Source organism: Arachis hypogaea, chromosome 4 (genome assembly GCF_003086295.3).
Source record: "Arachis hypogaea cultivar Tifrunner chromosome 4, arahy.Tifrunner.gnm2.J5K5, whole genome shotgun sequence".
NCBI classification, from domain to species: domain Eukaryota; kingdom Viridiplantae; phylum Streptophyta; class Magnoliopsida; order Fabales; family Fabaceae; genus Arachis; species Arachis hypogaea.
Genome location: NC_092039.1, coordinates 114,364,118 through 114,436,206, shown reverse-complemented (window position 1 = coordinate 114,436,206; position 72,089 = coordinate 114,364,118). Strand labels below are relative to the sequence as shown.

Genomic DNA, 72,089 nt, shown 5'->3' with positions numbered 1-72,089 from the left:
AAATATTGGTTGGTTCTAGATTGAACCGTGAGCCGGAATGGCTGTGTATGAAATGAATATTGGCTGGTTCTGGACTGAACCGTGAGCCGGATGGCTGAGATGGATGTTGATCCATGGATGAGATTGAATGCATGTATATGCTGAATCATTGATAAATGTGAATGTTGCACTTCCACTATCAGAGATAAGAGTTTCCCTGGGAGAAAACAGTGGCTAGCCATCACGTGCTCCAGGTTGAGACTCGAATCTCTTTTGACCCTATGTCGTCAGGGTGGTCGGGCACTGTGAAAGTCCCGAATGAGCTCATCCCCATAAATATTCACCAGTGAGGGTGATGGATGTGGATCATGATTATAATCAAGTTTATATTGAGTATAACTCGAGTTAGGGAGACACGACAGAGGGACAGTCCAATGGCTAGCTACCAGGACTTGTCGGGTTGGCTCTATAACCAACAGATGATATCATCAGCCACTAGGAACAGGCATGCATCATATGCATTTATGTGACATTGTTTGGGTGTGCATCTTGTACTTGGTTTATCTTTGTGATTAACTACTAATTGTTCTACTTGCTGTAATTGTTTGTTCGTGCTTGAACTTCCTATCTGTGTTTGCAACTGGGACTCTGTTGGATTGTGGTGATTGGTTGTTGGTTGGATTGTTTGGGCCTAGGGCCGTGGTTGAAATGAGATGGATCGATGGTTGGTTTCAGTTTTGTGTTTCTGATTTGGAAAAATATGAAAGTCTATTTTGGTTTGGTATAGATAAATCGTTTTGAAAGGCTTTTGAGTTTTTGAGAATTGAACGCTTCATCTTTTAGAAAAGATTTCCGACTTTACTTTTATTGTAAACTGTTATTTTTGAAAAGAGGCATAAGACGGGTAGTAATCACTGGTACGGTTTATCTTCACGTATCCTATTACAGTAATTCCCAAAAACCCTCTACTAAGAACCCTTTCGAGGATGATGTTCTCACCCCCCCTACATTTTCCCCTTTCAGGATATGGGCGCTGAAGTCATGAAGAGTTTATTTAATTGTTGTTGTGATGTTCCTATATTGCTTTAGATTGTTACTTATTGTACCCTCGCCTTTATCTTGATATATTCTGTAAGAAGGATAGGAATTGTATTGAATAATGCTTGTAATATTATTTATATGTATATGTATATATATGGATATACTCTTTATGAGTTTTTCTAAGTTGTATGATATCTATGGATGTACGTTATCGAATGAAGTATCTTGGGAGCAATATTGCGGTAAAAAGTTTTAAACAAACTCATATTTTAGTATTAAATAGTATAAGTGTCATCGTAATGTCCGATCTATCAGAGTTGCGCAACCAGAAGCGTGAGCTTTGATAGTTAGGGTGTTACAATAACCTATAAAATTACTCTAAAAAATTAGGAATTTCACGTAACATCTTACTATAATTAATAAAATTATTTTCAATATCATTTAACTATAATTAATAAAATTAATGTAACAAAAGCACTAATTTTCAATATATATATATATATATATATATATATAAAGAGAGAGAAAGAGAGAGAAAATAATTTTATTAATGATAGTAAGATGTTATATGAAATTCGTAATTATATATATATAACTATAATTAATCACGTTATTTTATAAAATATTAATTTAGGATTTAGCGTTTAGGGTTTATGAGTCCCTTATTTTTTATACTTGATATACATTTATCCTTTCATTTGAACCTTAAAAAATAATTATTGCTTTTACTACATATATTTTTTCTATTTTCGATTTATTCCCTAAATCAGCAGGAACACTTATCAAATTAATAAAATTAATCTAAACTATACTAATTTTTTGTAGCATCTTAATATAATTAATAAGTGAAATAATTAATAATTTTTCATGACATATTACTACAATTAACAAAATTAATCTAACATAATTATTAATTTCTCAAATCATATTACTATAATTAATAAAATTACTAAAAAATAACTAACTTTTTAAATTATATTACTATAAACTACAAAATTATCCTAAAAATTTACTAATTTCACATAACATCTTACTATAATTCATAAAATTATTCTCCATATCATTTAACTATAATTAATAAAATTAATATAACGAAATATATATATATATATATTACTATAATTAATCAAGTTACTTAAAAGTTCTTTGTATGACCTGTCAGTTGAACAAATAATCTAATAACTCAATAACTTGACTAGTTTAATTACCGGTTCGATTCTAACAACTATCAAATTAATGAAATTAATCTAAACAATACTATTTTTTTATAACATCTTACTATAATTAATACTCTAAATAATTAATAATCTTTCATGACATATTATACAATTAACAAAATTAATCTAACATAATTATTAATTTTTCATATCATATTATTATAATTAATAAAATTATTTTAAAAATTTACTAATTTCTCATATCGTATTATTATAATTAATAAAATTACTAAAAAATAAATAATTTTCTAAATCATATTACTATACCTTATAAAGTTACTTTAAAAAATTACTAACTTCACATAATATTTTACTATAATTAATAAAAATATTTTTCATATTATTTAACTATAATTAATAAAATTAATGTAATAAAATCACTAATTTCATATATATATATATATATATATTACTATAATTAACTAAATTATTCTAAGTATTACTAATTTTCTAAAATATCTTACTATAATTAATGAAGAATGATTGAACCGAATTATTTAGCTCATAATAATTGGTTTAGAATATAGAATTAGTTTAGAATGTAAAATTCATATATTATTCATTTTTCTTTTCATATAATGTTCCATTCTTCTCAAAATTCAAAAGAATAGTGACCAGTAGATAAATCTAACCAATCATGTTTTCCGCTTTTTTGTTTATTAAAAAATCTAAAATTATAATAATCCAAAAAATGAAACACAACCCATTCATCATAATTCCAATCGATTCATTAATTTCAATTTCACAAACTAATTAGAAAGATCTGGTTATGAAACTCGCTCTCTCCTTGCTGGGAGGTTATTGTGGATCCAAAGCTTCATTGCGACAGAGTTCTCGCTGGAGGAGGGAGGGTACCGAAGAAGACGGTGCCAAAGCCGCCATGGCCAAGTAGAGAGGAGAAGGAGTTGGTGGCACAACGAAAGAGTGAGTAGGAGAGGCGGTGGGAAGGTTTGGAGTCGTTGCCGGCAGTGGAGATAGTGAAAGGGGCGGTGCGCTTGCGACAGTGGAGGAAGAGGAAGAAAAGAACGACGAAGAGAAGGGAGGCATCTGCTCAATTGTACATGCGACAACATCTCCCTCCTAATCTCCTCCCTACCACACCTAATCCTCCTCGTCGGGGCATCTATTCCATGGTTGCTATCGAGGCCTTGTTGCAGACCTAAAGTACCGTCGTCTGCCGACGCAGTCGCCGGCATTGGGGATGCCGTCATCGGTGGTGAAGGACTGTGCTGGTGAGGAGGGGTCATGCGCGTTGGTGGCGAGTATTTTGGCCAAGAAGCCATCCTGCCCCAGCAGCATTACATGTCGTGCCAGTCTCGTTGTTGTCCCTCTCCCACTTTGGCCTGATGCCCCCACTCCAGTGTTCATCAATCTCCGCTTGCATCTCTGCTATTTGTGCAAAATAATACAAAAAAATACCTTACCCAAAAAAAATTCCATCAGTTTTAAATTAATTTAAACATCTAATTTTCTAATTTTTTGATGTAATACCACAAAATATTTTAAATCTAATAACAATAACCATCATAAAATTAATATTTGTAAAGTTACTTCACTAACACAAAAGCTGCATAAAGTATTAACTAGCCAATCACATAAAACTAGATTCAAAAAGATCTTTAGGGTTAGATTAACAAGCATACATAATCCAATAGCTCCTCATTAAAAATTCTTACCAGTAAGCTAAATAACTTTTTGGAGTTTCAATGCCACAAACATCAATCGCTCACCGAATCCGTGCCTTGCTTTTTAAGTGGAAGTGGAACAATCAAGTTTCTAAAGTGTGTGATCTCATTCCTGAAATAGCTAGTCAGCTATTTAGTTTTTGAGATAATTAGGTTATTTAGATAAGTTTCTGAATTAATTTTCATTTAAGTTTTGACTATCTCAAGTTTAGAAAGGACTTAATTTATTTTCATTACCTAAAAAAAATTTCCATTAACACACTTGAGCAAACATTAGATAGCACATTAACGAAATTATTAAATTATATTTTGGTTTGTTAATCATCAAAATACATTAGGATATTGTGGTGCTAATAATTTTTCCACTTTTGATGATGATAAAACAAATATAACTAAAAATTTTCATTAATTCTCAGATATACAAAGGATTATAAGATGCACAAGATAAATCATAATATACAAGGATTTGAATCTTCTAAATTTTGAATTTCACTTTAGAGGATAAAGTATGATCTATCACCATTTATTTCATAGGTGAGACCAAGAAAAAACATGAGAAAGAAAACATTCAATGATGAGAGATCTCACTTTATCTTCTAAAGTGAAAATCTAAAATTTAGAGGATCCAAATTCGATATACAAAGCACAAGGACACAGACAAACAGATTACATTCTAGATGTGTCTATACCATGGTTTTGAAAAACCAGATCTGACCGTCTAGTCGGACCAATCTAACCGTGAATCAGTAGGATTAACGGTTTGGTTCATCCATAGTTTTTGATTGCGGATGGCGGCTCATGGCGGTGAGCCAAAAATCCGCCATAAAGTTATAGCGGATGGCGTTGCGGAAAATGGCAGAAATGGCGGATTACCTAAAAAATACACATATATGTACAAAAAAACATGCAGAAAAATTGCAAATATAATAAACTATAAAATCTATCTATATAAGCAACTTTCTAGTCATAAAACATCTAATTAATATAGCAAATATAGTAGCAAATTTAGCAAATAAACATAACATCAAGTTCAAATCATAAGTTCATAACTCAAAAGTCATAAGCAAGCCATAAAATAGAAGACACAAAACATAAAAACTATAGACCATCTAGATTCTAGCTCTCATCAAATTCATCCAAATTAGCACGATTATTATCATGTCTCTCTGCCCCCTCATCATCCTCTGATTCGGTATCATTAAATTGAATCTCCTCTTCTTGTTCTTCTTCATTTTCAGAATCCTCTTCATCTTCAAATTCTGGTTCTTCCTCTTCCACAATTACTGCCTTTCCTTTTCCTTTTTTTGAAGCTTTAGACCCACTTGGTCCACCCTTTGCACCACCTCTTGCAGTTGCAGGTTCTTTTCTTTTCCTATTTTGTTGTCTTCTAGTATTTGATGTAGGCTCATGTCCTCCCATTGCTTTAAAAACAATGTTCCAACTCAAAGTGTTGTCATCTTGATGAACCAAATTAGCATCATCATCCACACTATCATCTCGAAAGGTGGCTGTCCCAATTTCTCCCACTAACCACTCATTACACTCATCAATATCATTGAGTGCAATAGGGTCAACTTCATCTTTAAGGTTGTACCTCTCGATGAGTTGTTGGTTATACTTTATGAAGACCAAACTCTCCATCCTTTCATGATCAAGCCTATTTCTCTTCTTAGTATGAATGTGCTCAAATATACTCCAATTGCGCTCACATCCAGAAGCACTACAAGTCAAGCTCAAGATCTTGATAGCAAGGTCTCGCATGTTTGGAGCTTCATGCCCATATGTCCGCCACCAAAATGCTATAAAATTAAAATAAATTTGTCTAAGCCTTTAACCGAACTAAATTTATAAAGCTTTGTAAAATTTATAACAATCTTACCGGGTGAAATCTTTTTCCTTTGAGATTTTGCAAAATCTGATCCAAAAAGTCCATAGCCGGCCTTGTATAGTGCTTGCTCCTCCAATATCTTTTGTTGCACAGCTTGACTTGGCACCAATCTAGTGATGCACTCAAACCACCCCTTTGTAACTTCTAAATCTAGCTCAATCCGAGGGTTGTCATAAAACAACTCGGGATTTAGAAAATCGCCGGCTGCATGCAACAGACGATGAAGTTGGCAATTCCATCTGTTGTCAATGATTTTAAAAACATCATTGTACTTGGTCTCATCATTAAGAAATGTTTTCATGATGCATTCCTTTGCCTTCTCCATTGCTTCATAAATATATCCCATGGGTGGCTTCTTCTCTCCATCAACAAGTCTAAGCACCCGAACAAGAGGGCCCATGATCTTAAGGGTGTACTTGACATGATTCCAAAAAGAGGGCATGATAACAATCTTTGTTGCCTCCCTCCCCTTTGCCTCCTTTGACAACTTATTCTTTGCCCATTCATCTGAGGTGAACATTCTTCTCAAATTTCCTTTCTCCTCATAAAGCCTTTCCAAAGAGAGAAATGAAGTGGCAAATCGGGTGACTGCATGCCTTACCAACTCCTTGCCATTTGTGAAGTGTCTCAACATAGCTAATGTGCTAGAGTGACTATAAGTGAAGCTAACCAATGAAATGGCCCTTTTATGGTTTTTTGAATTAATTGTAACTTCCCAATGTCCTCAAGCATCAAATCCAAACAGTGGGCAGCACAAGGAGTCCAAAACAAATTTGGCCTTTTCTCCATCAGCAACTTACCGGCAAGAACATAATTACTCCCATTATCAGTTACAACTTGAACAACGTTGTGCTCACCAATTTCCTCGACAACATCATCAAGAAGCTCAAATAATTTCTCACCAGTCTTCACATAATCAGAAGCATCAATAGACTTCAAAAACATTGTCCCTGCTGGAGAGTTTACAAGAAAATTAATAATGCTCCTTTGCCTTTTATCCGTCCAAGCATCTGACATAATAGAGCAACCATACTTTTCCCATTGCTCTTTATGACCTTTCAACAATCCTTTGATGTAATCCAACTCCTCATTAAGCAGTGGAACCCTTAGAGCATGATAACTGGGAGCAGGTAAATTGGGACCAAAGCTTCCAACAGCCCACAATATTTCTTGAAAACTCTTCAACTTTACCGGGTTCAATGGAATCCCAGCTTGGTAGAACCACCGTGCTATGTATCGATGAACTCTACGAACTGCTTCCTTATTACATGCTTCCTTGATGTTTTGCTGCCTCAATTTCTCTCTTTTGTTTCTTGCAATGGCAGTTTCAGGTTTTCTAACAAACAAATCCATTGGACCTCTCATGCTAGTTGCACCCCCTCTAGCACTCCTTGCACCCCCTCTAGCTGCTGCCATTGGAGTTGGATTATAAGGTTCATCAATCCCTTGAGCATCTTTCTCCGACAATCCGAACCCCAAACTCTCTAAGTCAAGTTCCCTAGCATTGACACTCTGTTCTTCGGTGCTTCCCGGGGTGGCACTTTGTCTTCCTCGATTTTTTTTTATGGTAATACTCCCATAATTCAGCAATAACATCTTTTGGAACCATTTTACATCCAGCAACGTTTCCAGGCTTGATCATTAAGTGCTCTTTTGCCCGTGTGATGCCTCCTTTCATAACTTTTCCACAAAAATTACATACAGTGTCGTTGGTATTTCCTTCCTCTACTGTACTAATATATTTCCAGCCTGGGTCAACTCTATTAGAGCGGACAGCTGCAGCGGGAGCGGGACCAACAGGGGCAGCACCAACAGTGGGACCAGCAGAGGCAGGGGTAGGAGCATTAGAAGTGGACATTGTATACTGAATGCAAAAAAATGGAGGAGGAGAAGTTTATCACTGTCACTGATTATTGGGAATGTGCAGCAGGGAAGTGCAGAAAGAATGTGCAGCAGGGAAGTGCAGAAAGAATGTGCAGCAGGGAATAATGGGCAGCAGGGAAGAGAGGAAAGAAAAAGATAGGAGCAGACTAGCAGAGAAGAAGGGGCACGAACCAGCAGTGTCAAAAGGTGATGAGCAGCAGCGTTGAGAGAACAGAGATGGGCGGCGCGTTGGGTGGCGCGTTGGGTGGCGCGACGGACGGCTCCTCGGACGGCGCGACGGACGGCGGCGATGGATGAGGGATGATGAAGAAGTTTGAGTCACAGAGATGAGAGCACATAGACGAAGAGAGGGAATTTTTTTTGAACAAGAGGCAGAGGAGGGAGTTATGAGTGAGGGGCTGAAAATTAGGGTTAGTTGTTAGTGGGATCTGACTTAGGTTTAGTAAATTACCCAAACTACCCTCAATTTTTTCTGGAAAACCCAAAACAGCCCGCCATTTTCGCCATATGCATTGCGTCCAGCCATGGCGCCACCGCAATTGCGGCCGCCATGGCGCCCCCCGTTATAACCCCAATACGGCGTCTGGTGAATAGCGGCAGGGCCAAAATCCGCCACGCCATACCGTTATGGCGCCGCCATAACCGCCATTTCAAAACACTGGGTTCATCATTTTAAACCGCTCAATAAAAAAATCGGACGTGAGTCGATGAACTGGCCGAGAATCAACCGGTCGAACCGAAATCGGTCGGTTTTACTAAACAAGGCTATTCAGATTTTTTTCAAAAAAAAAATAGCCTTGTGCTCCTGCCCCTAACCCCTTCCTTCAGATTTCAGAAAGCACTCAGGGGAGTGTGCCTGTGCCCCCGCAACCCTAGCCTCCACCACCATCGCAAGGAGTGAACCAATGCCGCCATCCGTCGCACTCAGGGCGTCTCTCTTCCTTTTGTCGGCGTTCTCGAAGTCTCCAACCGCTGTTCGCTCTCAGACTCACCAATCGCAGGCACCCAACTTCTTCCTCGAGCGTTCGTCATCTTCGTCTGCTAGTCGTCGTGCTAGCCGTCGTCTTCTCTCTGTCGTCTTCATCTGCTCTCTGCTCGTCGTTGTCTTCGTCTGCTGACTCTCGCCGTCGTCTTTGTCTGCTAACTCTGCTCGCCCTCGTGCTCGTCGTGTCAGACCGAAGGTCAGTGCTCACTGCTCACTTGTTCTTCATTTTTTAAATTTTTTTAATGCTCTTGAAATCAAATCACAGTATGATTAATTGATTATTGATTAGCTTTGGCTGCTTTGCTGGTGCTGTTGTTTTGTGATTTTTTTGCACATTGATGTGCTGCTGGAGGGTGAATTGCTGTTGTTTTGTGTTTGTGTTTTACTGTTTGTTCTAAATTGTTCTCCATGGTAGGTCTTGTTTGAGATAACAACAAAGGTAAAGTTGGTAATGTAGTCATATCTTTGTTCTGAATTGTTTTTCATTAGATGCATAGGCTTGGTTGTAAAAAGAAAAATGTACAAGGACTTATTGGAAAGTTGTGTTATATACACACAACTAATTCAAATTGTTATTACATTCTAATGAATGTACCTCTGCTGTAAAAAAAAATACTGTCCAACTTTTAACATTCTCATTCTTAATTTGTTAATTATGCTTAGATTGTGACTGTTTTGATGATTTATTAATTTGTTATGGATAATAGTATCAATCAAGCAGTATTTGCTAATGATAATACATTTGTGTATAATAATTTGGCTGCTAATACTCCTATTCCAATGATGCTGCCATTTTTAGGATGTTTATTTATTATTTTATTATGAAACGATTTTTCAATTGGATTACAGTTGGACCAATAAATCAGTAAATTAATTATTAGAGCGATTTGATAACCGGTTCGGTTTTCAGAACCTTAGTCTATACTGTCCTGAATGTTTTTGGTATATCTTCTCCTGAGTTTTGATGAATGAATTTTTTATGGTATAGAATTCACAAATAAATTCTCGTTGCAAGTATAGTTTCTAAACCAACTAAAATTCTTTCATACAAAAATTTGTTTGTCACAAGTACAAACCCCTAAAATTAATAACCGAAGTATTCAAACATCGGGTTGTTTTCCCTAGGAATTACAATAAAGTGTTCTTGTTATTGGTTATGAAGTATGTTTGGGGTTTTTGAGGTAAGAGACAAGAATCGTAAATTGCAAAAGAAATTAACTAACAACTAGAAAAGTTTTTGGCAAGGTATGAGAACTAGAAGTCCCATCCTAGTTATCCTTATCAATTGTGATGAGAATTATCCATTGCTCCCACTTAGCTAACCCCTAACCATGAAGAAAAAGTCAAGTGGATGAATTAACTTGAGTCCACAAGTCCTAGCCAACTCATAATGAGAGACTAGCTTTAGTGGCCTTCAAATCAATTAGCAATCTTAATTATTAATCAACAAGAAAGTTTGATAACTCAAGTATCCCTAATTACTCAACCAAAGCCAAGAGGAACAAAATCTAATTCACAACTAGAAGAAGCATTTCATTCAAACACATAGAAGGCAATAAAGGTAAACAACATGAATTGCAAGAATTAAAGAGAGATCTAACTACAAAGACACTAGATCCATAATAGAAAATCAAATCAAACATGAAAAGACATGAAAATCCTAAATTGCATTGAAAGAGAAGTAGAGATCTACATAAGAATTCATAAGGCAAAAGGAAAATTAAAGCAAGAGAAGAAGTAGATCTAGATCTAAGAAATTAACGTGAACCTAATCCTAATTCTAGAGAGAAGAGAGAGCTTCTCTCTCTTGAAACTAACTTTCCTTCCAAAACTAAACTAAACTAAACTAATGTAATGAAAGTTGTGATTCTCCTCTGAATTCTGACTTAAATAGCATCAGAGATGAGTTGGATTTGGGTTTGGGAAGCCCAGAATTCGCCCCCAGCGTTTTGCCTTTAAGTGAGTCACGTGCGAGCATCAAAGCGTATGCGTCGCTTGGCATTTCGCTTCCACGCGTACGCGTCGCCATGCGACGTCACCTTCCACACGTCCGCGTCTGCTGCGCGTGCGTGTCGATGAGTTCATCCCAAATCCTTGTTTTTCCATGAGTTCTCCAATTTCATGCTTTTCCTCTTCATTCCTTTGATCCATTCCTAGCCTTTCCAATCTGAATTCATTAACAAACATATCAAGGCATCTAGTAGAATCAAAGGTGAATTAAATTTAGCAATTAAGGACCTAAAAAGCGTATTTTCACACTTAAGCACAATTTAAGAGACAATCATAAAACCATGCTATTTCATTGAATGAATGTGGGTATAAGCACAAGATAAACCACCAAATTGAAGTTTATCAAGTTGCAAAACCCATATGAGGTGAGATGGATGAGAGAAGAAATTTGGAATTAAGGTATTTCTGAGTTGGCTATGACCTTTCTCCCAATTTTTCCACTATTATTTCTCTCCTTTTTGTCATGACTTTGCAATTCGAATCATTAAGGAACAAAGAGAATATCTCAATATGTTAAACGTAATCTCAAGAAGTTATTTTCATTGATCTGCCTCAACTCCTTCCACATTTTAATTGATCATCATTTTCATCTATAATTTAGTCAAGTAAACAAAGGGGAGAAACGAATGATGTAGAATGGTTGAAAGAATTAACCTCTATACGACAAAATGGTCATTAGATGAGCTTTTTCAAATAAAAAAAATACATGATGGATAAAATTATATCCTTAAAATGACATAATAACTCTCTGAAAGTTTCATAATAGAGTATATTAAAATAAATATATGAATTTTTAAATATCAAAAGCAAAAATTAACTTAGATAGCCAAAATTAATGAGTATGCATCTTCCTTTTTTTAGTTTTATTTTATTTTTATAAATTCTTCACTATTATTATATTTTTTAATTTCTCAATTTTTTTGACTCTCCTTTGCACATGTTAATTTGTTTTTATTATTATTCTATTATTTCATTATTTCAAATTATAATATGAAATCAAATGCTCTCCTTTTTTTTTCAATTGATATATTAATAATATTTTCCTATTGGGTTGCTTTGATTTTTTATACTTTTAAATTTGTTAAATTTTTTATATTTTTTTATTAGTATAGCCAAACACATTTGGGCTTATTTTTTTCGATATGCCACCAAGGTGTGAGTTGTGCTTGGTTATGGCTAACACAGGTGTTAGACACGGGTGTGGGACAGGCTTTTCTGAACAATGGCAGGGAAAAATCGGACCGTCCGATTTCTTTGTTCTGAAAATAGTTGACCACCAATCGGACGGTCCAAGTTAGTTGGAGGGAGAATTTGAATTTGGCTGAAGCTAATCGGACCATTCGATATATGTGTGTGTGTGTGTGTGTGAAACTCAGATGCAACTTCTCAGATCTCCTTCTTCTTGTTATGTTTGTTCTTCTTCTTCCCTCAAATCCTGCATCTCTCTTATTTCGTATGAACTTAAAAAATCTGATAGTGAAGTTCATATTTATGAGAGTGTGAGAAATGGATGATAGAGTTTTGCTAAAAGTATATTATTTTGGTCAGATTTTATTACAAACATCTGAAGGAGTGAAATTTAGTTGCGAGAATCCGTTAGATATTGTTATTCCATTCACAATCTCATTTGAAGAGATAAAATGTGTGATTTGTGAGAAAATAGATTCTGATATGTAAAGAAAAATATCTTGTATTTTATACAGATATCGCATACCGGTATTTGGTGGAATCGTTCAATTTCAAACCAAATATGTAACCGACGAAGCGAGTATGCAAGAGATATTTTCAATGTATATTAAAACCCGCACTCAGATATCAGTCATTGAGTTGTACATTGAATTCGAACAATTTGAAGCCGACCGAAATATTGAATGGGAAGATTACAATAGTGACAGTGAGGAAGAGTTTGAAAGTAATTACGAAGTTGTTGCTCCAGACGGAGACGAAGATCAAGGTGACAGGGCGATAGCTCTGAATGTGGCAGACGTGGTAAATGCACTCGCAAACGAACATTCGTTTGAGGAGCCATCTTTCATGCGGGTTCTGGATTTAGAAGCCATGCATGCGCCATAGTTTCCAAAATATATGAGTGCAAGTACATAAATGCATATATTTATACGAAGGATTAGACTTTTGGTAATAATTTATATTGGTCGAGGTGCCAAATAGCTAAGTGACAACTATGCTCAATTAACAATTGTTTATGTCTTTATGTAGTTAAAATTAAGATAATATTTTTAGTGAGTTATTGATTTAGTCAAATATTAATTAGTATGCATTAATCCATATTTATTTATGTGTTTATGGTTTTGTTATATTAAAAGTGAGATAATAACATGATAGAAAGTTTATTTATATTAATGTGGATGTAGTGAGTATTGATTTACTTTTAATTTCCGTCATTAAATATTTCTGTATTAAATATTTTTTATATGGCTGTCGTCGGGGTAGAAATTCCTATGGTCGCAGATGGTGAATTTGCAGTCAGAATGAAATTCAGTTCCAGGGAAGCTGTTATTATGGCGATGAAAGATTATACCATTCGAAGAGGCGTAGACTACCAGGTGTATGAGTCGGAGCCTTTGACGTTTTATGCTAAGTGTACACAGTATAGATCAGGGTGTGATTGGCTTATCAGGGTTAACATGATTAGCAGAAAGTATTGTTGGGTTATAAGGAGGTACAACAATAGTCACACTTGTACTAGAGCCACCATTTCTCAGGATCATTCGAAGCTGGATTCGAACACAATTGCAGAAGCAATAAAGCCGTTGGTTGAGGCTGACCCCTCGATAAAGGGAAAATCAGTTATTACGGAAGTGCAGTTGAAGTTCAATTACATCATCAGCTATCGGAAAGCATGGTTGGCTAAGCAAAAAATCAGTAGAAAAAATATTTGGAGGTTGGGAAGCATCATACGAAGCTTTGCTCATATGGTTTGAGACCATGTGTCATAAGGAGACATCAACAGTCGTCCATTTTGAGACTATGCCTGCATATCAAGGCGATGACTTGGTAACTGATATCCGGGTATTGCATCGAGTCTTCTGAAGTTATTACCACTGTATTAGAGCGTTCAGACATTGTAATCCAGTTGTCCAGGTTGATGGGACTCACTTGTACGAAAAGTATAAGAGTTGTCTATTGGTTTTAGTTTCACAGGATGGTAATAATAATATCGTCCCAATTGCGTTTGCTATTGTGGAGGGAGAGACTTATGATGCATGGCACTTTTTTCTTAGTAACTTGCGACAACATGTTGTGACTCGGGATGGTGTGGGACTGATTTCTGACTGACACGAATCTATCAATGCAGCTGTGGCCCGGAGTAACGGAGCTTGGTCGCCTCCGAGAGCTTTTCACATATTTTGCATCAGGCAAATAGAGTCGAATTTTTTGAGAAAGTTCAAGGCACCGTACCTGCAAAAACTTGTCGTCAATATAGGTAAAATTTAGTAATTCGAAATTCGTTATTAACAGAGTTACCTTCAAGCAGTGTTTCTCATCTATTCTTTGCTTGTTTATTTTTTCTTATTGTGCAGGATATTCGAAAATGGTTTGCGAGTACGAACTGTGCTACCAGCGTTTACGAGAACGGGACGAGGCTTACACTAACTGGTTAAACCGAATCCCCCGTGAACAGTATGCATTGGCGTTCGATATTGGCTAAAAGAAGCTCCCTCTCCTAAGTCAAACTGTGGAGTACTCCAATACTGTTGATGTATTGAGTATGACGGGGTAAACTGTGTTTGAACTACATATGGGACCAAAGACTGTGGTTGTTCTTGTGGAGGTGGAGGTGGAGGTGGCGGTGACTATGGCTCCTGCTCTTGATTATCATCATCCATAACTGGGTTACCCTCATCATTCTCTTGAACCACAAGATTTGACAAGTTCAAGTGGTTGCCATATTTAGTATGGTAATAGTGCATGTAAATATCCAAGGGATGCTGTGGAGGCACCGGAAGCTCAGTAAGAATGTGATTATACCTATTTGTCCACTGCATCACCCAAAATGAAGGGACGTGGCTGTGGCCCAGTCAAAATTCTTAGGACCAGTCAGTGTTTCTCCATGTGCCTTGTCTAGATTCCGTTCTTGATGAGGAACTCCCTGAACAAAACCAAACTGTCACCTAAACCTATCGGTGTCATGCCACTCAATGCATTCAAATGATATCAATGGGACCGTAGCACTCCACACAACTGAGTGCATGTTGATGTCTTCTGAGATTATGTCTGGATCAATGCGGTCAACACCATAAGCAACCCACACAAACTGCACACAGTAAAAGAGACAAATAATTACAAGCCAAATAACAGTAACACTAAATTGGAAACAAATACTTCTCTAATGAAAGCACACCTGGCCTTCTTGAAGCTCATCTAATGACTTTCTAAAGTGAGCGAGATTAAGATATCTATAACGTCGGTCGCCACGCTCCCAGTTACGCCACCTAAGATGATTTATTTCATTAGCATAATTTAAATATAAATATGAACATACTCTGTAAGTTGATAATGTTACCTGTTTGCAAGCGAAAAACTGCGGGGTTCCTTAGGAACCGGTGCAAGATACGGTAGGCGGATCCAAGCCCAAACTAGCAGAAGTATTAGTGGATAATCGATTTCCTTACAGTCAAAACGAGATGCCCTGCATAACGACCTGTACAGGTGTGCTAGGCATGCCGATCCCCAACTATACTGTTCGATACTACCAAAATCATAGAGCAAAGACAGAAATTTTCAGTGCACAGATGCCCTAGACTTGTCTCCAAGTAAGATCGTACCCAATAACAACATAATGTGGCACTTCACGTACCTCTAAACACTGTTTTCGTCAATCAACTGTAAACGTTCTTTTAAATCTCGAAGCCACGTCAATTTTATGCAGCTTCCTCTATAGTCGGACTTTGTCGGTGCAACCCCAAACTGGTGAAAACACTCACCCTCTAAGGCTTCGAAACTGCTCAACGTGATTCCTGTCACTGGAAGATCGTTCGTCGGAAGGCCAAGAATAACGGCTACATCCTCCAGTGTCACTGTACATTCACCAATCGGAAGGTGAAAGGTGTGTGTGTTGGGGTGCCACCTTTTGACTATAGCATTTACCAGTGCTTTCTGGCATTAAACTATTCTAATCTGAAAGGCATGATAAAAACTGGTAAACCGTAAATGTTCCTCCACATTAGGATGGTACCAATCCGGAGACAGTGAGTGGTCACATGTCAACATCCATAAACTCTACAAAACCATAACAGACTATTAGTTAAATCATTAATAATTACTAATTTATTATTAAAATTTAATAATTTTTGAATTAGAGTAACTAATTATAATGGCCTGATGCTAAACTTCCTATTAATTATACAATTTAGTAACTACCATGTATGAATAAATACAGTTAACATAAATAATCTTATTAAATCCAATTCACTTGACAATTAACTACACAAGACATATTAATTAAAATCACATAGCTGTCACAGATAAAATCCAGTTAAAACAACTAATTTTACCAAATCTAATTTACTAAACTCCCAAATAATAATAATTTAACTTACAAATTTAATCAATACTCCTACAAATTATTTCGAATGCTTCATAATTTTTAAAATTACGATATTATTATACATATTAATTATTTTAGCCATACATTTTCCTAAGATAAGCATTGAATTATTTTAGTCATAGATAATTTGCCGGTCAATAATAATAATTCCTATATCACTAACTACAGTTTCTAACTTACCATTAATAATAATAACTAATAGATAAATTCAGTTCTTATTTAACTAATAATGTTAAACTATATTATTAAAACCTCAACTACAATAACATATATATTTATGTCAATTAAAAAACTAACAACAAACATATAATTAATACTGAAAAACAAATATATTATATTTTACAAAACCTAATTATTAATCAAAATTTCTAATATTATTACAAAAAATTATACACTAATTTAATTTATTTATTGTTACAAAAAATTATCATAATTCCTAAAATTATAATTTCTAAAGTTAATCATAAAAGTTAATTAATTAATTACAATTTTTAAAACTATTACAAAAAATTTCTAAAACATTCTCTAACTAACATCTAAACATATATCTCTAATTATTATTTAAACATATATTTATAAATTTCTAACAATAATAATATTTCTGTCATATATATACCTAACTTCAATTTCTAACAACAATACTAAAAAATAAATTTTTAACAAAAATAATTATAATTCTAAAATTTGAAAAAGTTTAAGATAATAAACTTACATAATCAGGATGATAGAGATAATTTACAATATAAAATTTAGAATGATCAACATTTTTAATTTTGTGTTTGTTTGACATTGTTTAATTTTTATCATTCACTATGAAGAACAACCTGAAGGAAGAAAAAGAAGAAGAGAGAATATAATGGCTGTTAGGGTTAGGGATACTTTAAAAGTGATTTCGAACTAAGGGATTGAGGCAACAAGGGGGTATGTTAGGTTCAGAGACACTATTCTAGGGAGTTTAGGCTGCGCGACACGTGGCTGTTAACACACAACTTGGACCGTCCGTGTGGTCCCAGCAAATCAGACCATCCAATCGCGCTTCTCCCTATCGCACCGTCCGAGTTTTTCACGCCTGATACCATACCCTGGTAAAGCACACATACATCCAATATCTGTAACCTACTCCATTAACGACTCCATATAAAAATTAAAAAGCGTACACATTTGTTCATAAAAGAGAATATACACAATTTTTTTAATATATTATTATTTTATTTATATTATATATTCTAACTATACCCTTTCTAATAAAGGAAGAATAATATAAATATTTATCTTATTGAATTCACAATATCTCTATTTAATAATTTTATTTATAATTTTACTATTATATTATAATATGATGCTTTAATTACACGTTTATATATTTTTAATAATTATTGAAAAATAATTATATTAAAAGTATAATCTATTTAGTTAATGACTTTCTAGATATCAATTTTTCTTTAAGAATTATATAAAAATTTTAATTTAACCTTTCCAAAATATTTAGTTTAGTCTCTTTTATATTACAAAATTAATTTTTTTTATCTTTTTCTAAAATTCAGTCTAATTCTGCTCCTATATATATATGTATATCAAATAATTATTAAAAAATATTTATACAATAAAATAAAAATTCCAATAAAAATATAAATGAAATAGAAATTCAGGGCTAGCTTAAAACTCAAGAGAAAGAATGAGAAAAACCTAAACTATACAGTGTCTGATTCGCCAGACCCACCTTCCCGCTCTTTTCTGAGTCAGCCAGATTCCACTACTAATTTGTGCTTTCCGCCAATCCCTTCTTCCTCTCTCCGAAGCCCTAATTGCTGAAGATCACCCCCAGCCCCCAACGCTATCTCCTCTCTCGAATCTCTTTCTCAGTTTCTCGTCACTCTCTCCGACGACCTCAAGCTCTCCCTTCCCTGCGCTCGCTTCTCCCGCGGCAGAAGCAGACGGAACCGCGTCTGGTCCCTCGGCTGGTGGTGGTCGTTGTCTTCTTGCTTCTCACGGTCTCTGTCTCGCACCTGGTCTCGATCTCTCCCTTCCCTGCGCTCCTCGTCGCCGGTAGCAGAGGCAACAGATCCCGGTTCGCTGGTCTTCGTTGTCGTCTTCTTGTTCGAGCCTTGCCGTCAGCTTCTCCCTCGCCATCAGTTTCTCCTTCGACATCAGCTTCCTTCGCTCAACCCGATTTGGTGAGTTCCCCTGTTCTTTTTGTTTCAATTTTGTTGCTGCATCACTGCACTTTGATTTTGTTGCTGAATGTAATTTGTTGCTGAAAGTTTGAATGTGTTGCTGAAATTTGTTGCTGATTATCATGAACCTTGAATGTGTTGTTGACTTGCCAAAATAATCACTTAGCTTAAGTTTGTTGATCATTACTGAGTTTATTGAACCTTGAATTTGGTGCTGTTTTGCTGAATAATGACTTAGTTAAATTTTGTTGTTGTTGTGAATCCGAAAATCATGTTGCATTTGTTACTTATTATCATCACTGAAGATTGAATCTATTGTTGTCTTGTTGAAATAAGCACTTACCTAAATTTTTTGTTGTTGTAAATCTGTAAATCATCTCTTGAGATAAATCTTTTGTTCCTAAAAATTATGATAGTTGAATTTGTTGTTGAAAATGAGGTTCATTCTCTCTGCAATTGTTCAGTTAAATTGTTGTCCCATACTTTCTGTTTGTATTATTATGAATTATTTTTGGTATTGATTTGAGAAAGATACACAAATGTAGATATAGATGCAAATCAAAATGAAGGAAATGTTGGTCAAGCTTCAAATTTGTTTTATGAAGATATAGATGCCAACTTTCAGATTGAATTTGATTTATTGAGTGTGTTATCTTTTGTTTTTTCTTGTTCTTTAAATTGAGAAAGTATTTTGTACTATTGACTAGTTTATTATTTTTTTTTGCGTCATTTGTTATGTCTAAGAATTGATATTTGATTGCTATTAATATATTTATGAAGACATACATTTTAAGTTTTAACTTTTGAGTTTAATTTTATTTTTATAATTTTATATTTTTATTTAATTATGACCGGGTGAATTAGCGACCCACCGTTTGAACCAGTGACCTGGTGACCCTGACCAGGTCAATTACCGGTTCAGTTCTGATAACTATGGCCACACGAGTTCACTTCTCCCTCTCCTAGTTTCGGTAGGTGAATCCTCTACTCCTTTTTGATAGTTGATTGTTGCTATGTTGTTCACTCTTGCTTGCTGTGTTAGTTGTTTCTTGCTGGATTTATTAAACTTTTTGCTTTGCTGCTGGTTGCTGTGTTTTTCAAATCTTGCTACTATGTTGCTAATTTGTTAAATTGTTTAGTTGATAATTGTTGATGTGTTAGTTGTTTCTAGTTGAATTTATTAAATTTGTGCTATGTAATTATTGCTGCCTAGTTGTTCTTTTTTTTGGGTTGTATTTTTATCTTTATCTTTTGTTTGTTATGTTGTTATTGTAACTCAGTTATTTCGGTTGAACTACAATTGAACCGGTTGAGGAAGTAGTATAAATTAGCATATTGTTGCTGTTATTCTTATGATTTAGACCTTCAGATAAACTAATTGATTTGTCTCTTTTGCATTTTGAATGCCCCAGGGTTTCTATATGGTCCTGAACAATTCTTGAAGCCCACTCAGAGAGCCAACTTTATCCTTGAGAAAATGTCTGCACCATCATCATTGATAGAGTCTCTAGTTCTTCAGCTCCATGAGATCTCAGCTGTCAAATTTGGCAACTTCAAGCTCAAATCCGGCATCTCCTCACCAATCTACATAGATCTCCGCCTCATCATTTCTTACCCTTCCCTTCTCCAGCAAATATCCCAAACCTTGATTTCTGCTGTTTCATCCACTACATTTGACCTCGTATGTGGGGTCCCTTATACGGCCTTACCTATTGCGACTTGTGTCTCTCTGGCACAGAACATTCCCATGGTAATGCGTCGCAAGGAAATCAAAGACTATGGCACTTCTAAAGCCATTGAAGGTGATTTCAAGGCTGGCCAAAGTTGCTTAATAATTGAGGATTTAGTTACCAGCGGCACATCTGTTTTGGAAACAGCCGCACCTCTTCGTAATGCGGGTTTGAAGATCAGTGATGCTGTTGTTTTGATAGATAGAGAGCAAGGTGGAAGGGAGAATCTGGAGGAGAATGGCATCAAGCTGCACTCAATTATCAAATTGACTGAGATGGTGAAAATTCTGAGGGATCACGGGAAGCTTGAGGAAGAGACAGTTAGGAATGTTATGAGATTCTTAGATGAAAATAAGAAGGTTGCTGCTTTGACAAAGCTGGAGAAGCCCGCAACCAAAGTTAAGGCTTTGTCATTTTTGGAGAGGGCTAAGTTGTCCAAGAACCCAACAGGAAAGAAGTTGTTTGAGATAATGGCAGTGAAGGAGAGTAACCTATGTTTGGCTGCAGATGTTGGCACAGCAGCTGAATTGCTTGAAATTGCCGAGAAGGTGAGTACTTGGTTGTTCTTTTGCGAAAATTTCCCATCATATTGTTCAAATCATTTTCAAGGACAAGAATATTTCATTTCATTCCCTTGGATCATCAGCTTGAAGATTTATTTTTAATCTGTGCCCATCTCACCTAGTAAGAAAAGGTCAATTCATCCCGAACGTTCTTTTCTGTGTTGTGAAAGTTTTTGAGAGGGTTCATAATTGGGGAGAATAAACAGACTAATTCTCTGGCATTTTATTATCAAGGGGACTGCATTTAAAAGTTTTGCTATAATAATAAATTTCTTGTGAACTACTTTGGCTGGTTTTTGTCAACAGGTTGGACCTGAGATATGCTTGCTGAAGACTCATGTTGATATTTTGCCAGATTTCACTCCTGATTTTGGTTCTAAGCTTCTCTCGGTATAGTGCTAAAAGAATCCTACTTCTGTTATGTGTTATTTTTTAATCTTGATATTGTTGTTTAGTATATAAAGAGTGCGCATGACTATGAGCATCATGCGTGATAGAAGATCTTGTACATTCTCTTGGTTTGGTTGTGTCTAATATATGCTTCTTTCTATTGAAGATTGCAGAGAAACATAACTTCTTGATCTTTGAGGATCGTAAATTTGCTGACATTGGTAACACAGTAACCATGCAATATGAAGGGTAGGAGGACTTGCTATATTTTGCTTTCCATGTTTTGGATGTATCTTATCTCTTTCAATTGATGAAATCATTCTATTATTCTGGTATCTGCAGAGGGATCTTTCGTATATTGGATTGGGCCCATATAATAAATGCTCATATAATCTCTGGTCCTGGAATTGTGGATGGATTAAAATTGAAGGTATATAATTGCAGTCATTTTCATTATACTATGTCGATTCTACGGAAAGATGTCAGTTAATAGCCTGACATTTTCTTGGATCATACGCAGGGCTTGCCTCGTGGCAGGGGTCTATTGCTGCTTGCTGAAATGAGTTCAGCTGGTAACCTTGCCAAGGGAGATTATACTGCTGCTGCACTGAAAATTGCCGAGGATCACTCTGACTTTGTAATTGGCTTCATCTCAGTCAATCCAGCATCGTGGCCAGGGTCACCGATAAATCCTTCTTTCATTCAGGCAACTCCTGGTGTTCAAATGGTAACTGGTGGCGATGCATTGGGGCAGCAATATAACACTCCATATTCAGTAAGTTTCTGCTTGTTGGCCATGCATCTTCTAGCAGATGCTGAAGTTAAACATGCGAACAATATCATCATACTATTGATTTTGTTGTTCTTTCTTCAGTTGAAAAGAACTTTTATGGATAAAAAGATGTTAGTTGAAGGGAAAGATGCAGTATATTAGTTTCTTGGTCTTGAGAACAATAGCATATCCTTTTCTTACCTTCATCTTGACGATTTGCGGATCGATTTTCCAGGTTGTTCATGATAGGGGCAGTGACATTATCATCGTTGGCCGTGGCATCATCAAGGCAGCGAATCCTGCCGAGGCAGCTCATGAATACCGTCTTCAAGGATGGAATGCATACTTGGCAAAGTGCACTTGAAGGATCTATGTCAACAATAAAAGGATGGACTAAATGTGGTTTTTTTGTGCTAACCATATTTCAACACTAAAGGAAGAGCCAAAACGCACTTTTAAGGTTGTCTTCGAACAGTAAAAAAAATTGTGTTCTTGTTTGTGCTAACTGAATTCCAACAATAAAAAGAACAAAAACTCCTTTATTCTAGTAAAATAAATTAATAATTAAATGATAATATATCGTAAAACGATTATGTCATATGTTATCATCAAACTTATGGAATAACTAATCCGATTCACAATTATATCATTCAGGATCAATGAGACATTATTATCTTCAGAGCTAAATTGATACACACTTGCTTTTTTTTAAGAGTTATTTTGGTTATTAAGCTCATATCTTTTGATCTTGTCCTACTAGCTTTAATTTCAAAGGCACAAGAGCATAAATTGATTCATGGCTTGAATTTGATCCTTACAGTATACCCATAAACTTCGAGATAGCTATTAAATTTAGACAAATCAAAGTCTCTTTTAGTCAAAATACATCTACAGAATTAAGGCAAACGAAGTGCTGGAAGACTATATATATACGGTGAATACTATCAAACCCCCTCTAAAATAACATATAAGTTACCTTTCATTATGTGTCACATTGTAATTGGTCCTTATCTTAACCATAGTTGAGTTATTTTATAATTTATTATTCTTCAAATATCAAAGCTCCACTCCCATTAATTGAAGCACATTCCACTCCTCCATTTTTTGTTCATCACTTCATCACCTAGATTCGGTCCTTCCAAGCACTGTTGCGTTCGTGACAAGAAGCACCAACATCATCGCCATCTACTGCCTTCCCACACAACCTCTATTTCTTTAGTGCATCATCCCTTAGTCACATTCCGCCCATAACTTGTCCTTCCAGTATAGCCAGCGCTTCTTTTTGTCATGTATCACTGCTTATCCACATAATTAATAGTTAATTTTAGTTATTAAATTTTTTTATTAAAAAAATATATCTTTATTTAATTACGTGACGGAACATATATTTATATGTAAAATATAATATAATAAAATAAATCTATTCAAAGTATTTAAAAGTATAATTAAAATTATGAACATATAAATATAATAATAAAATTTATACTCCAAACAAATAAACATATTTTTTTATCATACATATATTATTTAAAAAATAAATATATTATTAAAATTAATAATAGAAATTTAAAATAATAAAATTTAACTTTCTTACGTATTTTTTATAGTATTTTTATTTTTTTAATTTTTAATTTATTAATACTTTATTATTTAATTAAAAATTAAACAAATTATTTTTATGAAAAATTATTTTTTGTATTAAATTAGAGAAGAGACCAATATAGCAGTTTAAAAAATAAATTATATAAATATTTAAGAGATAAATATGAAATAGATGCCTAAAATAAATAAAACAGACAAAATGGGAGTACTATTGAGAAATGAAAAATTATTTTTGTCTATTTTATTTATTTTAGGCATGTATTTCATATTTATCTCTTAAATATCTATCTATATAATTTACTTTTGTATTTAAAAATTTTAATATTATCTATTTTTTATTTAAAAATCATTTTTACATTATTTTTTAGACTGTTATATTGATCTCTTCTTTCAGATAATACAAAAATAATTTATCATGAAGATAATTTATTTAATCATTAATTAAATAATAAAGTACGAATAAATTAAAAATTAAAAGAATAAAAATACTATAAAAAATACGGTAAAAAAGTTGAATTTTATCATTTTAAATTTCTGTTATTAATTTTAATAATATATTTATTTTTAAATAATATATGTATGATAAAAAAAATATGTTTATTTTTTTAGAGTACAAATTTTATTATTATATTTGTATGTTCATGATTTTAATTATACTTTTAAATACTTTGAATAGATTTATTTTATTATATTATATTTTACATATAAATATATATATGTTCCATCACGTAATTAAATAAAGATATGTTTTTTAAATAAAAAATTTAATAACTAAATTAACCATTAATTATGTGGGTAAGCAGTGATTCACGCCAAAAAGAGGCACTGGCTATACTATACTGGGAAGAGAGGTTGTGTGGGAGCCGGGAGGGCATGAAGATGACTTGTCATGAACGCGATGGTGCTTGGAGGGACCAAATCTAGGTGAAGTGATAAACAGGAGTGAAATGTGCTTTAATTAATGGGAGTAGAGTTTTGATATTTTAAGAATAATAAATTATAAAATAATCCAACTATGGTTAAGATAAAGACCAATTATAATGTGACACATAATGAAGGGTAACTTACATGTTATTTTAGAGGGGGTTGAGTAGTATTCACCTATATATATAGTTATCAATATAATTTCTAGAGACACGTGTGAATTCAAACAAATTATATTGTATGGAAGATTATTTTAATACACATGTATTTGGAAAATATATATTACTGTTACAGACAAATTCAAATTATTGAGGAAATAAGTTAAACATACATATACATGTAATAATATAAAGATATGGTGTGTTATTAAAAAATCTAACTTGAAAGATTCATGTGTTGAGCTGAAAGCAAAAGTTAACATCCGAAGCACATGAGCACAATCAAGTTCACTGTATACATGCCCTTGAAATTTTCACACATCAAATGCAATCATTTTAGAGATATAATTCTTCATATAATTTTTTATCAGTTTAAATTTTTTAAATAAATAATATCATGATATTAAAATTCTATGTTCAAAAAATATAAAATTTGACCCAAAAAATAAAAAAATAGTATAAGATAAATATATATATATATATATATATATATATAAATCAAGCAATTTTAAAAAAAAAACTCTAAAAAAGAGTGTTAAAAATAAAATCGTTCATATTATTCCTTTCCATGAATTTAAATTATTAAAAAAAGTAATATCATGACAAAAAAAATGTACACATGACCAAGATCAAATAGCACGTGAGAGTTGAGATATTTATTATTACTATATTAGACATTAGTGTTTGAGTCCGTCTGGGAAGCAGCAAAGTAACATGTAAGTTACTCTTTTTGATGTGTCATATTTTAATTGGATGTTTATTTTAATCTGAGTTACCTTCTCCAATCTTTCATGGTCGTGGTGCTTCCCAAACATCACCGTTTCATTGGGTGTCTTATTTTCTCTTTCCAAATCATTCTTCCAAAAAAGGTCTCCCAAGCATCACCGTCTCATTGGATGTTTCGTTCTTTCTTCCCAAATCATTCTTCTAGAAAAGGTACTCCAACTCTCTCTAATTGCGATTACTCCTTCTCATTGTACTCCTTCATCGTGGTCGTTATGCCTCCCAAGCATCACCGTCTCATTGGGTGTCTTGTTTTCTCTCTCCAAATCATTCTTCTAGAAAAGGTACTTCAACTCTCTCTAATTGCGTTTACTTCTCACCACTCCTTTGTTGTCGTCGTTGTGCCTCCTAAGTATCACCGTCTTATTGGGTGTTCTATTTTCTTCTTCTGTCAGGCCGTCACTGTCTTTAAAGATATTATTAACTCTCATGAGATTAAAGAAACTCAGGTTAAAATAAACACTCAATTAAAAGTAACTTACATGTTATTTTAGAGAGGGTAGGATAGCATTCACCACTTTTTTTTACTTTTGGATTATGAAAAGTCACCATACGTGTGTTTGACACCATTTTAAGAAAAGCTTTTAATTCCTAAAAAGTTAATTCACAATTTTTTGAAGAAGTAGAAATATATGACTTCTCTGCTTCTTGATAAGTCATTCTACCACTTCTTTAAAAAAAATTTAACTTCAAAGCAAAAAAAAATCTACTTTTCTTCTTGACTATGTGAAAAATACTGACCCTCCACCACTATTTTCACGCAAGGTCTACTAGAAGCACCGGCCTTCCACCATCATTCTCACCAATGTTTCATTACGGGTCCTCCATCACCATCTTCACGTAATGATATCTGCTGGAAGTATTGATCCTCCACCACAATTTTTAGACAATGATCCATCTGAACAACCTATTGCATATATTCCTTCTAGGTATTTTTTTTTATCATTTTATCACTCTATTTTTATTATTAAATTTGTATTTAACTGTGTTATGAAATTTCAGTTTTAATTTTATTTTTTTTACGTGTGATTTTATAGCTTGCTATTATTTTCATAGTTAATTATAACAAGTTCTTGACCTCAATAAAGGAGAAAGAAGTTCTAATATGAGTAAAAAAATTTAAAAACAACAACAAAATATACATTGACACACATTTTATATTTATTTTTTATTTTCACCTACATATCATACACAATATTAGTGATTAAGTTATGTAAAATTAACATTTAATATTGGAAAGTATTTATTATCATCGTTATTTTAATATTCATTCTCTTGTGTAAAAAAAATTATATTTTTTTTGAATTATTTATCCAAACGTTACAACTTTAAAATAAGTACTTTTATAACTAAAAATCCAAACACAAAATAACTTATTTATAAGCTGCTATTAATAAAAATTCTTATACTTTAAACTCTTTTTTAAAAAGAACTTATTTAAATTATTTACCCAATCTAAAAATCTTGTAGTAGTAGTAGTAATGTTCATCATCATCATAAATATTATTATTAATTAAGCCTGACTTAACAGCTTGACTTATTGGATATCTTGTGAACAAAAGGAGTTGTACTTAACCCAGCTACCAGACCATCATTATTTATTTCTTACTTTTTTTTTTCATTAACCAACTTCAATTTTCTTGCCCCTTTTTGTTTTTTTTTTTTAACGAAAAAGGTCAACATTAGAGTAGAGCAAAAAAAGCTAAAATAACAAAAAAGGAAAAATAATTTTAATGTCATCTCCGACATAGTTATCAACAACATGAATTATTTACTACACCACTTTATAGCACATGAGAACGATTGAGGCACACAATCAATAACTTCTATTGTCTTGCTCTAAAATATAACATCATTCCGTTGTAACCAAATGTTCCATAATATGACATCTCCTTTTTGTTTTAAATATTGGAAAAAGCTCTACATCCATGTAAAAATTACATGGATGTTATCCAAGTAACTTTCTCCACACACACGTTCTTCCACCCCACAGTCGTTTGTTATACACGCGTCTCATATAACGTATCACATTTTCGTTCTTCTTCTTCTATGTTTGCGTTCTTCTTCTTCTTCATATAACGTATCACATTTTCGTCGTTCTCCTATATTCGCGTTTTTCTTCTCTGCTCGTATTCTTTATTATTGATCTGCATTGAATTCAATGTGATAAGCTCCGTCGTTCTTCTTCTTCTTTTTCTTCTTCGTTTTCTTCTTCGATCTACACTTCTGAATAGAAACAATGAATGATTCAACTTCAAATCAGTTGAATGAGGTTATTACGTTGAGACAGTTAGAGAATAATTGCTGCATGCTATCACAATAATATTAAATATTGAACAAAGTAAAAAGAGGCCACCGAACTGAACAACATTCATTTGGTGAACTGAAATCACAAAGGCCACCGAACCGAACAATGTACATGTGGTGAATAAATGGTTATTAACTTTCAATCAACAAGAATAGTATTTCTCCTCCTTCTCCTCCTCCTTCTCCTCCTAATAAAATTCGTCGTTTTCCTCTGTTCGCATTTTTCTTCTCTGCTCGCATTCTTCATTATTGATCTGCATTGAATTCAACGTAATAAGCTCTCGTTCTTCTTCTTCTTCTTCGTTTTCTTCTTCGATCTACACTTCTGAATAGAAACAATGAATGATTCAACTTCAAATCAGTTGAATGAGGTTATTACGTTGAGACAGCTAGGGAATGATTGCTGCATGCTATCACAATAACCCTAAACCCTAAACATAGTAAAAAGAGGCCACCGAACCGAACAATGTACATGTGGTGAATAAATGGTGATCAACTTTCAATTAAAAAGAATAGTATTTCTCCATGTAAAACGAGGCCACCGAACCGAACAACATTCATTTGGTGAACCAAAATCACAAAGACCACCGAACCGAACAATGTACATGTGATGAATAAATGGTGATCAACTTTCAATCAACAAAAATAGTATTTCTCCTCCTCTTCCTCCTCCTCCTCCTTCTTCTTTCAAATTTGCGCTCGTAGGTTCTTCTTCTTCTTCAGTTCAGTGGATAGTGTAACTAGGGCTTTGAAATTGGTTGTTACTCTGTTTAGTATTTTTTTTGCATGGAGAAATGCTATTCTTATTGATTGAAAGTTGATCACCATTTATTCATTACATGTACATTGTTCGGTTCGGTGGCCTTTGTGATTTCGGTTCACCAAATGAATGTTGTTCGGTTTAGTGGCCTCTTTTTACTTTGTTCAATGTTTAAGATTATTGTGATGCGTTTCAGAAGAATAATCCAAATCGTACTCATTCAACTGATTTTGAAGTTGATTCATTCATTGTTTCAATTTAAAAGTCCAGATCGAAGAAGAAAACGAAGAAGAAGAACCACAAAGCTAATTACGTTGAAGTCAATTCAGATCCATAACGAAGAACGCGAGTAGAGAAGAAGAAGAAGAACAAAAAAAAAAAACGCGAGCAGAGGAGAACGATAAAGTCAAGAAGAAGAAGAACTGAAGAAGAAGTAATGTTTTTTCATAATGAGTGGGTGTGTGTTTTCACTCTCATTAATGCGCGTGACTCTATTTGAGATTGTATCAACTTGGTTACATGATTACATGATTACATAGTTGTGTAGCACGCCCGTTAAATATTTTCTATGGTAGTGCTTGGTTTTTTCTTCTGTTACATCCATAATGCTATGCAAGGCTTTCTCGGGGAGATACAGAAATTATTTTAGAAAATATTTTAAATATTATCTCTATTTTCTATCTATGAATCATTAGAAACATTTTATCATAAAATCACTTTTTATTTTTAAAATTTAAAGTTAATAAGAGGAGACAATACAAATAGTAGAAAAAGACAACCTTATATATCTACAAATTTTTACACATATAAAAATAAAATTTTATCATATTATATTTAGACTCATTTAAAACCAAAATATATAGTTTTTTGTTATTATTTTATTCAAAATGCATTCGCTGTCTAGTTCATTAGCACCTATAATTTGTATGCATGCCTATATATTCAAGACATGATAAATTCTTATATTACCGGAAATAAAAATTACTAGCTCTTAATTAATTATAGTACTGAAAACTATATATTATAAAAGGACAAGACGATATTATATGTATATATGTAACATATATACATTACACAAAGACGATAAAGACAGAGATTAAAGAACATATATATGTATGATGACAAGGTAAAAGATGACAACTAGGACCACTAGAAGCCAAAATAATTGCATAGTTGTGAAAAGAACTCCCAAATATATAGGAATTCATGTTTTGGATATTTTCTTCTTGTCACAAGCAAAAGGCACTAATGTCGGAAAAGTTGTGAAAAAGCAAAGTTTGATTTAAAATAAAAAGAACACCCTTCAACATATAGTGGCGATACTTTTGTTATTATTGTGCTACATTATTAATTAGTGATTTTTTTTTCCTAAAAATACTTTTTTTTGGGTTGACTAGAAATATGTTTTTGGCAAAAACTCCGTGTATAATCATGCATAATCATGAGGCTTTGCAAGGTGCATTATTATGAACTTTTTGATCCAATGGTTGACACTAAATGATGTATCAACATCAATTAAACCTATTATTATATATGCACTTTAATATCAGAAGTCGTCAGAATGGATTTTTCCAAGTAAAAAAAAAAAAACTAATTTTAACCATTAATTAATTATATATTTCTAAGTTTGTATCACCTGTATAAGTTTTGTGGAATTGTTAATGAATTGTGAATTATAAATTATAATAAAGAATAAGTACTTTTTTCGTCCCCAAGGTTTGGGGTCAAAATCAAAATCGTTCCCAATTTTTTTTGTTATTAAAACCATCCTCAATGTTACAAAACGTTATAAAATCGTCCTTTTCTATTTTTTTTGGCTTTTTTTGTCCCCAAGGTCTAGGGTCAAAATCAAAATCGTCCCCAACCTTTTTTCTTATTAAAATCATCTCCAACATTAAAAAAACACTTTAAAATCATCCTTTTCCAAATTTTTTAACCAAAATATTCTCATTATCATCATTCTCCTCTTCACCTTCCTCACCCCACCACCTCTACTGCCGCCGCCACCACCACCACCACCACCACCAACACAACTCCCTCACCCCACTCCGGTAACCCTCCCCCCACCCCCTCACCGCCTCCCCCTCACCCCCTCACCGTAACCCCTCACCCCTCACCCCTCACCTCTCACCCCACTCCCTCACCCCCTCACTCCCTCACCGTAACCCTCCACCCCTCACCCCCTCACCATAACTCCCACCCCCTCACTGTAACTAGAATTCAAATTTTTAGGCAAACTCATGCTAAATTATCAGAATACCAAGATGCCAATTCACTAGGAACGAAAATTATTGGAAAAAATCAAAAGCTGCAAGACACCAAATTGTCATGAAAAAATGTTGCCCTTAACCATGATCAACCGAAATCAAAGAACCCTATTTGACAAAAAAAATCACAAAAAAAAGTAATCACTTGCAACAGATTCTTATGGAAATTCAAAACCCAGGCAGAAGTTCATTTCCTCAATTGAATCCAAACCAACAATCAAAACGACTTAAAGCCACAGAAAAATTATTGAACAATAATCCAGAAAAAACACTGTTCATGGTCATTATCATCATCATCAACAGAAAATTCAAGCAACATTCACTTTGAAGAAGAAGAAGAAAAAGAAAAAGAAGCGGTAGTGCGGTGGTGCAGTGGTGCGGCAGGAGGGTTGGACGTAGGGGCGGTGGCGGTGGCGGTGAGGGGGCGAGGGGGCGATGGAGTGATAGAGTGAGGGGGTTACGATGAGGGGATGAGGGAGTGGGAATTGATGATGATGATGATGATGGGATGGGATGGGATGGGATTTGAGGGTGGGTGTAGGAGGAAGGGAAATGGGGGGGAGGGAGAGGCGAAGAGATGATGATGGGTGTGGGTGGGGGATAGGGTTTTATTTTTTTTAATTTTTATTAATAGTTAAGGATAATTTGGTCAAAAAATAGAAAAGAACGATTTTATAACGTTTTGTAACGTTGAGGATGATTTTAATAACAAAAAAAAGTCGGAAACAATTTTAATTTTAACCCCAGACTTTGGGGACGAAAAAAGTACTTATCCCTTATAATAATCCAGGCTACCTGTATATATTTCCCAAGTGATATTTTTTATTTTTATTTTATTTATTTCAATTGAAACGCTATCTTGTCACTTTAAAATTCAGAGAAGAATGGAAGGCCATAAAGGTAACTTTTGTTGTAATAACATATATCTTATATGATATGAGAGCATGCAAATATCCAAAGAGAAATAATATAATACTATTTCAGTGGCAGCTTTAGTAGTATTTATATTTTTATTGTATGACATTTTGATACATACCAAATTTTGTTACATCTTCAACAACTAGAACTTATTATGATATATATTTGATTTATGAACTCAACTACTATATCATCAACATCATATAACCACTTAAAACAAGTCTCCCTCAACTAAGTTTGCTTAAGGCTATTGAAATTAGTAATTAAAAAATAAAAGAGAAAAGGATAAATTAATTTCTAACTTTTTGATTTGTGGATATCTAAGTCTCTGAGTATTTAAAAATATATTTAAGTCATTGGTATTTTTAAAATTTGGACATATCGATTCTTTAGTCTAATTTGTCCAATTTTAAAAATTCTCTCATGTGTGTATCCGTGTCAACTAGATCAGTATAACAGAAGTCATGTTTGATTTTTCCGTTGAATTTGCAGACCCAAATGAACATGAGGGATCGATATATTCAAATTTTAAAAAAGATCAAGAACTTAAATGTATTTTAAAAGTGAAAACTCAGGTGCAGTCAACTTCACGTGAAATTGATAGTTGAGAGCTGTTCGATGAAAATTTAGTCAAATTAGACAAATCATCTAACGACTCTCAGTTATCAACTTCACATGAAATCGACTGCACATGAGTTTCTACCATTTTCAAATCTTCGAAAACTTAAATATTTGCAGATCAAAAAGTTATTGACCTATTTGCCCTTTTCTCAATACAAAATTTTGACCCACATTATCATGAAATCTCGTGGACCCACTTATTATTATTATTATTATTATTCAATACTTTATGAGTAAGGTGACATATGATACTAAATTGTCCTTTTCAGATTTCTACCGCGAAAGTGGCATTTGTATAATTTTTTGTTTCTAATTTCTAGTTCTATAATTGAGTGAGAATATCAGATCCGAAAGCTTCCATGATTGAGTGAGATATCAAATCTTAACATGGAAAAGGGGAATTAAAATAAAATCAAAATTAAACCACAAAAGCTAGATTTTAACATTGTCAAATTTAGCAACAAATTTAAAAATTTTTGTTATGAGACCATAAGTGTTTGGATGGTAAATCACATAGCTAATCTGCCTAATCACTTTATTTAAGAAATCGATTTTTTATTTTTAATCTTAATAATAATTGATATAAGAGCTGGCATCCAAATTCACTCTTTTAGAACATCACTATAGCATTAATAAGTTGAACATTTGGTGGAACAACAAGATGCATGAGAGTTTCAATGTTTCATCAAATTGTTTATTTTTATTATTTTTGGGGTTGGGCTTTTTTTATTTTGGTCAAGAATTTCATCTACTCCGACAAAAGGCTATACCAGGGTATAATGGGCCTATCACTTAGCCCATTTTTAAAATTCTTCTTTTTTAAAAAACCAAAAGAAAAAAAAAACCTTTTAGAACATTCTCTCTATAGGAGAGCACGTTTCCTCTCTACAGGAGAGTACCACTACAGGGTTACTCCAATTTGGGAGATGCTGCAGCAGGGAGCAAAACATAAACAGTTACATTAAATACCTTTCAAATCTTAACCTTCTGTCATCTTCACCTCACAACCCAACACCTTTGATCACACTTTCACTTTTCCTTTCAAACTAGTTTACCACGCTAGCCAACAAACCAACAACCACATACATCTGATGCGAATTTTTACAATCCACACTTACTAACCGGCAAGTGCACCGGGTCGTACCAAGTAATACCTTACGTGAGTAAGGGTCGATCCCACGAGGATTGATGGATCAAGCAACAATGATTGATTGATTGGCTTAGTTAAGCAAGCAGAAATTAGTTTTGAGATGTTCAAAAGGTTTAAGTTGAAAATATCATAAGGCAGATACGCAAGTAATTAAGTTAAAAATAAAATATGGGAAAACAGTTAAGGCTTTAGAGTTATCTATTTTTCCGGATTAACTTTTTTACTAACTATTTTAATTATGTAGGATTTAATTTATGGCAAACTATATGTGACTAGACCCTAATTCCTTAGACCTTTCTAGTCTCCTCTAAAATTCATTAACTGTCAATTCATTGGTCAATTAATTCCAATTAAAGGGTACATGATCAAATTCCAGTTTGCATGCCACAAAAACTCTAATTACCCAAAGAATAAAAGGATTATATGTCACGTATCTCGTTAAATCCAGATAATTAGAATTTAGGAGAATATGTTTTCAAGCTATTGTTCAAGTATAGAGCTTTTCCAAGTTATACAAGAACTCAAATAGAAAAAGGGTCATACTTCCGTTCCACCCAAATTCATAAGATAAAGAACGAAAATAATTCTTAAATATAAATCCAAAACATAAATTAAAATAAAAAAAATAATAAAATCAATCCATACAAATAGACAAAGCTCCTAACCTTAACATTGGAAGTTTAGTTTCTCATGGAATGTAGAATGTAAATTTGTATAAAATTCCCTAATGGAATCCCTCTAATGTCATCTCTCTAATAGAAGAGAAGTCTTCCCTTTTTATATCTAATCCTAATTAATTTAAAATCTAATATCTAAAACTAAAAATAATATCTTTTCCTAAAAGATAAGATTTGAATTTAAATTTGAATTAATTAACAGATTTTTAGTTGATAGATGGGGACCACTTGCTTTGTCCATTCTGCAGCTTCTAATCTGTGTTTTCTGGACTGAAAAGTGGGTCAAAACAGCTCAGAAATCACCCTCAGTGTCATTTGTATTTTTGCAGATCGCGCATGTGACGCGTCCGCGTCGTCCACGCGCTCGCGTCATTTGTGCAGATTCCAGTCCACGCGTTCGCGTCAGGCACGCGATCGCGTCATTGCGATTTCTCCATTCCGCGCGGTCGCGTGAGCCATGCGTCTGCGTCGGTCTTCGCTGGTCATTCCTTTGGTTTCTTCTTTTTCTCTGTAGAAACTTCATCAAATCCATCCGAATGCTACCTAAAATGAATAAAATTGCACAAAACTCAAAATAGCATCCATAGTGGCTAAAATATAATTAATTCTTAATTAAACTCAACAAATTAGATGTAAATTCACTAGAAAAAGATAGACAAGATGCTCACGCATCAACATCCACCAGTGGCACTGCACTAAAAGAAGATACACAAGATGTCACAAAATATGCCAAACTTTGGAAGGGAGCCGATAGAAGGAAAAACAATCATTATCAAACCAAACAGCCAAAAGGAACATAAAGTAGACAACATCAATTTAGTAGGACAAATCATATCAAGCAAAGAAGTCCCATTTAGAAGCAGCAAAAATGCCATTATGGGAATCTGAGAAAATCTAGAAGGAGTTTTTTTCATCTCTGAAGTGGGACACAATAAAGTTCTGATAAGCTTCAAGGATATGTGGAGAGGTCTGCAGACATTGAAAGGGGAGCCATGGAATATAAAAAGTCATCTCTTAAATCTCCAACTATGGTCATAGCATGAATCAATATTAGAAGTCAGCCACCAATATATGGAGTTTTGGGTTCAGATACATGGGCTACCCTTGGAGAACATGAACAGTGAAATAGGAAGAATCATTGGAGACATGATAGGGATTGTTATTGATGTGGAAGATCCGATGAGGAACCATGTACTCATGAGAACTTTTCTAAGGGTAAGGGTAGCCGTGGATATTCTCAAGCCTTTACTCACAGATTTCTATATGGCTAGGGAAAACCTCCCCAATATCTGGGTTCATTTTAAATATGAGTGCCTTCAAGATTGTTACTGCATGAACTGTGGGGTTATAGGACACAGCAAAAAAGAATGCAACAAAGAGATGGCCATGGTGGCGTAGAATCTAGAAGCACCTAGATATACCATGGGCTAGTGGCAGACCAAGCCAAATCTCTGAATAGGAGAGAGGGAAGAAGTTGAAAGCAAAGCAAATCACAAGAAGGGGATGAAGAGACGGAAGCGCATGACATTCAGGACAACTATGAGAGAGTGGAGGAACTACAGAAATCTGCAGCCAGCGGAGTAGGTAGAAATCGAGAAGAGGGAAGGAAGGAAAAAGGAAAGAAAGTAGCATTAGAAAATTAGGAACAGTTAGGGCAAATTGATCTCAGAGCTGCAGAGCATGTAGAAGAAATCCCTCTTAATCAGCTGAGCATGGCAGAGAATCAAGGGAATTACAATAGAAGAGCCAAGAAGATACTAGAGAAAATTATGACAGAATTAAATGAGATCAAGACCAGAAGAGAAAGGAATACTAATAGACCAAGCCCAATAAAAAAGAGAATAGAAGCTGGGTACTGGACCGGGAAACAACAGGGAGAAGAGAAAAGCATTAACCAAGAAGTAGGAAGCCCAAACAATTTGGACCATACAAGCCTAATGGAAGAGGACCAACAAGACATAAAAAATGACAGGAAATAAGAAGGATGTAGAAGGCAGTATAACAATACGGAGAATGAATTGGACCCAAAAACAATAAGGGATATTCTGAAGGTCAGTTTTGGTGCTAAAAAGATAACAAACACAGCAGGAGGAACAGAACAACAAAACAAAGGCAAGGCTTTAAAATCTAATAAGGACAGCAGGGATATTTGGGCTCTCAGAAGAATGGAGGAAGAGAAAGATGGCATGGCAAAAGAGAAAAATTTAATTATACAAACAGCAGCTGGAGGAGGCACATATTTTGTGGAGCTAGTTGAGGAAGAGGATGAAGATAAAAATGGAAAAAAGGAGACACAAGCTCTGCATGCTGAGTGGGAGAAGAGGCTCACAATGGAGATTATAAGCAAATTGAATATCAAGAGGAAGAGGGCTGAACAGGACATTCTGATGATTAAAGCTGCAGGGGAAGAAGAAGAAGAAGAATTGCTTCAAGACAGCACCAAGACCAAAAGGACCAGGAAGAAAGAGGTAACAGAGAGAGACATAGTTGTAGGGAAAATGCAAATTGTTCTTAGTAGTATAGAGGCTGAGGAGGCGGGCCTATACATGCCCCAACCCCAACCATGAGTATAGTAAGTTGGAACTATCAGGGTGTGGCAGCAACCGCGACAGTTTCCAAATTAAAAGATCTTTGCAAAAAGATCAAGCCGGCCATTATTTTCCTCATGGAAACAAGGGCTAAGGAATGCAAAATCAAAAAGTTAAAGAGAGAACTCCGTTTTGATAAATCCTTTTGTGTAGAACCCCAAGATTTGTCCGAAGGTCTAAGTCTTTTATGGAATAAAAATATGAATCTTGATATTTACTCTTGGTGTCATAATGTTATTAAAACTTATATTACAAAGAGGAAAGGAAATAAATGGAATTGCTGTTTTATGAATGGAGACCCCAATTTTAGGCAGAGAAAGAAGCAACGAAGGGATTTAGTAGCTCAAAATTAGAATCAGAATAAACCACAGTTGTTCATTGGGAATTTTAATGATATTTTGAATCAGGGAGAAAAAGTGGGCTTACACCCAAAGCCAAAAGTGCAGGTGGAAGAATTTAGGAATTTTGTGAACAGCAACAGAATAATAGAAATTGATCTTAAGGGAGGAAAATTCACATGGTTTAGCAATCCTAGGAATGGCTTCGTTACAAGAGAAAGGCTAGACAGCGTCCTAGTCAACTGGGAGTGGAAGAGATTATATCAGAATGTAACCCTCACAGCCCTCCCGGCAATAGGATTTGATCATTGCCCTCTGGTTTTAAGGCTGGAACCGAGAGAGAAATTCGAAAGACACTTCAAGTATGAAGCATATTGGGAAGATCACGAAGATTGTGAGAAGATCATCAAGCAAGGATGGAAAAAGAATGAAAATAAAAGGAATAAATGGGAAAAACTACAAGAAAAATTCAAGAGTTGCAAGAAGGAATTGGAGCAATGAAGCAAGAGAACTTTCACTAAAGCTGATAAGAAAATCAACCAACTTAAGGAAGAAATCACAAAACTGCAAAATCAGGAGTTTTCAGAACAGTAACAGAAAAGGATTAAGGATCTGAAGGTTGAGATATCACAGCTATGCAAGAAAGAAGAAAAGTACTTGGGCCAAAGAGCAAGATTAAAATGGCTAAAGTTTGGGGACAAAAATACCTCCTTCTTCCATGCAACGACAATTCAAAGAAGAGACTTGAATAAGATTGAAAGATTGAAGGACGCAGAGGGAAATTGGATTACAAGGAGCAAGGACATCATGGAATTAGTGGAGAGACACTTCACTGATCTATTTGCCACAACCACAAGGAGCAAAGTAGAGAAATGCAACCGAATTATCCCGAAAAAGGTCACAATTGAAATGAACAGGGAACTTCTAAAGGAAGTGTCAGATAAGAAGATAAGGGATGCAGCCTTCAGTATAGGAAGCCTGAAAGCGCCTGGCTCAGATGGTCTTAACGGTTCATTCTTTCAAAAGTACTGGAATATCATCAGTAGAGAGGTCTGTGATGTTATTAAGGAAATTTTTGCTAGCAGGAGAATGCCAGCGAACATGGGAGAGACTACGATGGTCCTGATTCCCAAAGTTACAACCAGAATGCCTTAGCCAATTAAGACCTATCAGCTGCTGTAACTACATTTACAAGATCGTGGCGAAAATTATTGTCCTCAGGTTAAAAAATTTTCTTGATAAATTATTCTCCCCTGCCCAAAGCGCTTTTGTGGGAGGAAGACTCATACAAGATAACATTGTTATTATTCAGGAGGCCTTCCACAATTTAAACAAAAAAGACAAGTTTGGCTCCTAAAACTTAGCTGTAAAATTGGATATAAACAAGGCTTATGATAGATTAGAGTGAGACTTTTTGAAAAATGTTTTACATTCTTTTTATTTTGAGCAGAGCTGGATACAGTTAGTAATGGAGTGTGTCAAAAGCATAAGTTATAAATTTAAAATAAATGGTAAGCTGTCTAAGAGAATAAAACCTCAAAGAGGTCTGAGGCAAGGTGATCCCTTATCACCATACCTTTTCATTATGACAGCAGAGATTTTCACATCACTTATGGAAGAAGCACAAAGGGAAGGACGTATTTCATGTGTTAAACTTGCTTCAACAGCACCAGTTATCACCCACCTTCTGTTTGCTGATGATTGCATTCTTTTTGCGGAAGCCAAAGAAGAGGAACTTTATCAAAGCATCTTAATTCTAAACAGATACACGGATGCATCAGGATAAAAGATAAATTTAGAAAAATCAGGCATAGTGTTTGGACAGCAGGTACCGATTCAGACAAGGGTCAATATAGAAGAGATTATGGGCATGCAAACCTGGAACAATCCTGAAAAATACCTTGGGTTACCGGCACATTGGAGAAGATCGAAGAACAAAGCGTTGGCATGGCTAGAAGAAAGGATAGACAACAAAATTGAAGGATGGAAAGAGCGACTACTCAACCAAGCAGGGAAGGAGACTATGATTAAAGTAGTTATTCAAGCCATACCCAGCTATGCTATGAGCATTGTCTTGCTGCCCAAAAATTTTTGCCAAAGAATAGGATCAAAAGTTGCAAGATTTTGGTGGGCAAACTCTAAGAGAGAAAAGGGGATACACTAAAAAAGCTGGAGCAAAGTTTGCAAAAGCAAGAGGAATGGCGGGTTAGGTTTTAGGGACTTACAGTGTCAAATTTAGCCTATCTAGCCAAACAAGCATGTAGGGTAATTGAAAATCCAAATGCAATATGGGTAAAAATTCTAAAAGCAATATATTTTGAGGATAGAAATTTTTGGGAAGCTAGCATCAGGAGTGGGGGATCATGGGCATGGAAAAGTCTTATCCAAGGCAGGGACTTCTTGAGAAGGAATGGGAGATGGAGTATTGGAAAGGGCTCAAAAATAAAGATATGGGAAGACAATTGGGTTATGGGGATGGGTAAAATCCTTTTGAACAGAAATCACTCAGTGGACAGAGTAAAAGACCTCATCATCGAGGGAGAAAGATGGAAACAAGGAAGAATAATAGAATTATTCCTGGAGAACATAAGCAACAGAATTTTGCAAACACCCATAAGTCTACTGAGGAGCGAGGACAGACTAATATGGCCTTTCAGATGGGATAGGATTTACACTGTTAAGACAGGACATCATGTGGCAAAGAAGGAAAAATAGGTCAACGAGGGAGCGGGACCTTCAACAAGCACAGATATGACGGATCTTTGGAAAGAGATATGGGGAATGAATGTTCCGTCGAAGATAAAAATATTTTTATGGAAAGCGGCACATGTATAATACCATTATATAACAACTTATTTAAAAAGAAAATAACTAATACTCCTATCTGTCGAATTTGCAGGGAAGGAATAGAAACAATGGAAGATGCAATTCTTCTATGCCCGTGGACTAGAACGACGTAGTTTGGAGCACATAGTCAACGTCTACCAATACCAGAGACAGTCAAGTCTTTTACAGAATGGCTACTTAAAATGTGCATGAAAATTAGAGGACAAAAAAAGGAAGAGGCAGAGGATCTGATTGGAAGAATTGGAATGCTAATGGGAGATTTGGAAAATGAGAAACCAGACTATATTCCAAAACACTATTCCCAACCCCAATGCTACCATCATTAGCTAAAATCCTAGAATCAGAAATCAAGGAAGCAATGCAAAAAAAGAAAAAAAAGAAATAGCCTCACTCTTCATTCCAATATCTTTTAATTTAAGAAATAAGAACGACTAAAACAGATGTACATGGTTCGGTGAAATCGAGTTTGTCCTAACTTATTATATCTGACCTTAAATATATATCAAGTCTAATTTTAGATTATAATATGGTTTTAGACCCGATGAAACTTAGATATTTTCGAATGACAATTATATCGGGTCCAAATCGGGTGAAAACCGGATCTTTAAAGATTTAACAATAATTTATAAAGAAACTTATTTATGATGGATTTATTTATAAAAAAGAAGCTTGTTACCGAAAAGTTGATATCTATATTTAAAATTGAATTTGTCTATAAATTCTAATTTGATACTTCTTTGATCTATTTTCTAATTCAACAAGTGTAATTAAAAATAAAATAATAAATTTATAATTAATATAATATAATATTATAATTAATTTAAAATATATATACCTTTTTTAGTTTCCTTAAAATACACATGGATCGAGTAAAGTCGGATTCACCTTAACCTAAATCCGACCTTAAATAATGATCAGGTCTATTTTTGAGGTCATTACTTAACTCTAACTCAAATAAATTCATATCAAATTAGCCCTTAAGATGCTAGCTCAATTTCTTCTATAAAAAATTTGAGAAATTGAGGCTGTATACAAATGGGTTGGTAATTTCCCAGCAAGGATATATCGTTTTTATTCCAGGACTAAACTTTGATATCTCTTGGTAATAGTCAAGATACTTATTATTTTGACCAATTTTATACTATATAAAACATCATTTTTATTATGAATAATATAAGAAAACCAACTTTTTCAGCTAACACCAATTAATCTTTTAAAAATTATATTATTTATTTTAAATATTAAATCTTAAATCTAAATTCTTAATTTTAAATTATAAACCTAAACTCTAAAGTTAGTTAATGTTGACTATTAATTAAATGTTAATTTTATCCTTTCTCTTTTATAATATGTCTATATTTATGCTGGCTATGGTAATTATGTATGTTAAAATTAAAATTATATTGTCTTTTAATTTTAATAATAATATTTTAAAAAAATATTGTTAAATAATAATAAAAATATTATTTTAATTTTTAATATTTTTTTAAATATTATAGTCACCATAACATAAATATATTAATATTAAAGTGCACTTGAAAGTGTGACTTTAAAATTTATTTTTGTGATAAAAATACTTTCGAAACATTATAATAGAAAAAATTGCTCTTAAAAAGAATAAAATTTTATCTAGTATAGTCAAAGAATTCTTTCGTCATGGATAAAGCATGTTAAAATCAAAATTTTCATCTTACATATTTTCATTTTGCTACAGTTTAAAGTGTGGAGGCATTTGGTGCAAAAATTGTGGTTAATTAAAAGTCTTCATAGTTCTTAAAACTGTGAGTCTGTGGAAAAAACCTTGCACCAGTTTTTGTGGACCGGCCACAATTTTAAGTTTTAAACCTAAACTTATAGTGAAACTTGATTCAAGGGACAATTATACATTTATATCCAAAAGTTAGATACAAATTAACATTGATGAGAAAACATCACATTCAACTAAAGAATTTAAGATAGTAAGTTAATGAGTTTCTTATCTTATAAACTCCTCATTCTTTTTTACTTTCTTTGATGTGTGACTAACTTTATGCATTTCTCACTTGCAACATTAACATTAAAAACATGACGGTATCGCACAAAAAACGTCACTACAAGAAAATAAGCTTTTTGCCACGTTTTTAAAGTGTACCGAAAGGTGCAAAAAAGCGTACCGATAACTTTTCGCCACGCTTTTTGAGCTACCGGCACGCTTTTAAAAGGGTCACATCTGCCAGCGTGCCGGTTGATCTATCGGTACGTTTTTCTTGACCTATTGGTACGCTTTTCTTTTTGCCACGCTTTTACCTATTGGCACGCTTAAAAGCGTAACTGTATATAACCTTGTAGCCACGTTTTTAAAGCGTGCCAAAAGATGGATATACAGCCACGTTTTTAAAGCGTGCCAAAAGATGGATATACAGCCACGCTTTTAAAACATGCCCAAAAATGGATATATAGCCACGCTTTTAAAGCGTGTCAAAAATTAAAAACTTGTCGTTGCACTTCAAAAACGTGGCCTAATCCTTTTTCAAATAAAAAAAAAGAAAAATAATAAAAATAGAAATACTAATAAATTAATCTTTCAAATAAAATATTACTAAAAAATTACTCTTCCATTGATTTATATGAATTATGTACATGATAAAACATGAATAAAACATTTAAAAAAAACAAATTCTAATTTCAAAATAAACATTTAAAAAAATTACAATTCTATGTTATAAAAAATCTAATCTAGTTCCTAAACATCTAGACTAATTTGTAGCACACGAATGGTTGCACGCAACTCTTGTATAGCTATTAGAGGTGTAGAAGCTGTTGGGCAACAGTAACCTGTATGCATGAGAACTGTACAACAAAGTACAAAATCAGTACTAATTTCAATCATGTCAAATTTGTCACTTAGTAATTAAAATTAGTAGCCCCTTTTTATAATAACTAGTGTATGTTCCCGTATGCTGTACGGGATAATACATAAAATTATATAAAAAATTTCGTCAAACTATAAAGGAAACAACAAAAATAGCTCATGTATACAAGAATAAACTAACTGATGTAAGCATAAAAGATGGCCAACCTGCATGCAAACAAGCTTGGAGTCGCCCTGGATACGGATAAAAGAAAATCCCTTTTTAAGAGCATATCTCATTCCTAATATCATTGCACGATATTCAGCAGCATTGCATGGTGCTATACCCACACCTTCACGCAACCTACAAATCTTTAAAGTAATAAACTAATAATAGCTAATGGGATTAAAGGTTGTAAAAAATGATACATATATAAATAGCAACATCAAATGTATATAGAGCTTAGCAAACATCAAATGTATATAGAGCTTAGCCAAAAAAAAAGTTTGAACTCTGCATCCAGTTAGGAAACACAGAGAATTTTAAAGTAGATTATGGTATACAGAGCTTAGCAATTCCTTGTTTGAATCCTTAACATTTAATAAAGCTTGAGACTGAAGCGCTATATCTTGGACAGAGATAGGCTCAGACCTAGCACCCTTTGTTGCAACAACCCACAATCAAGATGATGAATCAAGTAGTTAGGAAGCCAAACAAATCTTAAAAGCAATCAACCAACACAAACTCAAACATTCTTAGGCATAAAGCAATGTTAGTTGCTTGTAGATATACACAAACAGCAGGTGTGGATTTTGATAAGGTTTTCTCACCTATTATCAAACCTGTAACTATTAGAATAATCTTAATCATAGCTTTATCAAAAGGTTGAGCAGTGAAGCAGTATAATTTTCATGATGCTTTTCTAAATGGAAATCTAACAAAGACTATTTACATGTCTCAACTCCCTAGTTTTGTTTACTTAAATTCAAACCTTGTTTGCAAACTAAACAAGGCAATATATGGTTTGAAATAAGCTCTTAGAGCTTGGTATCTAACCATTACTGCCACCTTACAATCTTTTGGATTTAGGAGCACAAAATCAAATCCTTTCCTCTTCACACATTTTACAACTACTTCAATTATTTATATATTTATTTATGTTGTTTTCAGAGTTTAAAGCATTGGCAGTGGTGTTTGCAGAACTAATCCAAATTCAAAACTTGTTAATTGAGCTCAAGCAACCCTGTCTCACTACTCCTACAGTGTTTTGTGACAATATGTTTTCAGTTCTATTATCTTAAAAGCAATCAACCAACACAAACTCAAACATACCGAAGATGCAGCTTTATTTTCGTGTTTTGTAACACCATTAGCAGTTGATTTCCTAGCCTTTGAACACCTTTTGATGCACCCACTGAAATTGCCTTAGCAGATTCGAATGATTCTAAGCACAAATATTGCATCGGAAAGAAAATAAACATAAGAATACTCATGTTAATCATTAACCCTGAGCAACAAAGTGGATTAAGAATGAGCTATGATACAAAACCCTACCTTGAAGGCCTCCATATGGTTTCAACTTCTCAAGAACTAAAGCTAGAACTGGTCCATGAATGTCCAAAACTTACTGTCATTGCAGCAGCTTCAGCAAAACTGCTTTGCACAGAAAGTTGCCTAGATAAGGAACCTACAATAGTAGCATACTCAGAGGATAGACACAAGACAGAAGAATCACTTAAAAAAAGATTGAAATAGACCATTTTATCAAATTGAACTCCTCCCAAGTCAAATTGAAGTGTATTCTTACAAATGTTTGAGAGTGGAATTACTTTCTTGACCTCCAAGCCTCTGAACAACATGGACAAAGGAGAGATGAAGATTAGGAGTCCAACAAAGCCTTGGCATCTTTGATCTCACATATTGCCTCACACCACTCCCTCTCTTCCCTTCTCTTGATGCTGTGCTGCTGCTACTTGGGTTTGTTAAATTCCCTTCTTCATTGTTATCCTCCTCCTCCTCCTTTGCTTCATTATTATTCTCTTCTTCTAATTCCTCATCATCACTCATAGCCGCTCATTCATTTATGTCAAATGAATTTTCCTCACCCTCATTATCATTACTACTCTTGCCGCCATTTCCTTCATTATTCTCTTGATGAATCTCAAATCCCTTTGACATATTTATTTATTTTAGTAGATGCGATGCTCAGTATAAATGCTACAATAATTTCTTGAATTCCTCCTTTACAAATTACCTCTGGAAACCAAAACAAGGATGCAAACATTTAAATATACACACAACTAATAACAAATAATTAAACAAGAACATACAGGCTGTAGTAGTGACCACTCTCTATCTATATATACAGTAGTAATTAATTACTAGCTAGCCTTTAAAACCTATATTCACTGAAGCAATTAAGCTACCTACTTCGCTATCTGATCTTTAATATACCTTAGCTTGAAGAGCGCTGTGAAAAAAAATACAAGAATAAGTTGTTCCAAAATGTCTGCCTGAACAAAGTTCAAAAGAATAAAAAGAACAATCAGAACCCATAGGAAGCTTATCTTCTTCCATTATATAACATGATGGAAGAAAAAATACAATCAAATATCTCATAGTTTTTCAGTGATAGAAATGTAAGGGATAAAGCTGACCTTCCCAGGCTGATTATACAAAGACGAAAGATCAGAGAAAAGAGATGGAACTCCCTGGAGAGAATACAAAAGAAAGAAATCACAATCAACTTCGAAAAGCCTGAACGAGGCATAATTTGAAGCTAACAAGAAACTTGAATACCTTAGGAGAGGCCTAATGTAATTATCTGTTGCTGCTCTAAATTTGTCACCTTGCAAAAAATCTAGAGGTATTCTCTGCCAAACGAGATTCAGCAAAGAATAAACTCAAAGAATGAGCACCACATATCAGTAGCTGAGCACTACCACAGCTGCAGCAGAACAGAACCAAATGTCAAAAAGTTTGGAAAAAAAACCCTAAACGACGGATCATATTAGAACAAAAAAGAAATCTAGAAAAAAATGAAGAACCAAGAAAATCAAATTCAAAATCAAATAATTAGATCAACGAAAAAATTGACCAAATAATTTACCACGGCACTGCGAACGTTGAACATGGCTGACGAAGGTGCGACGAGTGAGGGAGAGGGAGACGGCGACGCGACGATTTCAGAGAGGGAGACGGCAATGCGACGGGTGCTGAACCACGGAGGGAGGATCGGCGATTAAGGGTTTGCGAAATAGAGTGAGCAACGATTGAGGTTCCGAATCCAACGAGGGTTTGCGAGACAGAGACCACTGAGGGAGTAGGAGGGCACGCCGAGACAGAGACCACTGAGTGCATGGACGGAGCAGCGCCGATGGAGGGTTCCGAATCTAACGAGGGTTGTGTCGATGGTGCGAGGGTTGGGTGCGAGAGATCGTTGATGGCGCGGGGTTGGGTGCGACAGAGAGAGGGATGGGTGTGAGGGTTAGATGAAGGGCTGGGTGTGAGGGTTAGATGAACATGACGGCGAGCTGTGTGGTGCAACGGCCTTGGCGATGGGCAGTGATGAACTTAGTGCGACGGCTTTCTGGGTGCGATGGCTTGCTTTTAGGTTATCTTCTAGGTTAAAAATGAATTTGGAAATAAAAGTGAAGTGTATGAGCAGTTATAACTTCTATAGGTTAAAAGTTAACTTAGAAAAAAGTGAAGTGTGTAAAAAATAGGGTGGCACTCTATTGGTACGCTTTTGTAGGGTGCCTATATAAACACAGTATATGGGCACGCTTTAAAAATGTGACTGTTAAAAAAAAATTAGTCACTCTTTTAAAGCGTATCGATTTCTCTCTATGGGTACGTTTTTCAAGCGTGGCAATAAGAAAGCGTGGCCAAATTTTAAATAAGTGGCCACCCTCGTAAAAGCGTGCCGATTTTCCTCTATGGCCACGTTTTTCAAGTGTGGCAAAAAAAAAGCGTGGCCAAATCACAAATCAGTGGCCACCCTCGCAAAAGCGTGCCCATAGACCACTTTTGAGCACGCTTTAAAAGCGTGGCAAGAAAAAAGTGTGCCGACAGGCCTTTTTTCTTGTAGTGCGTAATCTAAATCATATTAATAGAGAATTTTACGTATATTCATCATGAATTTATTCGAATCCTCTTTAAATTTTCTTTTAATTTCAAACACTACTATAAGTAAAAGTATATTATCTATTTTCTAATCTTTATACCTTTTAGATTATTACTGATTCAAGTATTAAAATTTCTTACAGATACACTCTCATTTTTGTAAAGATGCTAACCTAGAGCAAAAAGATCCACTGCAACCTTATATTTCAATCCTACATATTCATGTTTTATGATCACGAGAACTGAGAAGTATCCTAAATTTACTTTCAGAACAAAATATTTTCTAAATGTCCCTGGCCAAGCTCAACAAGTAACCCAAAATTCTATGCATTGAAAAACATATTATACGTATATTAAAACTAAGTATTATATATTTATGTATAAATATATATATATATTATTTAATTTATTTTTAACTTATATTTTATATTTTAAAATATATTTTATATTAATAATTAATTTTAATATACATTTAACCTATTCTACCGTAGTTAATTACTTTACTTCTTTAAATTTGGCTTTGATTATTAGTGCTTTGCGAATTTAAAGTGAAGTCATGATCAATATTATGAGAGAAGACGAATTTCTTGATAACATCGAGTAGGTAAAATTATCTTTTATTTGCTACAAAGTACAATGAAAAACAGACAATACCAAACGAATTTTGAATAAGTAAACCATTTTGGGGAACATGCACCCACAACCACAATCCATATACAAACCTCATTTGATTCCTTTCCAAAAGCCTCTTTGATAAATAATAATAATTAATTAATTATACACTAAATAATACACACAAATCTCCTAATTAAATAATAAATTTAAACAAATACATAACATATATAAGTAACTGGTTGGAGGCTTATCACCAAAATGGAAATACAAAGTGGACAAAATTAATTGTCATATTTTCATTGTGAGGATTATTAGTCCCGATTAAAGTTGTATGTAGATAGGATCGGATCGAATATAACTAAAAATTTGATTTGATTTGTATAATTTCTATCGAATCAGATCGGATCGGATATCATATTTGCGTTTTTTAGTGTTGGATCTGATTTATAATATTTGCATATCGGATCAGATATCGGGTATATTTGCATAATTGAATCTTCTCTTTTTAATCATATTTCTATGTAAAAAGTTCAATAAAAATGTCTCTTTCACACTTTTAAACTTATTTATTCCAAAAATATTTTAATTAAATTTTTTTAAATAACAAAAATAAAATAATACAATATATGAATAATAACTATTAACTAAAACATACAAACAAGTAAATATAATACCAAACATATATATATAATATTATTGTGTAAATTTGCAGATCTACAGATCCGTGAATCGGATACGCAAATCCAGAGTATATATCTGTGATCCGATCTTCAAGGATGCAGATCAGATGCTATTCGATCCGATTAATTTACGGATCAGATCGTATCTGCAATTTTTATATTAGATACGGATATTTATCACAGATTTACGAATACGATCCGATTCATAAACAACTCTAGTCCTAATCCAACGAATTAGAGAGTATTAAGATAAATACATTGTCTAATATAACTCAAATTAATACTATAGTAAGACGATATATATAATTAAATTTATTTTTAATATATATTTTATATTAATAATTAATTTTAATAAACACCTAATAACATACTGGTTATATTATTATTATTGTGATATGATTAATGCAAACATAACAAAGAACATAGGTAGGAGGGAGGGTGGCGCCCACAAATCATTCCCATTACGATCAACAACTACAAAATTCCAACATGTCACTACGACATTATAATTTTTAAAGTTCTTAATTATTATAATTATTATTTAATATGAATATGAATTTAATCAATAATTTATATAACGTTGCGACCCCGTTCTGTTCTCCTCACTAGCATGGTAACAAAACTTTGAACCGCCCTTTGTTATGTCGGTTTCCTCCTGAATTTTTATGCTTATTGCTTCTCTGTACAAAATTAGAAAAAAAAAAAGTTTGCTTAATTAGTTGTGTTATGGAATTAGACTTTCTCAACTTTTTTAAAAAATTATTGTAAAGTGTAATTTTTTATCGTATATTTTTTAAGTAAAATAAAAGTTATTTAAAAAAATATTAAATAATATAAGATTACACTAGATAATATTTAAAAAAAATAAAAAGATTTATTTCTCTAAATTGCAGCTTGCTGGCTAGCTTAGCGGATATTGATGTATTAGTAGTTAGTACACACTACTTGTTATCAGATAGTACTTTTTTTCTCTTAAATAAGCTAAGGTTTTGAATTCAATTTTCGTACTGTTAGTAAAAGCAACAGCATATGGTACGTCAAGAAAAAAGAGATAATACTTAAAGTGGTGTTTAAAATTTTTAATTTATTTTAATTTAATTTTTTTTAAATAATCAAATAAGTCTCTCATACTTAGAATTGTAAATTTTTGTTAGTTAAAAAATTATCAAATATTTTAATGTTGCTAATGTATACAGTTAAGTATTAAGTTGGTATTTAACTATACGTAGACATACAATTAGTTCAACTGAAATTGGTGTCTCAAATTTAGTTAAAATATTTAAATTGAGTTAAAACATTCAAATTAATCCATTCACAGTTATAAAATCCTAACCTTTAAATGTCATCTTCATCATTTGTTTTAATACATTATTTCTTTCTTCTTTTTTGGTAATGTCTTTCTCCTCCTTATTTTTTACAGATTTTTTCTTTTTTTAAGTGTGAGACATGATGGGTGGTAGTGTTAAAAATCAAATAAATTCAAACATAAATAACTTTAGATGTTTTAATTCAAGTGTTAGAACAAACTTGATAAAGTTTTCAAATATTTCTGCACTTGCTCATTCGATTGTCTTCTTTAAAACCACGTTAACAATACTAACATTTGACAGGGATGATTTCGCATTTTGTGATTTTGTTCAGTACTTGTTGCTGTTAGTTGGTTATTTGTAGACTCCCTTTGAGAAATAGCAACTAATTTTTTCAATTATGAGAAGCAACTAATTAAGGAGGTGTGACAATTTTTTACTCTATTTAATTAATTTTTTTTCAAAGAATTTTGTTAGGGAGCTAATGGAGTATTTGTATAATATGTACAATGGGCAGTTTATTTAGCTCAATATGAATTAAAAATAAAAATTACACATGAAATAATAAATTTAAAAGCTCTTATTCAATTATTTCACTTCAAATTTCAAATTCTCCAATTTCAAATTTTAAAAAAATTCCGTTAGTTATTTCAAAAAAATAACTATCTGAAATCCTCCAATACTCTCTTCTTTTTTAACCGACGGCTACTTGACTTACCATTTCAATGTCACTACTTGACTTGCCACACGCCACTCACCCTTAATAAAAATAACCATCCACTTAAAGATAAAAATAATCATCCGCATACATAATGAATTGAACATCTAATATATTTTAATTATATATAACTAAACTCAATCCAATCAAAATAATCATCTACATAAAAATAAAATAACCATTCGCATACCTACTAAAATGACCATCCTAAATTGACCATTAAAATAGAAGAAGATGATTAATAAACAGAAGAAACTATTATTGTGGTGAAACATAATTTTGAAGGACTAGTCATGACAAAAGCGGCACTGTTGTGAAGCATAGGGCTCAAATCATGAAAGAAGCTAACCATGCTTGGATCCGAAGAAGAAGAGCATGGTGGTATCATCGGTGAGAAGAGACTTGAAGGAATGGGAGAAAGCAAAGGCGCATCGGAGGAGGTGAGGACGATGTCGGGAAGAAGGCACACACTGGCTGCGATGGAGGCGCTGGACGTCCGAGTTGATGCGGTGCTGTTAGTTTGACCCACACAATATGTGCGTCCTCCCTTAGCGGTGACCTATGTGGCAACGACGCCAGTCAGAATAGTGTCGGCGCGATTTCCGATGGTGACTGGTGACCGTGACGTTAGTGTACCGGCGAGACTCTATGACAAAGGCATAGAACGCTACAGACCGTATTGAGAGAGAAGTGAAAGAGGACGGTAATTTATTTATTTTCAAAACCGACGGTAATCCTAATATTTTATTTAAATTTTAAATTGAAAACTATTCAAAATTAATTAGTTGCCTATAATTTAAAATTAATTAATTACCTATCAAATATTTTAAATTTTAAAAATAATCTTATTATATACATTGTATAATACCTCTATTGTTTCCTCTCACTTTTCCTTCTTGAAAATAAACACTAGTGTTTATATATGTATATGTAGCACTAGCTATCACCACCATAGAATGATTAGTAGTTAGAAGAGGCTCAAACGTGTTTTTTAATCTTTTTTTTAAATATTTTATTAATAAAATATAATATTATATTATAAAGGTGAATGTTGTATATGAATAAAAAAAAAAGAGTTTGTAATTTAAAAATGGATTCACTTAATGTGGCGAAAATCCAACAAGTTTTTTATTTGGCTACGACAAACAAAAGCTCTGGTTCCTTAAGCACATACCTATCTCCATTGATCCCAAATTAAAATTTTTTTTTCAACCGCCAACCCTCACCACTCTTGACGCTATATCTTTTTTCAAAAATTAGCGTGACAAGATATGCATCCTCTCAAACGACGGTGGTGGCGCCATGCGCAAGATCCTCGTCGGTAAAACCCTATTCTATCTTAAAAATTTTATCAAGAAGAGGTCTGCGACACCAACGCCACAATTTCTGATTACTTCGATGTCGCCGTCGGCGCTGTTATCGGAGGCATCTTCACTGTTATACTATTTACCACCAAGAACCACAAAAGTCTGATTTTTGCCACCGAAGACAATTGGAGGTTGCTGAACAAGCAAGGTTAATGGGGACCATTTGGGATTTTTTTTTTTTGGTTTCCTACGGTATCCTCCAGCCCGGCAGGACAAGGACTAATCCGCCGCGGTACTGAGCTCCATTTAAGGGTTTGCCGCTGGCCAATGGGTTGCTGCATGCACAAAGCAGGATTCGAACCCCCGACATATTTGAAGAAGAGAGAAATACAGTTTGAAACGGCGCCGTTTTATTGCAATTGAATGTTAGATCTGAATGACGTCGTTTAATAAACTGTCAAGTTGGCATTTAATTATATATATCAGTAATGTTAAAACGTCTGGTGGTTTTTTGTCTAACGAGATTCACGATTTTGAGAATGAAAAATTTATTTAGTCATTTTAAAAAGTGGAAGACTAATCTAAAACGAGTTGAGCATTTTAGAAACTATTTTAGGCATTATTTTCAAAAAAAAATATAGAAACTAGCTAGTTTCGCTTGTTAATTACTTTTTTATTAGTGAATTATCATCATATTAATCTAAATTATTACTTTATTTACTTTAACATTCATAATTTCATTATCAATAATTATATATTTATTATTCCTAAAATTATTAAATTATTTTATAATTAAAAAATAAAAAGTAAAAAAACTTAATACAGAATAACATAACTTTGGATTAATTTTTTATTATTTTTCGAATATTTTTGTGAGCGAATATGAAATTGAATTAGTATCATTGTTTTTACCCCTTTAATTATACCAGGGCAGTAAACTATTGTAAAAGGATATTTGTACATTCAAAAAATATAAATTCTTTATTTTGTATTTAATAAAAAATGATAATATAGTTGTTTTTGTAATTTCAAAAGTTAAGAGTATTTTTAAAAATACCTAAAGAGATACGTTTTGAAATTAATTAATTTTTATTTATCAAATTAAAAATAAAATTAAATATAATTTTATATATTAATAAATATTTAAATTTATCTATAATTAATTATTGATGTCAAATTTTGTCTACAATCAAAATGTCTCTTCTATTTATGCCCATTATATTTATTATTAACAAAATTTCATTCAAATAAAATTATCGCTATCTATATTTATTAAAAGTTATTTTTAATTTGATTTACTAGACATATGTATTACAATTTTTAAAAAATTATCTTTTAAAAGCTAACTTTAATAAATTATTTGTGAAAAATAAAACTAAGAAAACATATGGAGGGGTAGAACTAGGAAACATGATAAAGATCTGAGAATTTGGAACCGTGAAAAGTATCGACGATTAGAGTATGAGTCCTTATCTATTTTTGTGGATAATCTTCCTGAAGATATATTGAAGAGAGAACTCATTCAATTGTTTAATTGGACGGGACGCATAAATGATATATACTTATCATAAAAACAAAAAAGTGATAATATATACATTTTTACGTTTATACAGTACACTGCGAAGGGGGGGCCTTGAAGGCTATAAGAGAAATGAACCGAATAAGGTTGAGAACGAGGAAAGGTTGTTTTGTGGGGAAAGCAAAGTACAGGAGAATGTCGGATATGCATGACATGAAGAGGACACCGAGAGGAGGAGATAATCAAATCACTATAATTCGTCTGCCACAACGTGAAGAGGCTCAGATTGACACACGTATGAATACAATAGAATCGAGAAAGGAGAAGAAAGAATAAGATCCGCACGAAAATGGATGGACAGAAAAGGTGGAAGTGGCTATGGTAAAAGAAATTTTGGACTGATTACGGAGAAGCCTGGTGGGAGGGACGCCGAAGGCTATTGATTTTAATTCTCTAAAAGATATGATTGCGAAAAACCTTCCTTAAGTCGTCTAAGTACGTGAACTAGGAGCGTATAAAGCTCTACTGGCTTTTGATAGTGTGTTGAATGTTGAAGAGCCATACACTTTTAAGGTGAAGAGCCTCTTACAAATTTTTTTATAGTGTATGGAGATGGGAGGAATCGAAACGTACTGAAACTAGAAGAGTGTGTTTAGAATATTTCAGAGTCATATTGCATGCATGGTCAATGGATACTTTTAAAACGATAGGAGGTCAATGGGGTGAAGTAGTTGGGTGCGATAAAATGATGGAATCATGCAATTCCTTCAGTATTGGACGCGTTCAAATCGACACCTATTTTATGGACGTGATCAACGAATGGGTACATATTACAATAGGCAAAAGTGGCTTTGATGTTTTGGTTAAGGAGGTGGGAAGAGAGACATATGGATTAAATTGTAATTTTGAATATGATGATGATAGAGGTGCAACCTACGATCAATGGAAGAATGGTGCAAAGAGTAAATACACATATACGATTCTAAGGTCGGAGAGGCAAACAAACATGTCGGAGCAAAGACACCAGGCGGCTGAACTGGTACTGTCGGTGACTTGGGAGGATAAAGAAGACAAGGACAAGTTGGTAATTTCAAAAAAAAATTGAATGAGTGGATTAGTGACAATTCAAAAATTAATCGCGTGAAATTAGTAACATATCAATCAAATATTGATGATATTGAAGGAAGTGCTGATTTAGTGGCAAGTGACATTATGAGTAATAAAAGAGATTCTCAACAAATCGTTTCTTTAGATTTTGAGAACAGGCATTGTGGGTTGAAAAGGGGACAAAAAGGAAACCAAAAAGAAAGCTAGCCTGTCTTCATATTGAGCCATATACAAAAAAAAGCCAAGGGCTTAGTTATGCAATTGGGCCCAAGATCCTCATATCCACAATTTTAAGCGACGCTGGGGCAGAGGACTCGGTTGGGCTGGGTTAGGTGAAAAGCAGGCGGGTTGTATGCACTAACATGATGGAGAGTTACCCTGATCATGCCGTATCAATGGGAGGGGGCCAAAACGGTGCAGGAGCAGCAGTGGTCCATGAAGCACGAGGTGGTAGCGCTGGAGACATTCAAGAACTACTTCGTGTGCGACGTACCTTGGTGAACCATGGCGCCACGGATGAATGTTGGGGTTGAGGTTGAGGAGAACGAGAATTATGGAAAAGGCAACACAGAGGAGCTTGGGGACACTGCCAACGTGACGGCTATATTGGCGATGGAAGACGAAAGGACTAGAGGAGTTAATGGGGATGAAGATGGTGAAGATTTGGCTAATGGAGGCTATGGCAATGATGAAACTGCCGTTGGAAAATATAGTGTAAACAGAGAGGTAACTGATAATGAAAAACATGGGGATGATGATGGGGATTACGTTACTGATGGTGAGAATAAATCAGAGAGTGAAACAGAAAATAGGAGCAAGCCTAATAAGGAAGTTGATGATGTAATTGGTGCTATGTATGAACGCAGTGGGTTGAAGGTAGACAGGAGGTTTTGGTGCATGGTAGGGATGGAATGAGAGAGAAGGTAATGATGGAAGAAGGTGATCAAAATAATGACGAAATATGTGACGATTAGATTTCAAAAGTGGAGGAGTAAATGATGGAAAACAAAAGGACTTGGGAATTAGTCGTGGAGTCTGGTGCATGGTTGTACAATGAAAAAGATGATATTATGGCTATCCTCCAAGCTCAGAATGAAAAAATTGCTCAGAGAAGAAGAGTGGCAAAACAAAATGCGAAAGCAAGACAATGCATACCAAAGAATAAAAAAGTGTTTAATAATCTTTTAAAATAATTTTTAGTTCATAGAATTTGGAGGGTTGAAGGGGATGGTAAGTTGAGAATGGTAAATGAGTTGAAAAAACAACACAGACTGAATATGTTAAGTTTGATTGAGACAAAAAGGCATATAGTAACAAAATTTGATGTAGCACGACTTTGTGGTGTGATAGTGTGGGGTGAAAATATGTTGAGTCTGACGGTACATCAGTAGGTTGTTGTTAATATGGGATGAAATGCTATTTAAAATGAGTAATTGTTATAAAAGGAAGAGATGACTTTGTGTTGAAGGGGTATTGTTAAAGGATAATTTCAATTGTGCTTTTTTCTCGGTTTATGGCGCTCATACTAGAGATGAGAAACATGTTGTGTGGGAGGAGTTGAGCTATATTGTTGGGTTATGCCAGGTCCCTTGTTGCTTTATGGAGGACTTTAATGAGATTGTCCAAGTGGAAGAAAGAAAAGGTACTGACAGCTTATCTGTATCTGTTAAAGAATTCAAGAATTGGATACATGATATGCACTTAGTAGACTTGCTGCTTAATGATCGCAAGTTTACATAGTTTAGAGGCTGGTCATGCAGTCGGATTAATATAGTTTTGGTTAGTCTGGAATGAGTTGAGAAATTTTCAGAGACTCGCCTAAGAGGAGGACCAAGGGGTTTGTCAGATCATTGCCAATGATAATAGAAGATACAAAATTAAAATGCGGACTGAGACTGTTCCGTAGCCTAGATCATGATTTACACACGAAGGTTTTTTAAGAATGATTAAGAAGGAATAGAGGGGATTAGGAGAGATACAATTCACAGATAAATTGAAAGCATTGACGGTTCCTCTGGAAAGATGGCACAAGGACAATTTTGGTGACATGGATCAGAAAACCATGAAGTTTGAGGAGGAGATTAAGAAGATAGACGACATGGTAAGCGGTGGGGTATATGATGAAACATTGGAGGCAAGAAGGAAGGCGTTAGTGACTTGTTACAAGAAATGGTATGTGAGGAAAGAGTTGCACTGAAAATAAATATTGTGATCTCAGCATTCGAAGGACATGGACAAAAATATAAGATACTTTTATAGCATAGCTTCAACAAGAATGAGGAATAATAGGATTGATGCACTAGTAGTTAATGGAAGATTGGTAAGAAATCAAGTTAGACTGAATATTTCTATCAGAGAGTTTTATAAAGAATTGTATCATCAGGAGGAGTCTCCTATGGTGGGCTTTAGGGATGGACTGATGGAGAGGATAGTTGAGGAAGATTCTATGGCTTTAGAGATAATGCCATCAGTGGAGGAGATTAGAGAGACAGTGTAGAACTGTGAATCATCTAAGGCCCCAGAAAGTGATGGATACAACATGAATTTTATTAAAAAAATGTTGGGATGAGATTGGGACTGAGTTCACAATAGCTGTGATGGTATTTTTCAAACATCCAAGTTACTAACATATTCTAATGTCACATGGGTTGCACTGGCACCCAAGTTCGTTGGGGTTAAAGAGATCAAAGACCTTCAACCAATTAGTATGGTTGGATGTGTGTATAAGGTAATTTCAAAGGTGTTGGTTAAGAGGATGAGATCAGTGATTCTAGAATTGGTTAGGGAGACTCATAGTGCGTTTATCAAGGGTTGAAAAATACATGATGTGTCACTTATTGCGTGTGAGACTGTTCATTGGCTCAAAATGAGAAGAAACGAAGCGGCAATAATTAAATTAGATTTTCAAAAGGCATACGATAGAGTCAAGTGGAGTTTTATAGGCATTGTATTATGAAAAATGGAGTTTGGGCAAAGATTGAGAGAATGGGTTATGGATTGTATCGGAACAACTTCTATGTTGATGCTGATAAATGGTTCACCAACGAAGCCGTTTAAGATAGAAAGAGGTTTGAGACAAGGTGTCTACTATCTCTATTTTTGTTTGTACTTGTTGTTGATGTCCTACATAGAATGGTAGGATAAGTGGTTAGAAATGGATGGATATCACCTCCATTAGTTGGGAGAAATAATATAAAATTGTCATATCTTCAGTTTGCAGATGACACTGTGTTGTTTTGTCCGCCAGAGGAGGAGACTATTAAGAACTACAAGAGGCTTTTGCACTATTTTAAGTTGATGTTGGGGTTAAGTATCAACTTTGACAAATTCAGTTTGAAAATAATAAATAAAGTGGAGGAGAAGCTTAGCTTATGAAAATCTAAGGTGCTCAACAAAGCGAAAAAGTTGGTGCTCATCGAAGCAGTATTGAATAGCTTGTCGGTATATTATTTAAGCTTATAAAAGATGTCAAAGGCTGTTGTTGAGAAATTGATTTCATTACAGAGAAGATTCTTGTGGAGTAAGGATGATGGTAGGCATGGTATGGCTTTGGTTAGATGGAAAGTAGTTCAAGCTCCAAAGAAGTTAGGTGGTTTAGGAGTCGGATATGCAATGGTTGGTAACATGACACTTTTATTTAAGTGGTGGTGGAGGTTTTTAAAGGAGGAGTGTCCGTTGTGAAAAAATGTGGTATGCTCTTGTAAGTTGTAACAACCTCAATCCTAATGAGCTACTATCCACCCTGGCTTTACCTACTAGAGGTGTTTATGGAAGGATATTTGTCAGCTATAGACTAAGGAGCAACATATAAGAGACAAGATGATAATTGATTTGTCCATGAAGATTAGTAATGGTAGAAGAACTCGATTTTGGGAGGATGTCTGGCTAAATTGTGATCCTCTAAAGGAAAGGTTTCCAAGACTCTTCTCGGTTTCAACCCAAAAAGGATTTGTCATAGGGTATGTGGGTTTTGGGATGGGTTTGAGTGGATTTGGAACTTCCAATGAAGGCGAGAGCTATTTCAATGAGAGCTGGAACTTGTGAATCAATTACATGACACTTTGAGGCCGATTAAACTAGTTTTTAACAGAGAGGATGGAGTTGTGTGAAAGTTTGATAGATAAGGTGTATTTTCTACTAACTCATTTGTGCAGGTGTTGCAAGCAGTGACACTTCTGGAGGATGTATACAAGTTATAATTTCACTAAGACTATTTGGAAAGGCCTAGTCCCTCCAAAAGTGGAGCTGTTTGTCTGGTTTGTTTTAATAAGAAGGGTGAATACAAAGGAAAGATTGTGTCGACTCGGGATTATTAATCCTGAAGATAGTATGTGTGTGTGTGTGTTATGTAATAAGGATGTTGAATATGTTCATCATTTGTTTCTTGGTTATGAATTTACTTGGCAGGTGTGGTGTGCATGGTTATCTGAATTTAGTAGTCTATGGTCAATTTCTGATACTTTGAAAAAATATTTTTAAAGCTGGATAAGTGCAACAATTAGGAAGGAGGAGTGCAAGAAGTAGTTGATGATATGTTTCTTTGCGATAGTTTGGAACGTTTGAATAGAAAGAAACAGGAGGATCGATCAGAATACAAAAAAAGATATAGAAAAAGTCATCAACATGTTACTTCTTAGTTTTAAAGAGTAGTGGAGATGTAAATTCTTTTGTTGTTAATGACAATGTCAAAGATGGTTGATTTTCTTTTCTATATTATTTAATTTGTTTGTTCGCTCTATTTTGTGCTGTGTTCTCTTATATATTTCAAAAAAATAAAAATAAAAATAAAGGAAGTAGGAGATATATATCCGAACTTTTGTTCATAGTTATTCACTATTGCCATTATGATATACAAATTTTAATCATTATTTCAAAGTTAAGTTAATGATATATGACAAGTTATTAAATATTGACAACTAATTCAATTTTCAAGCTAAGAAACCTATATATGTTCATTGTGTTCCTGCGTGGCTCTTATTTATTTGATGAAGTCTTTCAAAGAAAAGTACATATAAGAAATTTGTATCCCAGATAAAAGGTTAAGAGTGCAATTATTTTATTTTAAAAAATTGATTTTTTTAATTCATTTTGTTTCATATCATATCACTAAAAAATTGAAAAATAATTTATATAAAAAACTTTATCTATTTATTTAGCTTTATGTCATAAAGAGCAACCACCAAAAAAAATATATAAAAAAGTTACAGGCTTATTTTTTTGAAAGAAAAAAATTGATTATTTTTTTTATAAAATTTATATTTCAGAACCATTCTCATCATGCAAAATTGATTTCTTCAATTCGATAATTAATAAAAAAAAAAACTGAAAAATGCAACCTAATTCTTTGTTGAAAGATTCCTAATATAAAATTAAACTCTAAGGTAATAATTTTCATTTTTTATTTCTATTGCAAAATTGCATCAGAAAGAAAGAAAAAACCATATATATAGAATAGCAGGCATGAATATATAGAAAAAAGTATTTTGATCGGTTTGGATGATATTGTGGTAAGTTACACAGACTCGGCTCAATTTGGAATTTTGTAGAATTTTGATACTTTTATCCTATACAAATGACAAAGACAAAAGGTTAAATAACAATTATATTTAATCTAAGATGATCTTAAATGGTCAGCAACTAAGCAAATAATAACAACTTGAATTATACGAACCTCTATCTGTTTTATACGGTGGTGAAGTACAAGCTAAGTCATGGAGTTTCACATTAAACCCTTATTTTTATTTTAAACAAAAAAGCCAAACTAGAAAGTGCTATGAGAGTGGCCAACTTGCATGTAAATTGTACATCATGCCACAAATTGAGACTACTCAATAAGATTTAATAATTAATAACTGCTACAAACTAATCATGTAGGGGGTATATCCCATATATTTATACTCACACACTTCCAAGATTACTATTATTAAAAATATTTAAAATTCTAAGTAATTTAATATTAGACACCTTGATTGAGATATGTAATCTTTACCCTAAAAAAAAACAAATAGTTTCTGGTGCCATAAAATTTTTTTAAAAAACTTAAACTATTAAAAAAAAACACATAAATAATTATATTTTTATTTTTTATTATTTTATGCAATTTTTTTTGTTAACAAAAGGAATCAAGTTCTAAATTTTTCAATTATAAAAATTTTAACATTATACAATAAAACCATTTTTTAAAAAAAATTTTGAAAAGATAAAAAGAATCACAATAATTCATACATGTATTTTTTGGATTTGGATTTTCTAAAGTTTGAATTTCACTTTAAAGAATAAAGTGTAATCTCTCACCATTTATTTTATAGGTGAGATCAAGAATAAATATGAGAGAGAAATCATTCAAAGATAGAAGATCACACTTTACCTTCTAAAGTACAAATTTAAAATTTAGAGGATCCAAATTGGTATTTTTTAGTTAGACTATACCTACACACATTTAGCCGTACAAATCTAGAGTTCTAGTAAACTTGAAATGATACATTAAAAGTCTTACATTACTATACTTGAAGATATTTATAATATAGCTATTATAAGTAGTACTCTCTCTTTTTAAAGTAATTTTGGAAAATTAATTATTCCTTGTAGTTAGACCTACTAAATTATAATAATTCATTTCCAGAGAAAAAGTTACTTAAAAATAATCAAAATTAAATAAAAAATGATGTATTGAATCACTTGAACTAGCATATAAACTACAAGATAGCTCTAACAAAACCTTATACATGCAGGCTTATATTTATATACTACTCCCCCATCCATGACTATATATCATTATATGCTCTACTAGCTAGCTACTATTGTTTTCTTCTACTAGCTCTCTCAAAAAACATAAAAATCTTAGGTAATTAAAGAAAAAATTAAAATCTTGTTCATTTCTTATAGTTCAATAATAACATATATGGCAGAAACTGAGGATAAGAAACATGCTCCTCCTCCACCACCACCAACAGCAACAACCACGGAAGACGCCGCCGTCGTCGCGGCCACCACCACCAACAACATAGGTCAACAAGCAAACAATAAATCCAGCAACAACAACATGGTGAGAAGGTTCATAGGGGTGAGGCAAAGGCCCTCAGGGAGATGGGTGGCAGAGATTAAAGACTCATCTCAGCATGTGAGATTATGGCTTGGTACCTATGATTCACCTGAACAGGCTGCTAGGGCTTATGATGAAGCTGCTAGAGCACTTCGTGGTGACAATGCAAGAACCAACTTTGCACCACCCTCGTCTTCGTCATCACCGCCACTGCCTCCTCCATCTCCAGGTAATTTTAGAACTTAACTTTTGTTTTTTAAACCAAAATTAGGATTGAGGTTCGAACCTGCAATCTCTTAACCAAATATAAAAAGATTATATCATTTAAGTTATAGTTCGTGTTGAAATTTTAGAACTTAACTTTTTAAACTAGGAAGGTAAAAAATAATAATTAATTTTACTATATGTGTGGTGAAATTTCATATTCAATATAACTAGAAGTTAAATATAAAGACATCGAATTCAGTTTACACAAATCTACTATAGATTAAATTAAACTTTAAAAAAAAATAATCCAAATTATTGTACATTATGGGTGGAATATATATTTACCCATTCTCAAATATTGTATATAAAAACTCGTTAGCTATTCTATGTATTTATATATTTATACATATTATTTCAGATAGTTTTTTAACAAAGTAATTAATCAGTACTCATTAATCAAATTTCTCACAACAAAATAATCAAATATTTTATGAATATCACAAATCAGGTATTATTATATTTTTGTAATTAAAATATAATTTAATTTATTTATATTATTTATGACTCTTTAATATAAGTAAGAATCAAGTTTGATTATATTACTTGTAAAATTTGATTATAAATATGAATATATAGTTGGTTTTATTTCGTATGTTAAAGTATATGTATTTCTATACAAAGATTGACATATATAGTATATGTATTTGACTTTGTACCCTAATTTTAAATATCATTAATCAACTATTTTTTAAATTTGCTATATTTTAGTATTTGAGCACAAATAATCATCCCCTTCATTTAATTTATTCATATGATGAAGGAAATAATAACAATAATAAGCATGGATTAAGCTTTGCCTCATTGAAAGCAAAGTTGAGCAAGAACTTGCAAAGCATCATGGCAAGGGCTAATCACAACAACAAATCTTCATCATCAAAGAGTAGAGTGAGTGATCATTTCACCTTTGCTAGCATATTCAATCGCAATAGGAACAACAATCATCATCAACAACATGCTCCTCCTCCTCCTATGGTAATAGATGTTAAGAACATTGACAAAGTGGTGCAACCTAGCATCATAGTACCACCACACAAGGACCAACATCAACATTATTATGAGCCTAATAACAACAACAATTGGGAAACTTCAAGTGTCTCTGATTGTAGCAACGAGTGGATCATAAACAATAATGGGTTATTCCAAAAACATAGGTTGTTGTTGGATTCATCATCATCAGCAGGTTCTGATAATGATGGTGAGTTTGGTTGTGTTGGTGATCAAGGGGTTTTGGATCAACTAATGGGGTGGGTTGATAGCACTCAGATTAGTAGTAGTGATGAGGGTTTATCATCATCAAGGAGCAAAAGATTCAAGGTATCTTCTTCAGTTCTTGTGCCACCAACTTTCACTGCTTCTTCTTCTCCTTCTCCTTATTATTATTATGATTGCGCTTCTCCATACACTAGTGCTTCTGGATCTCCATATAATGGTAATGGTAGTTATTATGGTTATGGTTATGGCTCCCCTAATTACTATGGCTCTCACTATAATAATAGTACTGATGGTAAATAAAAAAAAAGTAATTGATAGGGTAAAAAAAGTTTAATTTTGATGTACTAAAAGTGTAAAATGTTTTACATAGTTATTTAATTGCATCTGTAATTTTAGATGATTATCTATGTGATCAATATATAAGATAATTATTTTTGCTGATACAATATTATGCAATTAGATGTACGTATAAAACTGTTTTATACTGACAGTACATCAAAATTAAATTCGATGGCGAAAATAAAAAAGTTAAACATCTTGTGTTTAATAATTGGATAGATCGAACATTGATTTATCTATCGATTTAAAGATGTTTAGACTTTTATTTTCCGACTTTATTGATTTGGTGTACAAATTAAAGTGCTTGTAAAAAGCTTCTTTACAAAGGTGAAAAAGCTTGGTTTAGCTAGCATGTTTCTTATACAATATATATGATGATGAAGAAAAAAATATATATAGATAGATAGATAGATACAAAGTATTTTGAATGTAAAAGTTTTATTTTCAATACTTTTGGAATGAGAACAGTTATCTTCTTGTCTTGTATAATTCTCGAATGAGTAACATCAATCTCCATTTTTTGTCTATATGCGTTACACACCTAACTACTTCATCTACTATATAGTATAATAAAAAAAATTCTAGTAAATATTATTATTTTAAATTAACATTTAGTCAATAATAATTTACATCTATATTAATAAAAATTAATATAAAAATATATATAATTTATATTTATATTTATCAAAATTTATATACATAAATTAATATAATTTGTATTTATATTTTTTAAAATTTATACACATAAATTAATACATAAATTTATTTATTAAAAATAATTTAATATTTATATTGGTCAAATACTGACTAAAATTATTAAAAATAGTTGGTTGCTAAAAAATTTTAAAAAATATATTTATAATTTTTTTTAAAGTGTTTAGAGGAAAGAAATGTAAAGGGATAATAGAAATTTCAGAGTATTAAAATCTCAAGAAATATATCTCTACTTAAAAAGTTTGTCGTATAGTTTTTATAAAACTAATTAATGAATTCTAAGTTTTTTTTTTTAAATATTATCACATTGGAACTAATGCGGACAAACAAAAAAACAAACTAAATAGCAACGACAGGTCTAAAGATGGTTACACAAATCTAATTTAAGCTATATATATTGTATTTATATCTACGTTTGTCTTTATATTAACATAAAAAATAAGTAAACAGAAAAATCTTCTTTTGTCATAATTTTGTGATTAAGAAGAATGAGCCACAATCTTCTAATGTTTGCTGAAGATAAATAATGTCCCCGAGTAAAAACATTAGTAGGAGTGTCAACTCAAGTTGCAGGTCTAACTTGTTCACAGCTTAGTTATCAGGAATAGGTGATTGCACCGTTTAGGTTATTGGGTTATTGAGTCATTAGTTCAACTGGTAAGTTACTGGTTGAATCGATTGATTCGATCTTATGTAAATAAAAAATAAAATATAGTTAAAAATTTAAAATACATATTTTCATTAACATTTTAAAAATATCTAGTTATTTTAAAATAATATAAAATAGGAACAATAAATATTTTGTTAATTTTATTCTATTATAAATATTTTTATTTTATTTTTATATTAAAATAACTATTATTTTCGAATTTTAATAATTTATTATTTAGTTTATATTTATTATACTATTATATGCTACAAGTATTTATTGAAAATTAATATTAATAGATATTATATAATTATAAAAAAATAAGTGAGTTTATAATTATTGTTAAATGAAAATATAATTAATTTAAAAATGAATGAGTTTTATAACTAAAATTAAAATAAATTAAATAAAAATAAATTATTTGTTGAAAGATATTTATATATATATATTAATTTGTATATATATATTGATAGTAAGCTTAATAGCTTGGTGGTTGTGAGTATTATGTTTTTTTTATGAGGGAGTTCGAATCTCAACTTCAACATTTTAGAAAAATTTTGAAGTTTAAACGGTTCGATCGAACTAATCTTACCAAATTTGATCGATTTTAATCGGTTCACTCTGAATTTGACCGATTCATACCGATTCGTTATCTCATCCGATCAGATTATTGGACCGAACCGACTTAGAGTTCAATTCACTAATTTTTCGATCAAACTGGCTGGTCTGATCCGATTTTACTAACAATGGTTCAGAGCCTATCAAACAAAATTAGTAAAAGTACATCATATATATATATAGTTATACAATTTCATATAACAACAATTAGAAGTGTTATTAAAATTAAAATAATATTTTTTAATACTTGAAAATATTTTTAATTTAAAAAATAAAAATTAAAAATATTGTGAAAATATAAAAATTATTACCGTTCATTTTTTTTATACACTTTACCTTTGTCATTTTATACGTTTTAGTCATATAGAATTTCATTTATAACTATATGTTTGAATTTAATATACAATTCAATATTTGAGTGTTACACTTAAATTTATTATTGAATATAAAATATATTTTAAATACTTGTTTCATCAATTATCAGCATAATTTTAAATTATAGTAGACTATCAATATGATAATTGAATTTCTACAAAAAAAATAGATCAAGAATATTATCCACCCTCTTTAAAATATTATTCTTTATACTTTGACAGAAAGTGTATTGTAGTTCTACGAACGTCATAGTGCATAAAATCACAAACAAAAAAAAATTCTCACACGCAAAACTTACTCCTCATATGTATTTCGTATAATTTTATCATTGTGATAAACTACTATATTTATAGTGCTTTCCATCACACCAGCAATGCACTAAAATACCTCTATCATAATGAAGAAAAATGATAACGAATTTCGATTTTTATAGACAAATAACCCACTTTACAAATTACGTGTTAGAATTATATCCAATCAATAGCTAACACATGTCTAGCACGTACTATGTGGTGTTACTTCGATGTTTGTCACGTGTCTAACATACAAGGTGTGTGTTGCTCCACATGCGTCCACTATATTTTCTGTGTGTTGAGTCATTACATGACCTGCGTGTTGGACCTGCCCTATCTACAACGTTCACCTATTTATATATATACTAAAAAATTTTATTTTTAACAAAAACACACATTTTTTATATAGAAAAAAATAAACCAAAAATTTTTTGTGAAAATATAAAAACTATTATCTTATGTAATTAAGATTATATAATCATTTTAATTACCATAATAATGACCATCATAAACTCTACATATATTTATTATTGATAAGTATAAGAATTAATTTTTAATTAGTTAATAATATTTTTTAATATAAAATTATTTTTTAACCATCAACTTTAAGAGTTTAGAATTAATTTAAGATTTAAAATTTATAATTTAAAATTTAAAATTAAAAAATATTAACTAATATTAACTAAAAAATATTGACTTTCTAATTAAAGTCATCTATTATATATAATGAGAATATAAGAAAGAGTTAATTAACAATTTTTTTCAAAAATTATTCTTATTATATATAATCTTTTAAGAAGTATTTTAATGAATCCAAGAATTAAACTTATGCACTTTTAATTTTAGTGTGATATATTTATTATTTTAACTAATCTCAAATTTTAATATTTGTTATTATTAAAAATATTTAATTTATAAAAATAGCTTTAATATACATATTAATTCAGGAACAATATTACATAATGAATAAATATTATTATTTTTATTAGTATTTGACAATAATAATTTATACACATATTTATAAAAATTTTATATACAAAAATATATAATTTATACTTATATTTATTAAAATTTGTACACATAAATCAATATAATTTATATTATATTTTTTTTAGAATTTAATCAATTTATACACAAAAATTAATAAAATTTATTTATTAAAGATAATTTAATATTTATATTAATTAAAAAACAATAACCAAATTACTAAAAATCTCAAAAGTTTTTTAGAAGGGGACCACTTTCATAAAGATGTCTAAAACGTCTTTTTTTTATTTATAATTAAAATTTAACAGATATAATTGATTAAATTATGTTATTTTTGTCAAAATTAGGCCAGACAAATTAGTTGGACCGAAAAATAGTGAATCAAATTTTGAAACGGTTTAAATTAATTTTATTTTTTATAAAAAATGACTACAATATCCCTATTATAGAAAATGACTAAAATATTCTTATTATATATATATATATATATTAATTTTGAGAATCCTAAATTTTAATTTTTTTTTCTTTGTCGTCATAGAATTAGAATTTAAAATTTTTAAAATTAATATATATATATATATAATAAAAATATTTTATCTATTTTTTATAATAAAATATTGTAATAATTTTTTGTAAAAAATATTAATTTATATCGATTTAAAATTAAATTTATTAATTTTTTAACTAAATTAATTTGTCCAATTTAATTTTAATAAAAATAAAATAATTTAATTAATTATATATATTAAATTTTAATTTTTAAAAAATATTTAAAAAAAATATTTTTGATATCTTATAAATGGCTTCTTTTTTAGAATCCACAAGTGTGAGCGACGAGGATTACGGAATGAAATATGAAGGGAACAACGAACGTTCCGTCCCAATTACGCAAACAAATATTAGGTTTAAGCCACGCTTCTTGGTTATCGCCCTCAAAATTAAACCTATATTTTCTCTCTTTAAGTTACTACTATAATTTAACTTCTATATCGTTATAATATTTTAATAATTAGGGTTTTGCACATTGACTTTGTAAGGGCGATATTATATTATACATATGTAGTACTTGGAGTATACATAAAACCATTAGTTAAGGTACCTTTAGTATCATGTCCCAAAAAAAAAAAAAAAAAAACAAGGCACCTTTAATATGTTGGAATTAATGTACGCAAACATCCGAAATAGTATAATAATAGTGAAGTTTTTTAAGTTTTATTTTTGGTAGAGACCGTGAAATTATTATTTAAAATTTTAAATAGACAAAAAATTTTAACATACAAAATTACGTTGTTGTACGTATTAGATAATTATGCTCACATGTGTATATATGGTACATTTTCCCCAATCATTTCAAAAACCCATTCAAACGTACAACTGTGTTCAAATCCAATGAGGTGGAAAATCCTTGAGAAATTACTAGACCAATCATTGTTACTCAATAATCTTATCAACCACCATTGTATATGAAATGATTGTTTTCCAGAAAAAAAAAAAAATTTATGTATGTTGTTATGTGTGCTAGCTAGTAGATTTCATGCAAATCACGCATCTCTGTTACTGTTAGGATGCGACATCAACTTATATATTTGGAATGCTCTGTTGAATTTATTTTGATTCAATTCAAAAATAATTTAAAATCAATTAAATTAAACTAGAATTTAAAATAGATTAAATTTAACAAATATTATACCATATATATTAAAATAAATTATTATAAAGTAAAAATAATATTGTATAATATTAAAAATATTAATTAAAATATAAAAATATAGTATAATATTATACATTTTATTTATAATATATTTTTTATTATAAAAAATTATTTTAGAGTTGAATTAGATGACTCAAAGCATAATTTGAATTTGATTCGAAAATAACTTGAAAAAACATTCAGTATGATCCCTGAAATTACACTCAAGTCTATATTTAATTTTTAAAGTTTTAGTGTGTGTTTGGATTACAGTTTGCAAACCAGAGTTTGCATAAAATTGATTTTGTAAAATTGATTTTGATGATAAGTTAGTTTGGGTTAACGTGATTTATGTTTGGTAATCTTTATATCAAAATTGATTATAGTAAAATAAATGTTGTTTGGATTATACTACTTAAAATCACTTTTAGATGAAAAATTACTAAAATAGACATCAATTTTATATACCTACAAAATCAGAATACTATAAAAAATAATATAAAAAATATTTATCATATAAATAAAATAAATACAATAAAAAATAAAAATATAAAGGAGAGTACTATAAATTTTATAATGTCACACAAAAAGAAAATATTCTATAATTTTTTTTAGTATCGTCAGTACTCTTTAATTTAGTATTATTTTAGACTATAAATTTTTATTATTTATGACTCTATTGTTACTTATAATTAATTTTTTATTTATTTTGTCCTTTTTTTATAGGATCATAATTTATATTATTCAAAATTTTGATAATAAACGTAGTATATAATAATTACAATTACAATTACAAATTTTACAAATTTAGAATAAAAAATAAAAAAATTAATACAAAACAAAAATAGAGTACATCAAAGAATAGAAAAAAAATTATACAAATAAGAAATAATAAAAATTCCATAAAACCAACAACATATATCATATGAACAAAAAAATACCATAAAACGTAAATAAAATTCATATGAATAAAATCAAATAAAAATAAAAAAAATTTCAATTTGTTAGTGATTGAAATAAATCTGAACGATTTTGATGAAAAAATGGAACTAAAAAATTATGAAGAAGCAGAAAGAACTACAAAGAATGACTGTGAAGATAATAGTTACTATAGAATCAATTCTGCGTTCACAAAGATAAAAATTGCCAAACATCAAAGTGAAACTTTCAAGAAGCTCAAACGGGCTTCTCTCTTCCCCAACCTGTTTGCCAAACACATCCTTAATTGTCTCAATTTAATCCTTAAACTTTTCAATTGATTCCGTCATTAAAATCATTACAGAGACTAATGTGATTAAAATTTTAAAAATTTAAGAACTAAATTAAGACAATTAAAATTTCAAAGACTAAATTAAAACTCGAATATAAATTCAAAAATTAAACAGAATATTTTTTTCAAATAACTTTAAATAAAAATAATAAATTATTCAAACTCAATAAAATATGCCTTTGATCCGGATTTGATTTTGGGTCCGTCCCGATGAACATCCCTATTATATACTCCGTCTCATTGATGCTAAATCCAAACATCTAACGTAAATTTGATCATGGTTAGCAGTGATTAAATATAGGTTTTATCTCTCTCTATTTATATCAGTTATTTTCTAAAAATTTTCTATGGAACACAGTTTTATGACGTCATTTTGATACAAACAAATATGCAATTCCATATAAGTATGAGACCCTCACAATTTCGTTTTTTAATCTAAACACACTGACTTTACTCCAAAAGCCCAATTATCCATTTTCTGCAATGCAGGCTTAATGGTAGCGGACTAGCGGTGAGTGCGTGAGTTGCTCTGTTTAAGTGGTCTGATAGTTAGTTCACTAGTCCATTTGAGTAAATATTGAAAATTTGAATTTCGCTTTATACATGCAGTAATTCAATATTGTGGCGGATCAATCCTTATTCTACCGGGTTAAAAAATACGATAAAAAAAAGTGTTATTGTTAGGAAACATTAGCTCACCTCTTTATTATATGGTTACGACAAAAAAATGGCTACTTTACATCACTACAAAAAAAAAATTGTCAAAAAGCGTCAATATTATTAAATTTATTGACAGATTTATTAAAAAAAATTGCCGATAGCTTATTTATTATTGAATTTAATGACAAGATAAATCTGACAATATAAATTCTATCAGTGAATTTTTTCGTTTATTGCTAATTACTGACAAATTTAACGGCTAATATAAATTTTTAATTAAAAAAATTTTGGAGTATATTACCATCGATTTTTTTGATAAATCCGACGATAATATATTATTTATTATTAATAATTAAATTAATAATTACCAATAAATTTAATCAACGATAAAATAAAATTTTAATTTTTTTTAAAAAATATTTAAAAATTTAATATATAATTTTAAATATTTAAAATTAATGATTTTTAAACTAACAAAAACGCTAGCCGGTAACCTTTCTACTTGGCATCTAGATAAGGGATTATACAATCACTTTTTTAAAAACATACTCTCAAAACTTTAGAGTTTTGTAGAAAATTATTTATTTATTTTTATATAATATTCTTTGGTGAGAAAGAGAGAATATACGAAAAGTAGAGATAACTACCGTAAAAATTTATGTATGTTATTGTATATTGTATATCTTGTATTTTACATTTATACATAATTTACTCAAAAAATTTTAATTTTAAAATTAAAATATGAAATTGACTATCATCAGCTGAAATAAAATAGTTCAAATGATGGATTGTTTTGAACTTTTTTTTATAATATATGTAAAATTTTTTACAATATCATCATTAAATATATATGTATGTATGAGTAGTTGAAATAATTTTGATTTTTGTTTTTGGTTAATTGTATATTTTGATTTTATTTGTATAAATTTAGTATATTCTTGTTTTTTTGGATATAGGCCAATTCTTTCCAATTGTGTTGAGAAAATTGTTATAGTATGCCAATGTTTATGCAACGTATTATTTTTTTAGAAATTACTATAACTATTTGCAGTTTTTTTGTACCAAAGTTTTTTCATAGTAATTTTTATCCAGCACGTAAATTCACGTAAACGACTATATTCTGTGAGGAATTACGTTCAATTTTAAAATCACATTATCTTGTAATAGCTTCTATAAATATAAAAAAATTATAAAAATATCTATAATATCAAAAAATTGTAATATGATAAATTTAGTTTCTAATCACTCTATATACCTAACTTGCCCTCAAATAAACATGAAAGTATAGTAGAACTTTTGTCTTTATCGGTTCATATAGAGAAGGACGTAAAAAATATTAGTACAGTACTTACTTCTGTTTAGGCGTTAAAAGAAAATCCCAAAGCATGTTCAAATACTTACCCAATCCCAACGGCCTCACTATATGCCTTCCCTGAAATCAATCTCCACCATTCGATCACCACAACTGCTCGAGATTTAATCTATGTTGCTCGGAGAAACATCATTTTCCTTCTGACCTTCTCCATTTGTCTGACACATATAGAAAAAAACTATACATTTTTTTATTATTTTAATTAAAAGATTTATTTGATTAAAAAATGTATTCAATCAACAATCATTTACTATCCTAAAAATCATATCATATAAATTTAATTAATTTATTTAGTAATCCTACTAATGGTAACACTAATTATTTCAAAACATCCAATCAAACCTTTTAGAGTGCCATTTAAATTGTAAATATATAGAATAATGAATTATTTTTAACCTTAATATTTTTTTAAATTTTAGACAAATAAATTATTTTTATAACCAAATTTAACTATTTTTTATTCTTTTTTTTGTTGCATATTTCTCTTTTTTTTTTCTTTAACTAATATCTGATAATCAATGTCTAAGTTTTAGATCAACTTAATTTAACTTAATTACTAAAATAA

At 32.1% G+C, this 72,089-nt stretch overlaps 2 protein-coding genes and 1 long non-coding RNA gene across 4 annotated transcripts; 1 reads left to right on the top strand and 2 right to left on the bottom strand.

Annotated features, from left to right (window-relative positions):
• Positions 1-3,480: 3,480 nt before the first annotated feature.
• LOC112795233 (uncharacterized) lies at positions 3,481-6,444 on the bottom strand. The gene is made up of 3 exons (XM_025837173.1): positions 5,802-6,444; positions 5,245-5,721; positions 3,481-3,626 (listed from the first exon to the last, which is right to left on the bottom strand). Exons 1-3 carry the CDS (start codon positions 6,442-6,444, stop codon positions 3,481-3,483), a joined length of 1,266 nt encoding a protein of 421 aa, XP_025692958.1.
• Positions 6,445-17,891: 11,447 nt separating this feature from the next.
• On the top strand, positions 17,892-22,462 carry LOC112797383 (uridine 5'-monophosphate synthase). The gene is made up of 7 exons (XM_025840290.3): positions 17,892-18,432; positions 19,845-20,710; positions 21,032-21,115; positions 21,282-21,364; positions 21,458-21,545; positions 21,636-21,890; positions 22,123-22,462. Exons 2-7 carry the CDS (start codon positions 19,910-19,912, stop codon positions 22,249-22,251), a joined length of 1,440 nt encoding a protein of 479 aa, XP_025696075.1. The 5' UTR covers positions 17,892-18,432; positions 19,845-19,909; the 3' UTR covers positions 22,252-22,462.
• Positions 22,463-42,400: 19,938 nt separating this feature from the next.
• LOC112797382 (uncharacterized) lies at positions 42,401-46,319 on the bottom strand. 2 transcript variants are annotated; one of them, XR_003199743.2, is made up of 9 exons: positions 45,768-46,319; positions 45,458-45,605; positions 45,316-45,369; positions 45,113-45,171; positions 44,466-44,914; positions 44,213-44,345; positions 43,991-44,102; positions 42,886-43,029; positions 42,401-42,656 (listed from the first exon to the last, which is right to left on the bottom strand). It is a non-coding gene; the product is annotated as an uncharacterized lncRNA (long non-coding RNA). The 2 variants fall into 2 exon arrangements; XR_003199742.3 differs by having other exon boundaries at positions 42,886-43,021.
• Positions 46,320-72,089: the final 25,770 nt, after the last annotated feature.

What these genes read in the sequence shown, in the direction of transcription:
- LOC112795233 (XM_025837173.1), bottom strand. Translation starts at nt 6,444, where the DNA reads ATGTTGAGACACTTCACAAATGGCAAGGAGTTGGTAAGGCATGCAGTC. An exon ending in AAGGAAAAAGATTTCACCCG is followed by an intron (nt 5,722 to 5,801) that starts GTAAGATTGTTA and finishes TTAATTTTATAG; the next exon opens with CATTTTGGTGGCGGACATAT. An exon ending in TGGTGCAAAGGGTGGACCAA is followed by an intron (nt 3,627 to 5,244) that starts GTGGGTCTAAAG and finishes TTGCACAAATAG; the next exon opens with CAGAGATGCAAGCGGAGATT.
- LOC112797383 (XM_025840290.3), top strand. Translation starts at nt 19,910, where the DNA reads ATGTCTGCACCATCATCATTGATAGAGTCTCTAGTTCTTCAGCTCCAT. An exon ending in TGCTTGAAATTGCCGAGAAG is followed by an intron (nt 20,711 to 21,031) that starts GTGAGTACTTGG and finishes TTTTGTCAACAG; the next exon opens with GTTGGACCTGAGATATGCTT. An exon ending in TTGGTTCTAAGCTTCTCTCG is followed by an intron (nt 21,116 to 21,281) that starts GTATAGTGCTAA and finishes TTTCTATTGAAG; the next exon opens with ATTGCAGAGAAACATAACTT.